Genomic DNA, 72089 nt, shown 5'->3' on the forward strand with positions numbered 1-72089 from the left:
GCCCGGCTCCCGTAGGAGCCCGGACGGAGCTGTTCTGTTCCGTCGTCGATTCCGCTGGGGGTTTCGGCTGTGGGTATTTTATACCCAACATGTATGTATATATATATGTGTATATATATATATATATATATATATATATGTATTTATATATATGTATATATATATGTATGTATATATATATATATATGTATATATATATATACATACATACATATATATATACATATATACATACATACATATATATACAAACATACACACACACACACATATATATATATATATATATATATATATATATATATATACATATATATATATATATACATATATATATATATACATATATATATATATACATATATACATACATATATATATCTATACATATACACACACATATATATATATATATATATATATATATATATATATACACACACACACATATATACGCACACACGTACGCGTGCGCGTACATATATATATATATATATATATATATATATATATATATAGAGAGAGAGAGAGAGAGAGAGAGAGAGAGAGAGAGATATATATATATATATATATATATATATATATATATATACACACGCACATACGTACACACGCACACACACAAAATAATAGTTTCAAAAGACTGGCGATTCTTTATTTCCAGCGGAGCAAAATCTGGATCCTAATCCTTTAATGGGGTCGGTCAAACCTCCCAGCGAATGCTGGACTAGATTAATCTGCCAAAGAAAAGGAAGTGTTGCGCCTCACATGGCGTTTACCCGCGGCCATCTCATATGCCGTCTACCCGCGGCCATCTCATATGCCGTCCTCCGCTGCTGGACGCAGAGAGAGAGACATACGGGACCAATTCCCTGGGTGACGGTAGATTTTTTATTATTTTTAATTTGACGGGATTGAGTTTGGTTGCTTTTCGTCAGGGATGGCCCTACCCTCCCCTATAAATCACCCGTCCCCGGGGATCTCAGCTCTCCCTCCGACTCCGATTCCTCGACCCCCCAGCCCTCTTCCCCTGCCCTACAAGCCCTCGCCTTCTCCTCTCCTTCGGTGGTCTTACTCTGCTACGCGGTGCGGCTACTCCCTCGGCGGTGGGATGGAGACGGGTGCGGCGGCGGGGTCGTTCCCCAAGCGGAGCCTGGTGACTTCCCACCACCTCCGGCACGTGGAGTCCATGTCTCGGCTGCCGTCCGGTTGTGGCAAGATCTCGCACCTCAACGCGATCATCCTTGGTGAGTCGCTCGCCTCCGAGGAGAACGACCTCGTCTTCCCCAGCCCCGAGTTCTCCGCCCAGGCCCTCGTCTCCTCCCCCGAACAGGTGTGCGGGCTCACCCCCATACCCGACCTTAATCCTTCTCTTGTTCCCTTCTCTGATTTTTCTCCTTATTCTTTTCTTTTATTTATCTCTGTTCGCTGGGAATTTCTTGATTTGTTCCTGAATCCTGACATGGTTTGATCGTCCTCGGTGATGGATGCCGCTACTCCCCTTGCAAGTTTGAAAAAAAAGTTCCCCATTTGAGGGGGGTGGTTGTGTTCCATCCTTCTTTTGGGCTAAGGATGACTTTTATTAAATCGCAGTCTCTTGATTTTTCTTTGGCAAATAATATTTATGCTAATAATCTGTAATTCCCCTGTATCAGTATCGACAAATGTATAAGCGGTCAATAGAGGATCCTGCGGGTTTCTGGTCGGAGATCGCTTCCCAGTTCTACTGGAAAGAGAAATGGGATCCGGAAGTCTACTCGGAGAATATTGACGTGAGGAAGGGGATCGTTAAGATCGAGGTTAGGATTTTGTCACGGTGTGGTCTGTGTATGATAACTTGTTCTTTGTTTTCTTTTATAAATGTGAAGAACTGATGAAGAGATCGATATGTATACTCTTGCTTTCAATTCACAGTGGTTCAAAGGAGCAACAACAAACATATGTTACAATGCTCTGGATCGAAATGTAGAAGCAGGGAACGGTGGGAAAGTTGCCATCTACTGGGAAGGCAATGAGCCGGGTCAGGATGGGCAGCTGACGTATGCTCAGCTGTTAGAGAAGGTTTGCCAGGTACATTCATATCTATCCGTCATTTGATTTTTATCTGAGGTAACAAAAATCGTGGTGATGTTACTGCATCCTAGTTCTTTGATGACAGCTCTCCAACTACTTGAAACACGTTGGTGTTGGCAAGGGGGATGCAGTGGTCATCTACTTGCCTATGTTGATGGAGTTGCCGATTGCAATGTTGGCATGTGCTCGCATTGGTGCGGTGCACTCGGTATTGTCCTAAGCTGTCTTTCTTTTCAATGGATTCATACACTTTGGGTTGAGTTTGCTAAGAGATGAGACATTGTGAGTGCTCTTCAGGTTGTGTTCGCTGGTTTCTCTGCAGAATCTCTTGCCCAAAGAATTCTAGATTGTAAACCAAAAGTAGTGATAACCTGCAATGCAGTCCGGAGAGGTCCCAAAGTCATTCATCTCAAAGAGATAGTGGACAGTGCTCTAACGGAGTGTGCCAAGTATGGAGTCTCTGTAGGTGAGCCAGCAAACGCCTGTCCTGTTACAAAATGCACTCGGTATGTGTATGCAATGATACGTGCACATTTGCCTAACCACTGTACTGTCAATCTCCAACAAATAACAGCTGGCATTTTTTTCATCGCTACCGTAATGGTTTTTAAAGCCTGATACTTTGGTCATCTTAGTGGGTGGTTGATGCTGAGGTGAACCAAGATATTGATTTCACTTGGCCGAGATGGAATGCTGGAATAATTTTGAGAAAAGGAAGAAGAAAAAAAGACATTTCGAGATCTAGGTAAACACAGAGGAATTGAAACATAGATATATGTGCTTAAATAGCAAAGTGAGGATTAATTAGCATTTGCTGAAATGAACTGAGATCTTGACTTGACTTGGGCAAGATGAAAAGCTGGAAAAGTGGGAAAAGACATGAAACAATTTCTAGTTGTAGGTCAGTATGTAGGAATCGATATCTCAATTTATTTGCTCATATTAGAAAAACCAAGATTAATTACCATTGTGAGGCATTGATTTTAATATCTAATAATAGAAAAACTCATTAAAGACTGCAAGGGAAAAATATAAAAGTCTGGGCCTACAAAGTGGTATTGTATTTCAGTTTATACTGGCGAGGTAATGTGGGCCTAATTTTATATGTATCTTATGGGAGAATGCCCCATCCATTGGAAACAGATAATGAAATTCCTAACTACAGCCCAATTGGGTGTTCACATTTTGTTTGATGGAGATCACTTGCTGATGAGGCAATTGGCTCCCAGTGGAGTATTACTGATATCATCAAATATACATAATATACATCAGTAGGAGAATGTTGGAGAAAAACATGCTTAAATATTTTTTGGTATCAGTAGGGTTGTTTAATTATACAAAATTTTATTGAAGTCTTGAAAATCTTCCATGGGATTATACAAAATTTTATTGAAGTTTTTTGTTCCTCCTGTAAATATAAGGAGCTACCGGCATTCCTAACATAATGAAGCACGTTCTAAATTTTCAGCCATCCATTCATATCCATATATCTTTGTTCATTTTGTTGAGTATAAGTTGAGCTGTTCACCTTAGGGCAAACAATTCTTTCTGCACAGTGTAGCTTTATTTCATCCCCTCTCTCCTTGAACAGGCTTGTGTTTGACATATGAAAACCAGTCAGCCATGGAGAGAAAAGTCACAAAGTGGCAGGAAAGACGAGATGTGTGGTGGCAGGTTAGTATGTTGGTTTCCACCACATTAACACATCAGAATAAGACTTTCTCGATAATGTGTTACTGCAAAGTCTTTGCACTAACATTTGTTCCTGAGTCATGGGAATAACACCTTGTTTATGAGTCAAATGACTGCAAAATCCTTGTAATAAGTAGGTGCACTGCAGCATTAATCAATTCATATTGGACTGCATTTCAGGATGTTGTCCCAAAGTTTTCATCAAAATGTGCAGTGGAATGGGTTGATGCAGAAGATCCACTATTTCTCTTGTACACAAGTGGCAGCACTGGAAAGCCTAAGGTTATCTCTCTGAACTTTTTATTTTTTTTTCTCAGCGTCTTTTGGATGCAGAGAGTTGCATACTTAAGTTTCATATGCAGGGCGTTTTACACACAACTGGGGGTTATATGGTATATACCGCAACAACATTTAAGTATGCATTTGACTATAAGCCATCAGATATATACTGGTATACTGATTATTCTTCCCCTTGATTATTGATGGTTTTAAAGCATGACTTTGAAGGAGATACTTTGCAAAAGTTTTGTACATAAGGTCCTTTCTTGTTCTCTCTGCAGGTGTACTGCTGATTGCGGCTGGATCACCGGACACAGCTATGTTACTTACGGGCCTCTTTTAAATGGAGCTACTGTTGTTGTTTTTGAAGGGGTAACTATCTATGAACTTTGTTCTTTATAGATACAGAGCTCTCTAGATGATGGTTTTAGGGAATGAACTATATGCCGTTCTTTGATTGGAGTAGTCCATTGCTTTAGTCCATACAACTTAAAATTATTTTTACTGGTTGATTGAAGTGGATGATCTGTATCCCAATTTATAGCTGTTTTAAGACACCATGATGTATTTCAGTTACATGAGCGTACCATTTAGAAGTAGGACTTGTAAACTTGATCCAATCCCTTTTTTCATTTTTATTTTTCAAACCCTGCTAAAGAATTACTTTCACTTAAAGATGTTATATCTTCTAATTCTGTGAATGATGACTGCAGGCTCCAAGCTACCCAGACTCCGGACGATGTTGGGAGATTGTTGATAAGTACAAGGTTTCAATATTCTATACTGCCCCAACACTGGTGCGTTCCCTTATGCGTGATGGTGATGAGGTAGGCAGTTTCTATGTTTTACATCTAACATGTTGCTTGGTTGATTTTTTCACCTCAACATGTTAAAGCAGCATCTGCTATTGATTATGACTCTGAGAGAGCAATTAGATATTTGAGCCATATACAATTTATGCAATTGGGTTAATAAGACTTTAAATCTGTAATATTTTTCTCTCTATTTTCATTTTCTTGATACTGTTCTCTGCAATCTTTCAGTCAGTTTAATCATGTCCGTGGTTATTTCACTCCGGAAATTCAGCAAGATGTCAAAATTTCATGGATCTAGATTTTGTCTTTCACCTGGAGTTCAACCTCAGTGCCCTAAAATTTTCTCCCACCTTGTCATATATGTGCACATATACGTTTATGAACAGCCATTCAGAGTTCTCTACTTTTTGGGTTGTCCTCAGATTCTGTTGCCTGTGCCACAGTTGCACTGGCCTATCCGGGTTCTCTGTTACTATTAATTGTGTTGCTGCAAATGCTAAGCCTCCTTAATATACTCATTGCTTGTGCAGTTTTTTCAAATTATGCAATACATCTTCCTTTTATTTTCATTCCCATGAAGCACTTGCCTAACATTGCTGCCAGCTATGCTTGTAAAATTTGCCCATAGGTCTGGTAAATTTATTCCATGGGCTTCATGAGCAGGCGTGCTTGAGTAATGCCATTCTAGAAGCATGTCTCCCTTTTATTCATCCGTCACAGTATTGGCTAATTTATCAGTCCATTTTCTTTATGATAGATAATAGCAAATAAAATCATTCTTGTTTATACTTGATGTATGAAAACAATCATGTGTAATGCCATGGAATGCCAATTTATTTTGTTAGGTATCTTATGGTAAGCTCTTGTGATGTTATCATGCAGTATGTTATTCACTATTCCCGTAAATCGCTGCGTGTTCTAGGGAGTGTAGGAGAGCCCATCAATCCTAGTGCATGGAGGTCTGTATTTTTCTTTGCTCTATGTCATATATTGCTTTTTTTCATTGCAAGAACTTTCTTACATGTTCTTTATATAAATTATAGGTGGTTCTTCAATGTTGTTGGGGACTCACGATGCCCTATATCAGATACCTGGTGGCAAACTGAGACTGGTGGCTTCATGGTATTTTTCTGCTTGTTCATTCATGTTTTTGTTATTGGCTAATTTCAATTTTTACAGCACATGTGCTTTTCCCTGTGTTTTGAGTAAGGATGACCAACAATATTGGTCCCTTGAGCCCTTTATATTTTATCAGTGACATGATATACCTAGTCTATGTGATTCTTACAGATAACGCCTTTACCTGGTGCTTGGCCGCAGAAGCCTGGATCTGCCACCTTTCCATTCTTTGGGGTTCAGGTATGCACTAATATAACTTATGAGAGGAAATGCAAATTTTTTTTTAATTTCTATTCGTTTTGACTTTTTACATAAAATTTGGGAAAATATTGCAGCCTGTTATTGTTGATGAGAAAGGAAATGAGATAGAAGGTGAATGCAGTGGGTACCTTTGCATCAAAAAATCATGGCCTGGGGCATTTCGCACACTTTATGGTGATCATGAAAGATATGAGACAACATACTTTAAACCATTCCCTGGTTATTATTTCACTGGTGATGGCTGCAGCAGGTAGGTGTCTTGCGTACAATTAATCAGTTAGATTTATACGTATTAACTGTTTGTTAAGTGAACATATTATCCTAGTGAAATATGCTGTCAAAATGATGTTTTGACACCTTAGCTGAGATATCAGTCATCTAGCTTTTACATCGTGCAAATAGTTATATTCTGGTAATTGTCTTGATGCCTTAGGGACAAAGATGGTTACCATTGGCTCACTGGAAGAGTTGATGATGTTATCAATGTCAGGTACCCTAAAGTCATGTCTGTCCGATATTTGATGGATTGCTACAGACACAGCTTCAGAGAGGCAGTTGCATTTTTTACTTACATCTTATAGTGATTAATGATATTTTTTTTATTTATATGCAGTGGACACCGTATTGGCACTGCAGAGGTAGAATCCGCCCTGGTCTCGCATCCCCAGTGTGCAGAGGCGGCTGTGGTTGGAGTCGAGCATGAGGTGCGGTGCTCTAGTTTCCTGCCTGCTGGCCTTCTCAGCAGCTTCTCTTGATCTTTGAGTGGTTTTCTCACAACCTTTGTCTGGTCTCAGGTTAAAGGGCAGGGCATTTATGCATTTGTCACATTGGTGGAAGGTGTTCCTTACAGTGAAGAACTCCAAAAGAGCCTTGTATTAACAGTTCGAAACCAGGTCTTTTGCTTACTTGACGTTCTAATGATCTCTATTAAGATATTAAGATAAGGAAAATGGTATTATCACCTACAGAACCATGTTTAGGCTGCCTTCTTACTGCGATTTGACTTGCTTCCTCCTTGTCATGGCATTTTGCATTGGTCCTTCTCAATGTGCTGTGGAATATAGCATTAGAAGATTGCTCTACAGTAAGCTTGTAAGCTTACATATATGGGTGTTTGTTAAAGTAGTTAGACATCCATGCATGTATGCCAGTTTTAGGTTTTTTTTCCTTGCTTATGCAGATGCCAACAGCTTTTTGCTAATTGATATAATGCTTTTTAGCAACATTCTATAGCTAACAAAATGGAAATAAATGAAACATCTAATAGTGGAATCAGAAATATTCCCCAACTCCTGGACTATTGTAGTTCGATTTTCCCTATGGGTTTTACGATTGGAATTTTTGTTACACAAATTTCTTCAGAATTTGGGCTGTAATTGTTTTTGATCAACTCAGTCTGTAATCCATCCCAACTAATAACAAAAAAAATTCAGATGTCTTTTAATAATAGGACTGAAACATACTTTGATCTATCAATAAAATAATTAACTAAAAAAATAAAGAAAATGACTTCTTTTCCCCAAATACCTTCTTAGAAAGGGTATAAATCCAGTCTTTAGTGCGATACACAACTGGTGGTGTGTTATTTGGTTGTTAATTTGGATCCAAGGTCCAAAAACAAACATTGCCTTCGCGAGATTTTGGGGAGATAAAGCATTTCCAAAATAAATCAAAGTAATGCCTGATTGAAGATGATGCTTGGGGACCCATGCGCATCATGTGCCCTGCTTAAAGACAGATCTTCTTTCTAGAAGAATAGAAGAATGTTACTTACATATATGCATGTAAGCATATATGATGTATGTAAAGTTTTAAATCCTATGGGATGGAGGTGTCCCGATTTTTTCATGGAACGAGATGCCCCCTATACTGTTCTGTCTTAGCAGCGGTCTCGATTATGTGGTTCGGTAAATATCCTCCACCTCTCTCTCCTAATTCTTTTCTTTCTTTTTTTTCTTCTTTCTTTTTTTCTACATTCCTCTTTTCCTTTCCTTTTTCTTTCTTTCCTTGTCCCCTCCTTTTTTCCTTTTTCATCTTCTTTTCTTTTTTTCTCTTTTTCTTTCTTCGTTTCATTTTTCTTCTTCTTCTTTCCTTTCACTTTTTCTTTTTCTTCATCTTTCCTTCCTTTCTTTCCTCTTTCTTCTTTTCTCCCTATGTGGATAAATTTTGGAGTCCCGACTTTGTCCCGGTCCTGTTTTCTCATAGGAGTGCGACGGAACAGTCAGACACCCCCCATCCTGCTCGGGTGTAAAACCTTGGATGTATGTGTATTGTTCAAATCACACTTGCATTTTATGGATTAATGAGCAAAACCTTTTTTAGCAAGTGGGAAGAATTTTCTGAAATACAACAATTTTAGGTGGATGCCTTCCTTAATATTTTTCAAGGAGAGGGAAAGTTGGGAGTATGCTTAGAAAAAATTCCTTTAACAAGCCTCTTGTTGAGGTAGATAGATCAATAATTATCTAATAGAATATGTTGTTTATTACTTAAATCTCAAGCATCTTTATTCAGCATAGTGTGCACTTAATGCTTTGTCTACTAAGCCATTCCAAGTATCAGTCCTACTAGCTCACAAGTGCCTTCATTCTGTTCTAAACTTAAAATGTAGTTTCATAAACCTTATTTAAAAAATTAAAAATATATTATTAAAAAAAACAGATGAGAACTGCCCCTTATTTCTGTTTTTCCTTGTTTCTTTTCTTTTTCTGGTACAAACTCCTCATTTCATTAAGGATATGAAAATAGTTTTATAAACTTAACCTCTTCGAATTTCAACTTCTTAGGAGACACATCTTTACTAGTGGCAATCTTCAAGCACTTGACTAAAAACTAAATGTTGGATTGGAAGACTTGCTAACTGCATATGATGCTAAAGACCTTACTCATTTCTTCCTTTCTAGCATAAGCATTATGGTTTTGGTACTTAAGCCAGTGCCGTCTGAAGTATTGAAGTTAATATCTATGGCCCAGAAATGATTTCCTGCCCCAAAAGTACTGAAGTGTCCTTTCTATCTGTATGGCATCTAAGGAGAAGATTCCATGCTTCTATAGAAATTAGCTTGGTGGCAGTTTCTCTTTTTTTCCCAATATAAGTGGCCTCAGGAAGGATAATGATGCAATTTTTTGATATCGGTCTTGAAAGTGGAGGGAAGGATCTAGATAACAAGTGCAAGGGTCGAATAATTATTTTTCTTAATAGATAAAATTGCCATTGATGAAGGAATTGCTAAGAATAATTAATAGATCTGACCCGAATGGAGAGAATTTTTCCCCTTCTCTTTTCTTGGTGGAAGGGGATGGATATATCCATGCAAGTAGGTTGATATGGTTTTGGTACATATGCAAGAGCCCCAAATGAATTCCTGCTATCTATTGCATTTCATATCTTTTCTGTATTTCTTTGGCATCTAGATGGAAGATTCATTCATCAAGCAGTATGTAGCAGTGTCAAAAATTTGCAAGGAAAATATTATTTTTGAGCCTCATTTTAACGAGGTTTACGCATTGGGCATTTAAACATCCACCTTAGAGAATGTCATATTGCCTGAGTAAAAGACATTTGATTTACAAATGGGCAAATTTATTTGTAAAAGTGACACTATAAGTTTTTGCATCAGATTGGTGCATTTGCTGCTCCTGACAAAATCCATTGGGCACCCGGACTCCCGAAAACAAGGAGTGGAAAGATCATGAGAAGGATTCTAAGAAAAATTGCTTCCAGGCAGCTGGACGAGCTTGGAGATACAAGTACACTTGCCGACCCAAGTGTGGTGGACCAGCTAATTGCACTAAGCGATTGCTAGCTGATAATAAAGTTTATGTCAGTCTGCCTGTGTACTTTGATTTGTTTGCAGCTTCAATGCAATTGTGGAAATGGAAAAAGTCGCGCACATTTTTCCTGCTTCACACGTTACTCAGCATTGTACCTGTAGAAGCAGCATGTCAGGGCTTTGTTCACCTTTGGTTAAGCTCATGGCTTTAGATTTGGAGCAGTGTCATTAGGCTACTGAAATTTTGGTTTGTTATAGACTTGGAATGGTTGGTGCACTTCGTGACCAGCCTTACAGAAAAATAATGAGGAACGTTTTGGCATCTCAGGGGCATGATATCCTCTGCATTTGTATTTTATGTGTCTTTTAGAGATTCATATTCGTTGTTTGCCTATTTTTTATCTCTTTCCAAGTTTCCGTTGCCATGATTTATCAAATAATGAATTTTATATGCCATGATGATATTACGTGGGTTTTAGTACTGCCGATTACAAGTTATCGTGGTAATCAAGTTATTTATTAATATGAAAATTTTGGACTCTGGATTTGCTATTGAGTTAGGTCAGATGATTGGGCAATCATTGTGATGTAAATAATAAGGAGAACCAGGGCTGTAGACCATGTTCGCAGCGACTTGGAACGAAAGCTTTCTTTTGACTCAAGGCAATGAGGGTTTTATCTATTTGAGTTTTCCGTTTTGAAAGTTTTGAAAGTTAAGTTACATGTCCTTTGGATTGGCATTATTTTCATGTCTGATAAGAGTTGCAGTTAGAGAAGATTATGATTGAGAAATATTCTACCATCATGGTAGGTTAGATTCAGAGCGACATGATGTAATTGGATGTCCACTCATTTTTTCATGGCATTCGGATCTACTTTTAGGATTTTATTATAATTTTTATTCAGCATATTTTTTGGAAGATAAACAACATCGTTAATTGAATTATTTTTTATGTGGTTAAGTATACTGATGACTAAATTTATCATCAAATTAGATTTATTTTTAAAATTTATAAAATATTTTATTTTTTGATCTTTTAGATTGTTCTCCCGCCTGATCAGCGCGGCCATCCTCTCCAGGATGCTTTCCCTTCTTATCTTCCGGAAATACCCCTGTTACATGCGCCTTCTCACATCTTCTACCCGTCTGCACGTGGCTGTAAAGCAATAAAAACGCCGAACGAAGCCTTAATTGCTCTTTTGCATCTTTATACTGATTCAGTGGCAGATAGAAGAAGGTGAAGGAATCAAAAATTATTGTCGTAGGTGTACACGAAGGTCTCCACCTGTGATCATAGCTTCAGTGTCCATTTCTCACCATGGCCTGCGGGGAGAAGTGCTGGGTGATCAACATCTGCTGCCAGCTGAAGAACGTGAACCCGGACGAGCTGGAGCTCTGGAGGAAGCAGTCCATCTACAAGGTGCCTGCAAGCATCGAGGATCTCAACAGCAAAGCCTACAAAGCCTCGGGTGGCGTCATTTGGCAAAGCACAGGCGGTGCCTGTGGAGGATCCCAAGCGCAGAGCCCTCCACTTCCTCCAGAGGTTGGAGAAGCCCTCGGATGATTTCGTGGCTGCAATGGAGGAGGTGGTGCAGCAACTGCAGGATGCCTATCAGAACCACGACGAAGAGTGGAGGAGAGACGGAGAGGTTCTTCGAGCTCGTGATTGATGATGGTTGTTGACTTGTTTCATGCTTGAAATCTTACGTGTCTCCAATGACTATGCCTTCAACGAACCCATCTTTAGCAGCCAAGGAATTCTCTGCACCGTGCCCTACATGAAGAGGGACATGCTGATGATCCAGAACCATTTACATTTGCTGGTTCTGGGGAAGCTGGTTGCTGTTGAGACCGAAAGATCTAGGGTGATAAGGCTCCGAACCTGCCTTCATACTTATTAGTACGCAGGAAGAAGATCCTCTGCGGTACTTAAAAAGTATCGCAGGATGCTGTGCATACTTCAAAAATATCTATCAAAAGATGGATGATTATGTGATATTTATCTAAACTGTTCAAATATCTTTAGGATTTATCCATTCTTATTTTTTTAGTATTTTAACATGAATGCGTAAGTATGCGTGGCCACCCATTTTTTAATGGACGTCTTCGAAGTATGCACAATACCCTATGATATTTTTTAAGTACCGCAGAGAATCCGTTTTCATGCTTGATAGTCCCCAAAAGTTAATAGGCTCTCTCTCTCTCTCTCTCTCTCTGTATTGTGCTACCGCATCTGCATCCTAAACAAAGCGAGGGACAAATAAACAAACTGATCCCCAAGTTTCTACGTCCCATGCCTGGCGCTTGCTCTATGACCTGACCCATCGCTCCGTCGGGCAGTCAGAGCCAACATCTAACGAATCATCCAATCAATGCTGGAGCTCTGCGAGGCTGACATCCAATTCAAGAAGAGTTAGACGACTCACCTCCACAACACCAAGTTCAGCCATACGGTTCTCAACCACCCAGCTATTGTTGTTGATAGGGGTGCAAATGGATCGAGTTAGATTAGGTCATGAGTGATCTTGATTTGATCCGATTTCTTGATCGGGTGCTAATGTTAAATTCAGATTCAACTCAACAGAAGATTAGGTTGAATCGGATCCATGGATTAAATTTTCAATCCACTGAGTCATTCGGATTGGGTCAGATTCATATATAATCCGGTTCTAACTCAAAAAATTTAGTCCGAATCGGATCCAGATAGCCCATATTTTAATTATCACATTGCCAAATATTATTAATCACACAAAATAGATTATAAATAATATTGCTCTCTATTATCGCTAATCTTTTGGCTGACACCGAATCGGCTGGAGGAGAGATGTAGGTTGACACTCGTCAATGACGACTTGATCTGTAAAACAAGTTTCTAGCCAGAGTTGACTCTAGTAGGAATCTTCTGACGCTCAAGTCATACAACTAAGAAACAGGAGAAAGAAGCATGTTATTGAGCCAAAAGTGATTGCATACCTCGAGAGTCCATCTTGGCTCTTTCTTTACAGGTGAGTGCAGAAATGGCATTTAGAATTTGAAGTATTGGATTGTTAATCTTGCCTTATTGGGCAAGATATAAAACTCTAATTTTTTTGATTCTGGACCACGTTTGCTACACCATGCCTTCTTTAGAGAGATACGATGCCAACTTTCTTCTCTATCTACTCAGGGCAAGCTATCTGGTGAATTCCAAAACCTCGTTATCTAGCGTAAATCGATCAATAACATCAGGCACGAAACTTTCTTAAAATGCTAGCTTGAGTCAATCTCAAAAGGACCTCGAATTGAATGGTACTAAGATTAGTTTTGACCGAGGTTACCTCTATATCAACTCCAAGGTTACCTGTACATAGACTTCAACTGAGGCAAAATTTTTCCACCCATATCATATGCCTCCCTGCTGTCGAGTTCGAACTAGCAATGGACACACACCTTATTCGTACAAGGAACCTACTTCATCCAACATATATCGCAAAGATCCATATGACTAAGGACCAAATACATGCACAGTCAAATTACAGCAACTCCATTATGGATAGCCAAGACACCATAGATCAAAGAACTAGTTATACTATTATAGCATCGAGTAAGTTACCAACGAGTGATCAGTAGACATCCATATGACTTCTTATAATGATCATGCTCGGTATCCTTATGTACTAATTAATAATTACTGCACTTTTGCTTTAGTACTTCCACACTTGTACATCAATCTTATCGAATCAATCACCATCTCCATGATGATTCATTGATCAGGAGCATTTAGAAATTAATCACTAATAACACATGCTTCAAATTTTCAATTCTTGAGAATATATATCATCATCGTATTAATTCCTTGAATGATTCATGGATACACATATACAACATGAATGTAATTAAAAAATCTAATTTTATTAATAATGAAAAATATCAAATACAAAACTATATCCTAGAATAAATATATGTGTCGGTCTGATTGGCTTCTAGGACATACATCTAATAATCTTCCACTTGTATTAAAGCCAATCAACCATATACTTAAGTCCTATCTTTTAACAATGGGCTTCAGTCTTCTACTGGCTAAGCAGCTTAGTCAGTGGGTCTATCTACTCTCTACACCTCGATATATTTTTTCTCGAGGTATTTACATATAATATGAAATCATCGCTCTATGTACTAGGACTTCTGATGAGATCTATGCTCCTTAACGAAGACTATAGTGCCACTGTTGTTACAGTAGAGTGTTATAGCATCTGATGATATTACATCCAATTTTGTAACAAATTTTTTGAATCAGAAGGCTTCCTTAGCAGCTTCAAAAGTGGTGATATATTTAGCTTTCATGGTAGAATCTGCAATGATCGATTATTTGAAATTCTTCTAATTCACTGAACCTCCAATGCACAAGAATACACTTATGATTTTGACTTTCTATCATTAACATCAGACATAAAGTCTGAATCTATAAATCTTTATATCTCAACTCTTTTTCTCCTCTAGAGACTAAGAATATATTTTTAGTCATTCTCAAGTACTTTAGAATATTCTTCACAGCTGTCCAGTGCTCCTTGTCTGAATTTGATTGATATCTGCTTGTAACACTCACAGCAAGAACTATATCAGGTCACATATAGCATGAATATATGAGGCTTCTTGTAGCTGAAGCATAAGGGATCTTGCTCATATGCTGAATCTTTTCAGATATGTTGAAGCACATCTTCTTGGAGAGATGAATCCCATGCCTAAGAGATAAAAATCTCCTCTTGGAGTTTTTCATGCTCCTCTATGTACATCTTCTGTGAGAGACTTAGCATTCTCATAGATTTATCTCTATAGATCTTTATCCCCAGAATATAGAATGATTCTCTAAAATTTTTCATAGAAAATTATTTAGACAACCACATTTTTATGAAGTCAACATGGGAACATCATTCCTAATCAGAAGGATGTCATCTACGTACAATATAAGAAATGTGATAGCATTTTCACTGACCTTCTTATAGACGCATGGCTCCTCTTCATTCTTGATGAAATCAAACAATTTGATCACATCGTTGAAAAAAGTATTCCAACTCCAAAATGCTTGCTTTAGTCCATATATAGATCTTTGCAGCTGCATACCTTATGACTTTCATCACTCAAAGTAAAATTTAGAGGCTGCTCTATATAGATATTATCTTAAAGATATCCATTCAGGAATACAATTTTTGCATCTATCTACTAGATCTCATAATCATGATATGCTACAATTGCAAACAACGTCCGAATGAACTTTAGCATAGCCACAGGCAAAAGGTCTCCTGATAGTCAATGCGTTTAGTCGAGCCTTCATGTTGACTATAGCTTTTCGCTATGAGCCTTACCTTATAGGTCTCTATCTTTTCATCTGAACCTATCTTCTTTTTATAGATTCATTTGCATCCAATAAATACTATACTTTCTGGTGGATCCACTAAAGTCCAGATTTGGTTGGAGTGCATTAAATCAATTTCTGATTTCATAACTTCCAACCACTTTTTAGAGTCGATATCAACATCATCTTATTGTAAGTTTTGAGATCATCTCTATTGTTTCTATCTCTCATGAGGAACATTCCTCTATATCCTCCATAAGAATATCTAAGTATCTTTCAGGAGGATGGAAGATCCTATTCGATCTATGAGGTGGAGGGGGTGCTACATATACTGGCTCAATTGGAATAGATTCTATAGATTCTATGACATGTTGCTTTTCAAAAACTCTTTCTTTGAGCTCAATTTTTTTTCCACTACTTCCATCTTGGATAAACTATTTTTTCAAGAAGATAGTATATTAGCTTACAACTATATTATGATCTACTAAAAAATAAAAGTATTATCCTAAAGACTTTTTAGAATATTCAATGCAATAAGCCCTCTTGGATCTAGTCTCTAACTTGTCCATCTATAGCCACTTGATATGGGCTGGACATCCCCAAATCTTGAGATAATCAAGACTTAGTTTCTTACTTTATCACATCTCATACTATTAGATCTGTACCCTAAAAAGTCAATTGTTGATTGACACAATTATATTTTCAAGACTTATATATATACTTATAAAATTTTATTATTAATAAAGAGTAATTTTTATTTTTCAATCATATTTATGTGTTCATAATTTGTCTTAAAAATTAACAAAGATGATTTTGTATATTCTTAAGGTATTGAGAATTTGAGACATATATTATTAGTGGTTAGTTTCTAAATACTTTCGATCAAAAGATCATCATGGAGAACAGTAATCCATCCATTTAAGATCGGTGCTCGGATCACTTTCCATCCTAGCAGATGAGTCTCGAGTCTATGGTATAGAGATACTGGGATGAGAGTGTAGGTAGTTGTTAGAGAACAACTTGCACTGAGCATGACCAATATGAGAAATCACTTCGATGTCTACTCACTCGTTAGTGATCTTCTCGATGCTGCAGTGGTGTGAGTGATCTTTTTACCTACGGTGTATTGGTTATTCACAGTGAGGCTACTGAGTTTGATTGTACGTTTCTTTGATCCCTAGCCATTTAGATTCTTGCTATGTATGTTGGCTACAGTAGGTTCAGATTCACTGTTTGGAGTAGGATGCATCTAGATGGAATCTATCGATCTTGGTAGAAAAAAAGTAGTCCTATATGATTCACGAGACTGAGTTCAGAAAGTCTTTGACCAAAGTAAGTATGAATGGTAGAAAAGAGTTTTTTCATGATTCACAGATGAACTCAAGTTGAGCCAATCTTGCATATGACTGATGATAGGATTTGATGAGTTCTCTATGACCTCCGTCTAATCGGAACTGACGATAAAAAGATTGAATTATACGTTAACTGCACCTAGAGATTTGATATTTTTATTCTACTGGATTACTACTACATACCACTAGATATCACTGATGGATTGTGAGACTCGTCGAGCGTCATCTTGATGACCGATGATCCTCGAAGGACAGAATTGAAATTATTTCAATTCATCAAAAAAAATTTCAATGATATTATGATAGAGATCATAGTATATCTTACTACTAGATAGAATAGAACCTACAGGATCACACACAAAAGTAATTCTTGTCTGATCAGATTGCTAATTAACGATTATGAATCGTTGATGGATAAAATTATCAATTTGATTGATGATTAACCTTATACAAAAGTTGTAATTAAGTAATTTACTAAGGGTTAGTAAATTGTAGGAAGATTAATTAGTAATTAAATTGCTAATTAGCTCATTTTGATTAAGCAATGAGATTTGAATCAGATCTAATTGAATGGGATTCAATTTGATTTGAATCGGGTTTGACCCGATTGCAAAAGAGATTAGTTTCTAATTTGATCAGGACTTAGACTCAATTAAATCTTGATTTGATTAAGATTTGATTAAGGTAATTAGGTACCTAATTGGATTGGGTTTACCTATTTGTTTGGGCCTAACCATATGTGATTTGGTTAGGGATCAAATAAGGAAACCTAGAGTCCAAATAAGAATGGACTCTTCCTCCCTTGTGCCACATCCTAGGAGCACCGACCTTTCTCCCGCCAAAATTATTTTTGCATGAGTGTTTTCATGCTGATCTGAAGGTTGGTCACCCCACCTATTCCACATGTAAATGTGGATAAAATTTGGTTTAGATTTGATTTCACAATGGTTTGAGTTCAACTTGAAACTAGATAAGCCCTAATCCATATCTTTTGAAGAGTTTGGCTTTATCCAAACACTTTGGGATGCCTACCATAAAAGGGTTTGTTTTTTGCACTAAATCCCATCATAATTTGATCATAAGAAACTTCCTATGAGTTTGTTGGCATGAAAATAAGGAGTTCGAGAGATCTGAAGAAGGAGCCAGATCAGCAATTAAGAGGAACATCTGCAAACGAGCTAGCACCCCGGTGACTTCACACAATCTCTGATCGGACAAAGCACTTCGTGTGGATACCTGTAGAGGTTAGATAATTATGCGGCCTGAGAAATCTTATCAAATTCATGGATCATCGATTGCAGTGTATTTCAACCCACGCAAAGAGAGATCTGATCTAAACTCGCATAGTAGATACGATCTGCTAGTAGATGTGATCTACACTTTATAGATGTGATCTATGATTTAATTTTTAGATTGCATACATGTCATAAGATCTTTGTTTAGGTAGTTTTTAGATCTGATTTGATGCATAGTAGATTAAAAAGTTTAATCTAGATCTGTTTCGCTGCATGCTTGATCAAAAAATTTTTGAACTACATGTATGAAACTATCGATTACTAACACATACAGCATGGTAGGAACTGATTTAGAGGAAACCTATTCAATAGGTAAGTTGAAGTAAGCAAAGCATGTCCTCAAAGAAACAAGAAAAGATCAGTGAAGCTCATCATGGACTGAACCAAATCCAATAAGGTTCGATTTCTCCACTTTGACATCCAGTTGATTTGAGATATTTTCAGAGGAGTATATTATGAGACTGTCATTTCTCTTCAGATAGTTCAAAAACTCTTCATTAAGATATTCTTCTCCTTGATCTGATCAAAAAATTTTGAGTTTTCTAGTTTACTTCTCCACTTTATATCTGAATTTCTTGAACTTTTCAAAAGCTTTAAATTTGTGTGTCATAAGATACACATATCTATATCGTGAATAGTCATCGATAAAAATAATATAGAGATAACCATCGCTAGCCTGCACATCAAATGGAGTGCACATATTAGTGTGTATCAGGATAAGTATCTCAGTGGTCCTCTCCTCTTGTCCTACAAAAGATATTTTGGTTATCTTTTTCTAAAGGTAGAATTCACAAATTGGATATGATATAGTATTTAATGAGCCAAGAAGCCCATCTTTCTCTGATTTGTTAATCCTTTGCTCTCCAACATAAGTAAGCCTGAGGTGCCACATATATTTTTGGTTCATCTGATCTTTGAATCTCTTAGATCCTATGACACTCATTATCTGCTCAAAAATATTCATAGATACATCTATATGCAAATGATAGACACTATTAATTATAAAGTCATGTGCAACAAATTTATTTCTAAACAAATGAAATAGTAGTCTTTATCAAAATTGAAAAGATAATCATCCTGTGCCAATGAAGAAATAAAAATCAAATTCTTGCTCACAACAAGTATATAATAACAGTCTCTAAGTAATAAATTATGATCATACGATAGTCATAGAGGATAGATGTCCATAGCTATAACTGCAACTCTTGCCCTATTGCCAACCCATAGGGTTAGTTTACCTTCCCTCAGTCCTCTACTTTCTTTTAGACCCCATATTGAAGTGCATAAATGAGAACTAGAACCAGAGTCTATAACCCAATTAGAAGTAGAAGAAACCATAAAGTTAGTTTCAATTATGAGTAGGTTTGACATACCTTTCAAAGATGTGTCCTTATTCTTCAAGAACTCTAGGTATATGAGATAGTTTCTTTTTCAATGGCTGTCAGTGTTGCAATGAAAATATTTTTCTTATCAGAAATCTTCTTCTTAGGAGTTTTCCTCTTAGGCTTGCTCTCAATTTTTTGCTTCTTTATGGGCTTTTTTTTCTTCCAATTAGACTTTTTCTTAGAAGAAGTAGCCTGCTCCATAGCAAAAATTGTGCCCCTTAAATCCTTTAAGACTCCTTCAATAGTTATCAACATGTTTAATAATTCAACTTTGGTGCAGTTAATCTTATTCATATGGTAGTTTACTATAAACTGTCCATATAAATTAGAGAGAAATTGTAGGATCAAATCAATATGTCATTTGTTATGTGTTGGTGCAAAAATCCGCCTGCGTCGGAGAAGCTAGAGTCGAGGGAGTCGCGGTCACCGTCGGGACCTGCAAAAGAAGTCTAAACCGGAGTTGGGGTTGCTCTGGCAAGACCCTCCGACGCTCAAGTCAGTTTTCTGTCTCAACAAGAATGGAGTGCTCGAACAAAAATTTTAGCAGAGTTTTGGGATAGAAATTAGAGCTTAGAGAATAACGTATATGGGGTCCCCTTTTTATAGGCAGAGGAAGCAACGGATTGATAGCGACGTTTGCAACCGCCTAGTAGTGGGCCGCTCGGGGCCAGGAAGAGTTTATTATGAAGAGTAATGGGGGGAGTCGTGGCTGTCACCATGGCTCGTCACGTGGAGTCAGTTGTGGAGAGTGGAGCGGCGTCCGTTGTCGCGACTCGTCAGGGAGTGGTGGAGCCGTGCAGAATTCGTCGCAGGAGGTGGAGTAGATTCGTGGCCATTATTGCGGCCAGCCAGGGAGTGATGGAGCCGCACGAAATCTGTTGCAGGAAGTGGAGTAGAGTCGTGGCCGTTACTGCGGCCAGCCAGGGAGTCCAGGCCTGTCGGCCGAAGCTCGGTTGATGTGCCTGGCGGAGAGAGGCGGCTATCCCTCTGAAAGGAGCTCGGATGTTGCTGGCGGGCCATTTACCGTTGGGTGCCTTGGGCGTTAGTACTATAGACGAGGGCTATTTGCTGTCGGAGCCCAGTCAGAGGCTTTCTGTAGACGAAGTTCGATTTTCGCAGGAGTCCGGACGAAGGCTTCCTGCAGCCGGAGTCGGGGATGAAGCCCGGCTCCCGTAGGAGTCCGGACGAAGTCTTCCTGTAGTCGAAGTCGGGGATGAAGCCTGGCTCCCGTAGGAGTCCGGACGAAGTCTTCCAGCAGTCGAAGTCGGGGATGAAGCCCGGCTCCCGTAGGAGTCCGGATGAAGTCTTCCTGTAGTCGAAGTCGGGGATGAAGCCCAGCTCCCGTAGGAGTCCGGACAAAGTCTTCCAACAGTTGAAGTCGGAGACGAAGTCCGGCTCCCGTAGGAGTCCGGGTGAAGTCTTCCAGCAGTCGAAGTCGAGGACGAAGCCCGGCTCCCGTAGGAGTCCGGACGAAGTCTTCCTGTAGTCGAAGTCGGGGACAAAGCCCGGCTCCCGTAGGAGTCCGGACGAAGTCTTTCAGTAGTCGAAGTCGGGGACGAAGCCCGGCTCCTGTAGGAGTCCGGACGAAGTCTTCCTGTAGTCAAAGTCGGGGACGAAGCCCGGCTCCCGTAGGAGTCCGGACGAAGTCTTCCAGTAGTCGAAGTCGGGGACGAAGCCCGGCTCCCGTAGGAGTTCGGGCGAAGTCTTCCAGCAGTCGAAGTCGGGGACGAAGTCTGGCTCCCGTAGGAGTCCGGGCGAAGTCTTCCTGTAGTCGAAGTCGGGGACGAAGCCCGGCTCCCGTAGGAGTCCGGACGAAGTCTTCCTGTAGCTGAAGTCGGGGACGAAGCCCGGATCCCATAGGAGTCCGGATGAAGTCTTCCTGTAGTCGAAGTCGGGGACGAAGCCCGGCTCCCGTGGGAGTTCGGACGAAGTCTTCCTGTAGTCGAAGTCGGGGATGAAGCCCTTAGGAGTCCGGACGAAGTCTTCCTGTAGTCGAAGTCGGGGACGAAGCCCGGCTCCCGTAGGAGTCCGGACGAAGTCTTCCAGTAGTCGAAGTCGGGGACGAAGCCCGGCTCCCATAGGAGTCCGGACGAAGTCTTCCAGCAGTCGAAGTCGGGGATAAAGTCCGGCTCCCGTAGGAGTCCGGGCGAAGTCTTCCAGTAGTCGAAGTCGGGGATGAAGCCCGGCTCCCGTAGGAGTCCGTCTGTCATGAAGAATCTGGTCGATGCTGGTGGGGGTTTATCCATCGGCAGAACTCGGGAATGCTGTGGAGGCTCGACCGTCAGAGAGGTTCGGAAAGATATCGCCGAAGGTCGGAAGTTGACAGAATCCCCGGAGGGTCACTCCTGGCGCAAACTTTGGCTGTTGGGGTATTTTGTATCCAACATTATGTATTATCATGTCAAGCTTCTCAAACTCTTCTAAGTCTTTAATCATTATTAAATAATGATCATGGATAGACTGCCCTTCGCGCATCTTAATTTTGAAGAGCCTTTTGGACACTTTAGCACACTGATCGACTCTACTTACCATATAACTCTTTGTCGTAAGTTATTATGACCTTGACAGTCTTCATATCCTCATGCTGGCATTGATGTTTATTTGACATTGATGCCATAATATAGTACCTAGCCTTGTTGTCATCATCAGTCTATTTTTTTTGTGCTTCCCTTTGGTCGGTTATTGGACGGTGTGGTAATATGAGGAGATTCTATTAGCAATTGTGTCCTAAAGTCCATTATCAGCCTGTTGATGGTTGAGCTTATTATATAAATGTATATGAATTGATAAATTAATAAAATTATTATTTAACTTTTTCATCATAAAGTAATGTACATCTTCTTAATGAACTTTAATATTGTGATGAAGTCCTTAAGACTATCCTAATCGATATAGGAGGATATATCATTTAATCTTTAAAATAAGTTTATGAATAAATGATATGCTATTACTAGGATGATAGTGTTTATCGAGTGTAGGTCGTTGTATGTTATATGCATTGATTGTCCTTGTAATCAAGAGGTATGGAGATATTGGTATGATATACAGGTGAGATATAGGAGTACATCTTATTGAATGTGACCAACTACTAAATACTTTGCTATCAAGAGAAGCTCTCGAAGGATAGGCATAAGTGTCCCTCCGATCTGAGATCACCATAGTAACTTGCAAGCAACTCACTATGCGACTACCTAAATTTTTAATTCAATGACGGAAGGTTTTTTGATACAGTCAAGTACTTGTGAAGTTAGTGTGTGAGTCAAGATGTAATTGAACCCTCCGAATAAGTAGGAGTTAATGCATCAGTATATTTCAATTTAGTAAAATCTTGATCAGGATAATCCATGTGATGGATTTGAAAGGTTGAGATACAATGTGACTAACTATTTCAGGATTGATAGTTAAACTCCAGGTCATCTTGAGCATTAGGGTCAAAGGGATGGATTATATGATAACCATATGCTAATAGATTCATGAATGATGCTTTGTAATTTTTCGACCTATCCGGATATTGGGTACTATTGCTAGATGGTCATTTTGATTGGTATAAAAAGTCCATTTCTATACTATCGACTTAGGTTTGAACTTATACAGTCACACTCAAAATAAATTTCTGACTGATCATGTGGCTGATCAATGATTGAAAATCATTGTAGGATTTAATTATCAATTCGATTGATGATTAATCTTGTGCAAAAGTTATAATAAATTAATTTATTGATTATTAATAAATTATAAAAAAATTGATTAATGATTAGATTACTAATTAGCTCAATTTAATTGAGTATTGAGATTTGGATTAAATCTAATTGAATTAGATTCAATTTGATTTGACCTGATTAGGTTATGAGATGACCTAATCATTAAGGATGTTCGATTTCTGATTCGAACTCGATTAATTTCTAATTTGATTAAGATTTAATCAAGATCATTTATTATCTAATTGGATTAGATAATTTAATTAGGTTTAATCTAATTTAGTTGGGATAAGAATCTAATTAAAAATGAATTTGAATTCAAATTCGAATGGAACAAAAAAACCCCTTACGCCACCTTTCACTATGCCCATCTTTTCTTCATGCGTGAAAGGAGTTTTCATATGGACTTTTTTGTGCCCAGAAGGTGTGTGATGTCTTCTTCTGATCCTATTTGGATTAAAATTTTGTTGGTTCAAATTTGAGTTTAAATTGGTTTGAAATCAGATTGAAACCAAGAGTCCAAGCTTTATTGGACTCCTCCAAGCTGCCGACCACTTCTCTTCGCATGCACAAAATAATTTTTTTGTATGAAGTTTTTTGCACCAATCTGAGTGTTGTCACCATCCTTTCTGAGTCTCTTAGATGTGGATTGAGTTTGGTTCAAAATAGAATTCAAATCTGATTTGAATTGGTGATAAGATCGAACCTTGTTTGAACCTGAACCAAACCACCCAAACTCTATCCTTATCTTGATGGGATGCCACTTTAAGAAAAGGTGATTTTTGGTGCACCTCATCAGATGATTTTTGGCATGAGAGAACCTCAGAGGGGGCGTGAAAAATTTGAGAGAGGGGTGGGCTTCCTAGTGTGAGAAATAGAGGAAGAGATCTTCCTTTTTGGGCATGAGATCTTGGGAGGGCTTCTAGGGTTTCCTAATTCTAGATTTGTGAGAGAAAAATAAAAAAGAGTTTTGTTCTTCTTCTTCTACACCATCTCCTCCTTGAAAAGCTCTATCTTTTGATCTAGAGATGTCCGTTCGACTTGAAGAAAGGAGTCTCCATCAGCCATCCAGAGCTTTCATCGTGAGCTAGCACTCTTGAAAAGGACGATCTATTTGGGGCTTTGAGTAGACTATCTGTAGAGACCGGACACACTGTCCGGCTACTCGACATCAGGAAGAACCTCTTACCATATTCATCAGTAGCGGTCATCGTCGACCCACGATCAGATAATAAGTTCTGAATTCATCGGATTAGATCTAACCGTTAGATTTGATTTAGGATATTGATACGATCGATGCAGTCTTTTATGTTCAATCAGATTTTTTTATGTATTATTTTATATCATAGATCCTAAGAAAGATAGTTTAGATCTGATCTAAAGTATGTGTAAAAGATTAAAAAGTTTAATCTACTGCTTTCGCTATAAAAATTTTAAAAAATACATGCTTTGAACTATCTATTTCTCAATAGATTTTGGTTAAGAATATAACTTAAATTCTTGAAACTTAAAACTATTTTTAAGTTCCTAAGCCAGTCTTTATAATTGATTTTGGTTAGCTGGTTGTTTTCAAGAATATGAGTAAGAGGGTTAGAGGTGGACATTTTGTTTTGCAAAGGGTAAAGATTACAATTAGACTTTTGTATTTACTTTGAAAAATTTATTTTAGGGTCTTTTTTAAAAATAAATATACCTCTCATTATTTTCTCGAGTCTCTTACACTCTTTGCATTTAGAAATGAAAATCTTTCACGACTAGAATTTCAAGTGGATACTGCGGTCTCCCCAATTTAACACACCACCTCATCTAATAATTATTGGTAATATACAAATCAGTGAGTGGATAACTCTTGTCTAATATTTTTCAAATAAGTTATAGTGATCTTCAGTTTCTTAGTTATGTAGATCTCACCTGATAGTTATTGGCTTTATTCTTTAGTTAAGTCAGACCTACCATTCAACATGGAAGCAAAGCCATCATTGGATCCCTTATCTAACAGTTATTGAGTCCAACCCCATCTTTACCGCATAACATCTTATATTAATAGAGTAGTTGCACATTCCTAATACAACTGACCACTGTATTTAGCCAAGCCGTCAACACCAATAATACGTCCGCATATCTACAAATGGTGAAAGATCACTCGATTTAATATTTATAAGAAGATTAAAAGTTAGAACTTAATTTTTAATTATTTAAATCTAAGGCAAATAAAATCTATTAAATATTAATAAGAACCAATAATGATCATGGATCTAATGAAAGGATTCAGACTCGAGCCACTGAATCAAAATCGAGATATACAAGCATACACACATCAATCGATTTGATCATCTTCAACTTCTTGATTCGATCCCGAGCAAATCCTTGATCTGATCATGATTAACACCTTGATCCATCTTCAACTAATTGCTCAACTCAATCGATGCTAGTTGTGTGCTGTCAGCTTGCAATCGATCAACCATTGATATGCAACCAAACACAATGCAATCTAATAAAAATGCATAACAATTAATTATAATATTTTAACTCTAATCTAGTGGGGCTCGTGGGTCTTTAAATTATATAAATTTGTTAATGCTTTTAGGCATCCAAAAATTAAACAATTTATGATTACAGAATTCATATATATGATATGACACAAAGATAAAAGTATAAACATCGCAATCTATGATCATCATCACCATTTGTATCTCAATACATGAAAAATAATAAATAATAGATTCAGATATTAAATTGATCATTTGACATTCATTCAATAATCGTTCAATTAATGATCATATTTATTTATGATCGATCATCACAATAAAAATCATGCAAAGTGACTAGAACGATCTTGAATACCCAAATATATAAATTTAATCTTAAAATATATGAGGATGGCTCTGATACTACTATTAAAAAAAGTTAAGATTAACGTACAATAGAAAAAGATAATAATAATAATAACTTTTTGATTAAGCATGTAAGATCTCATCTCAAAATAATATGAAAAAATCTAGACCCCTCATACTTTTAAAATTTAGATTAATAAAAGATGGTGAGATCAAAATCATCATTTTTGTGCAGATAGATCTTCACCATAATTTGATGATCATAGATATTTTTACGGTCCTCTTGAAGCCGCAAGAGCATTTTATCTCTATAGATATCCATACAAGATTTTGATCCGATCAATAATTTTTAATCTCATCGAGATGCTAGCTTCTTTACCAAGATTTCTCTTATGATAGTGGATTTCTTTTCTCTCATTCCTTATTGCTAAAAATCTTTTTCAAAGATTTTAGCATTTTTCCTCATTGTAAGATTTCATGCCTCTCCTTTTTCTTTCTCCCTTTCTCCCCCGTGCACCAAACCTTAGGAGTGAGAAAAGTGGCATGAACTCTTGGGCACATGTGGCTTTTTCTACATGGGGGTGAGGTGCGAAGCCTCTTGGACATTCCTTTCTTTTTGTGGACTCCCTTGGGTGTGATCCAATCACGCGTGAGAAGAGAGGTGAGGCATGAGGAGGCATTAGGATATCAATGCACAACCAAGAGGCATGAAGACCCTCTTCACGTGAACTGTTCTTATGTGGAGACGTGTGACGTTAAACCTTAAACACCTTTGACACTAATCCTTTTAGCTTGAGATTTTGTTTGGGCATGAGAAGTCCTTCTAGGCATCAAATACTTTGACGGATTAACCCTTGATTGATCAAAATTTGTTAGGAGTCCAAGTATTGTGGGATTTGATGGTGTCAACATTTTGATGCATCAAATTTTTGATATGCCGATCTTTGACATGTCAACCTTTGACTCAAACTTAAATCGAGTTCGATCAAATTAAATTTCAATCTAATTTGACTCGAATTTGACCTCAATTATTTAATTCGATCAAATCAAATTAAATAATATTACAATAATTGCTAATAAATTCTCCTAAAAATTATTAGTAAGTTCTCTTTTATAATTTTTATATTTTAAGATCATTAATTTGTAATAATTACAAATCAATCTAATTATTAATCATATTGATAATTGGATCCTATATGATTCAAAAATCATAATTCAATCATCTGATCCATCAGAACCTCTTACGTGTATGATCTCATAAGTTATATTCTATATGGTAGTGAGATATATTATGATCTTTATCGATAATATCATTGAAACTCTTTTTGATGGATTGAAATAATTTCAACTCATCTCAATAAGAATTATCAACCATCAAGATAATTTTTGAAGATTTCATAATCTATCAGTGATGTCTAGCAGTATATAGTGATAATCCAGTAGAATCAATTGAATAAATTTTTAGGTGTAGTTAATATATGATACAGTCTTTTTATCATGAGTTCTAACTAGATGGAGGTTATTAAATTACTCATCAAACCACATCATCTGTCATATATTTAATTTATTTGACTCAAATTTCTAATGTAAAAATTTTGAAAGTCTTTTTTCACTATTCACATTATCCTAGTCAAGATCTTCTGAACTCAATCTTATAAATCATATAGAATCAACTCACTTATCGATCAAAGATGATAGATTCTATATAGGTACACACCGTATTCCTATAATAAACCTACTACAGCCAACATGCATCGTAAAGACCCATATAGCTAGAGATAAAGTATATATATAATCAAACTACAGCAATTTCATTATGAATAGCTACAGCATTACAGATCAAAGAACTAGTCATACTACTGCAGTATCGAGTAAGTTACAAATGAGTAAGTAGATATCTAAGTGACTTCTCATATGGGTTACGATCAGTATCTTTATTCACTAATAACTACTTATACTTTCGCTTCATTGTCTCCACGCTATAGACTCGAGACTCATCTATCTCTAAAAAAAAAGTGACCTATGTATCAATCTCATCAGATCAATCACTGCCTCCATAATGATCCATTGATCGGGAGCATTTAGAAATCAATTACCAATGACACAAAGAAGAAAGCAAGGGAGAGCTCTAAGTTGATCGAGAGCCTTAAAGGCACCTCTAGAAAGCTTTGGAATGATAGTTTCACTTACTTCGCACTAGAATTGGACCTTCTTCAAACTGACTCTCACATATCTCAAATTCTCAACTCTTGAGAATATATATTATCAGCTTATTAATTTTTTGAATAATTCATGGATACATACACAACATAAATGAAGTTAAAAAATCTAATTTCATTAATAATAAAAAAAATTAAATATAAAATTATATCCTAAAAAAAATATATGTGTCAGCCTGATTGACTTCTAGGGCATACATGTAATACAAAGGGCCAAGGAGCTCCAAGAGACATTGGCGATGCTATATACTAACATATGTCATTGGCACTGATCGTACTTTCTTATTAGCTTAGCATATCTTGTTGTAAAGTTAGTGAGTAATATCCTTGATGAAGTATTTTGTATGCGAAGGGTAGGTGATTCTCATATATTCCTTTATGTACCTCCCGCAATGCATAGTCAGCCTTGGAAGGACATAAGCATTCGAGAAGAGGTAAGGAGTATGACTTTTTGTATAGCTTGCCTTCGTATAGAACGTAATATGGGGCTTGATATCTTATCTTCCAAGCTTTTTCTTTTGGCTGATAGGTAATGTTTTGTCTTTAAAATAGTAGATTAGGGGATCAATCCAACTAGGCTTGTGATCAACTTGCAAAATAGAGGCTTTTCAATGATAGGCTTTCTGAGGACCTCAAAGAAGGATTCCTTATGTAGGTTGATCGGGGTAGAAGTGGCAAGCCTCGAGAGTAGGTCGGCATGGGAATTTCCCATCCTCAGGACCTATTGAATGTCAAAATATCCAAAAGCTGAGGTTGGGTCCTTCACCTTCTGCAAATATTTCATCATATTCTTTTCTTATGTTTCATATTCACCTCGGACTTATCTGACAATGAGCTGTAAGTCACCACAAACCTTCATACGTGGTACCCTTAGCTCCTTCACCATCTTCAGTCTAGTGGTCAGGGTCTCATACTTTGCTTCATTATTTGTAGTTGGAAATTTAAAGTGTAGAGTATATTTAGCAATATCTCCCTCTAGACTAGTTAGAATCAGTCCGACTCTTGACCTTACCAAGCTAGATGATCTATCCACATACATGGTCCAAAGCCTTTCATGCTCTCCTTTCTTCAAATCTGTCTCTACTGGCTCTTCCTCAAAGATGATACATTCTAAAATAAAATTTGCAAGCACCTATGCTTTAATTAAAGGTCGGGCTTGAAATTTCACATCAAACTTTGATAATTCGACAGCCCACGTGGCCACCTGACCAGATGCATCAGGTCGGTGGAGCACTATCTTCAAGGGTTGGTCGGTAAGGGTCACTATAGTATGTGCTTGAACATAAGGATAGAGCTTTTTGATTGTGGTGACAAGTGCAAAGATCATCTTCTTAAGTTTTGAATATCTTGTCTCTATTGTATGTAAAACTTTACTGATGTAAAAGATTGGTCTCTAAATCTTTCTCTCTTCATGGACGAGGACTAAACTTATAACTATAGATGAGACTGCTAAGTATATGTATAACTTTTCATTTGGCTCAGATTTACTGAGGAGTAGGTCCAAGCTGAGGTACCTTTTCAATTCATCAAACACCTTTAGGTACTCCTTGATCTACAAAAAATCCCTCGACTACTTAAGAATCTTAAAGAAGGGGAGACACCACTCGGTTGACATAGAAATAAATCAATTGAGGGCGGCAATCTTTCAAGTGAGGCATTAAACTCCTTTTTTATTGATTTCAAAGGATTTATTTCTAGTAGAGCTCTAATTTTCTCCGAATTGGCTTCAATACCTCACTGCAAAATCATAAATCTGCAAAATTTTTTTGAGGTTACTCCAGAGGCACATTTGGCTAGATTTAGTTTTATTTGGTACTCCTAGAGAGTAGCAAAAGTTTTCTTGAGATTGTCAATGTGGCTGTCTGAGGTTCGACTTTTGACCAACATATTGTCCATGTAAACGTCCATGTTTCTGCTAAGCTGATTCTTGAAGATTCAGTTCATCAACCACTAAGAGATGGCATCTATATTTTTTAAACCAAAAGACATAACTTTGTAACAAAATAGACCTCGATTAGTATTGAAGTAGTTTTCTTCTCATTCTTGAGTGCCACTAGATTTGATTGTAGCTAGAGAAAACATCCATAAAGGTTAGAAGCCCATGTCCTCAAGTTGTATCTACCAACTGATCGATCCATGACAGTGAGTGCTTTTCTTTTGGATAGACTTTATTCTGGTCACATGTGCATTCCTTACAAAAATTATTTTTGCCAACCAGTCTAGATATATTACCTCCCTAATGAGCTCGGCCTTAAGAAGCTTGTCGACTTCTTTGGTGATCACTCTCTATCATGCTGGAGCAAAGCTTTGCTTCTTCTGCTTGATGGGTCAGAATGCAGAATCTATATTTAGTCGATGCACCATCACCTCGGGGTCTACACCTAGCATATCAGTAGCCAACTGACGACAAAGTTCATATTTTCTTACAAAAAGATAATAAGATGATTTTTTTTTACCTCATCTAAATTTGATCTGATGTGAATTATTCGCTCTTTGTTCCCACTTCCAAGAGAAACTATGACAAGATCCTCCACAAGCTCCCCTTGTTGGTTGCCTGATTGAGCACAAGCATCTAAACTGTCAATAGGGAGATCTTCAAATGGGATGACTCCTTGGAGGGCTGTCGTGTAGCATTGCTGAGCTAGGGTTTGGTCACCTCAGAGCTCACCTATCCCGAACTCTATTGGGAACTTTATCATCAAGTGGTACGTTGAAATCATGGCTTGGAGTGCATTTAGTGTAGGTCATCCAAGGATGGAATTGTAAGCTAAGGAGAACCTAACCACTAGGAAGTTAAGATGCATCGTGGTTTGTCAGGACACCCAACCTGTGGTTACTGATAGCATAATTACTCCTTCCACAGGCACAATATTGCCTAAAAAATTGATCAATGGGGAGACAAGTCTTTTCAATTAGTCTAAGGTAAACCCCATCTTGAAAAATACATCATAAAATAATATATCAGCTAAACTTTCATTATCAACTAAGACACGACATGCATCAAAGTTTGTGATATCGAAAGATACAACTACTGCACCAATATGTGGAAACCAAACTCCCCGAGCATCTTCTATAGAGAAGGTTATTGCTTGTTCGATCTTCTATCTTTTGATGGGAGTCTCTAATCTTTCAGTTGTGTTGTCGACTTGCCCCTCAGTAATAGTGTTTATTATGCTGGTAAGTCAGTTCTCCATACATTCTTTTTATCGAAGTGGTTCAAGGAGACAAGGTGGATCCAATGGAGCTTCACATTGCTCTCTTTGGTACTTAAAAAACTTATCCAATCATCCACACCTAATGAATTTCTTGATCTCATCTTGCAGTTGGATGCATTCCTTTAATGTCATGATTGTGATCCCGATGATACAGGCAATATTTGTTGGGATCATGTCAATATGGCTTAGTCTGCATCTTCCTCCCCCTCGATAGTTCTTCCTTTATTTCCATCAATATTCGTTAAATCTCTTTGGTGGTGATATATTTTGCCGACCCCTAGGAGAAGTTAGCAACTGTTGGTTCTGAGGTAAGGTTCTCAATCATCTATTCTGAGATGGAGTCCTAGATCGTTGGCGATGAGGTGGTGTCCATGATTGTTGGTGCCAAGGTAGAGTTCTTGATCGTCAGATAATTAGATATCTCCTTGCATTGGTGGACTTTTGTCTTCGTGCCCCTCCCTTCTTTCTTCGACCTTCACCTCGATTGGAGTGCCATGTAGCTCAAGAGCTTCTTTGGTGTTGGTGTACTTCTCGACCCGAGCCAGCTTCTCAGTGAAGTCCTTCCAGTACCTTTTCTCAAGCGAGAAGAGAAAGTTGCATTTCTTAAGCCCACCCTTCAGGATAGATATTGCGATTGATTAATCGAGATCATGCACTTCAAGTGTGGCCACACTGAAGTAGCTCACATAAGCTCGAAGGGACTCTCCTTCCCTCTGCTAGATATTGACTAGTGAATATGATCTGTGGCACTGTCTTCTACTGCTAACAAAGTATGCTATGAATGATCGACTAAGTTGCTTGAAGGAGTGGATGGAGTTTGGCTTCAAGCTGAAATACTAGTATCATGTAGCTTTCTACAAGATTGAGTGAAAAGCTTGGCACAAGATCCCATCTGTGGAATTGTGCGGGAGCATCAGAGCTTTAAAGCTATCAAGATGATCTATAAGATCGGTTGACTCATCATACATCTCTAACTGTGGCATTTTAAAGTAGATTTTGAGCAGTTCCTATATGATCTTTTCACTAAAGGATGGGTTGGGGTTGAAACCAAGTTCGCCATCTTGCATCAAGGCTTCATTGCATAAATCTTTGATCCTCTAATTCATCTCCTGCAGTTTGCAGTCCCCATCAGCATCCTGAGCGGTGTAGGCTTCAGAATACCAAGGTGGAGATCAATGATGAGATCGGCTTGGAGTAGAATCTCTCCCAAATTGGAGGGTTGAGGATCATCTCCTTTCCTATACAAGGCTTTTAGGCTGACTATGCCGACTTTGCCTCTCTTGTACTGAACTCCACCAGGGGGGTCTAAGGCAGCACTGGTCGAGTTCCTTCGATAGAGGCCTTGTTAGCCCATTGTATTTCTTGCACAGTAATGGCAAGGGCTTACACCTAGTCTACAAGCAAGTTGAATTGATCTAGAGATACCCCCACTGTTGGTTGGGAGGGTGGAGGTGGCACCTCCATCTATTGTAGAGATGCCTGCAAGTTCGCTGGGGCTGCAACCGTCCTTGAGGTGGTGGCATTGGAATAACACGATGAAGTCTTTTTGTGTGGTACCATGATAATAGAGTTTTTGCTCCTTTCAATATCAGGACAAACCCCTCCTAGTGCCAATCTATATATTACTGCTAGTCTTCTAGCTGATGCTTGATCGACAAGAGAAGAGATGTAGACTAGAGTTTGTTGACTGCAACTTAACCTACAAAATAAGTCTCTGATCAAAGTTGGCTCTGACGGGACCCTTCAATGCTCAAGTCAGAAAACTAGAAAATAAAGGAAAGGAGCATGTTGTTGGAAGAGAAGTAATTGCATATCTCGAGGATCCCTCCTAACCCTCTATTTATAAGCAAGGGCAGAAGTGGTGTACAAAATCTGGAGTATCATATTATTAGCCTTATCTTATTGAGCAAGATATTTTTGCTACACCATGCCTTATTTAGAGAGATATATCACCAACTTCTTTTCCTACCTACTCAGGGCAAGCTGTCTCGTGAATCTCGAAATCTTGTTATCTGGCATAAATTGATCAATAATGTCAAGCATGAAAGTTTTCTGAAGTGCTGGCCTAAGTCAATCTTGAAGGGACCTTGGGTCAGGTGGTACTAAGATCGGTCCTAACCAAGGTTACCTACATATCAATTCGAGGTTACCTATACATTGGCTTCACTCGAGGTAAAATTTTTCCTTCTACATCACTCACAAAATAAATTTACATATAAAAATAATTTTAAACCTATCTTTATATTTTAGATATTGCTCACACAATTTTAAATCACCACTGAGAGGCTCAAATAAGTTCACATTCTAATGGTATACTAGGTTTGGGTTGGATCAGATTGGGTCATAGTCGAAGATCTAAAATTGATCCAAAAATCAAACAGATCGGGATGGGTCAGAATTAAGTAAAACCCACCCTGATCCAAAAAATGAAATGGATCCAATTTTATGATCCTAATTTGGCCCCATGGGTCCTTTAAAGTAGGTTGGATTGGATTTAAGCGAATTGGGTTGGATAACCAATCAACTCAACTTGAGGCTGCAAATTGGTCGAGTTGATGCATGACTTGATCTGACTCGCTTTGGCCCTATCCATCTGGCTTTAAAGGACTTATAGGGTTGAGTTGGGTTTTAAAATTTGATCTATTCTATTTTTCAGGTTGGGTCTGAATTTACTTAATCTTGATCCGACTTGACCCAATCCATTTAATTTATGGGTCAATTTTGGATCTTCTATTTTGTTACTGAACTCCATGTCAACCTATTTAAGCCTCTAAGCTATGATTTAAGACTTGTATGAGTAATGTCTTTAACATAAAAGTTATATCTAAAATTATTTTTATATGCTAACTTATTTTGAGAGTAATATTATTTATTATCTATTTTGTATGATTAATAGTAGTTGTCTATATGGTAATTAAAATGTAGTTGGCTACATTTGACTCAAACCTGAGCTGGACCCAATCTGGACTTGATTTGACTCTAATTTTTTTGGGTTGGGATCGGGTTACACAAGAACCTAGGGCTACAACTGGGTTGGGCTCGCTAGGTCGGGCCATTTCCCTACCCAAGTCTAGCCTAATTATTTTTTCAAGCTTCGTGCCAGGCGTAGGCCCCAATCATTTTTGAAAAATCCAAGTCTAAGTGTGATTGTTCCAGTTGAGGAAGAGGCAACAGAGGAGGAGGGAAGTCTTGCCAACATCGTGGGCCTGTGGAGGAGGATTGGCTGCAGCATGCAATGGTGCTGTATGTGGTTATTGAGCATGGTCTCTAGGATCGGATAATCTACCACGCCTTTGTTGTTGCCAGAAATCCTATCCCAAGCACTTGGCTTCCTCTTCCAAAGGCCAAGAAGCGGCTAACCTTTTCACAAGAACTCCCATGTTGCTCACTTTCTTGGAGTGGCCGACTAGCGATGGAGGTGGAGAGGAGAATGCCTGAACCCCTCTTACTCCCCTCTTTCACCTCTCCCCAAACCCTAACCCTAACTCTCTCTTCTTCTCTGGCAATCTTAAATCGTGGAAGGGAGAGAGAATGGCAGCCATCAGCAATAAGGTTCTCTCCATCCTCCTTGCACCAATCCTCATCATGATGACCCTCGCTGACGAAGCCACTGCTGCCAATGCACTCGCCTCGAGCCCCATCTTTAGCACTGTAGTCCTCTCCACCCCTTTCGCTGTCACCCTTCTGATGATAAGGGTTCGTCGAAGAACTTTTGGTCAAATGGTTTATGACTATTTATGGGTCTGAGTAGTCTAAGAAATGTTTGTTGTCTAATGATGATCGAATGACTAAGAAGAAGAGCTAGGTCCTTTAAGCCTGGGCTTAGTCTAACTTAAGCTGGTTAAGGCATGAAATTTTGGGCTGAGGATGGACCTACATTTAGGCTCTGGCTCGGGCTAAGTCAAAGATATACTCAAGTTCGATTCAAAAAGAAAATAGGCTCTATATCCAAGCTCAAACCCAATCTAATAATGTTTGGATCTAGTCCATAGCTTGACCTAAAGTCGGGCAGGCTTGAGCCCATTTCTATCCTTACATGGACCCAACCCAACTAGATCCGATCTTCTATTGAGTTAGGTCTGAGTCTAACATTTGGACCCAATCAAAAAATCAGATAGGATTAGGATCACTCATAATTTGGTCCAAAAATCAATCCATTTGCACTCAACTCGACCCATTTGTAGCTCGAGTTGGTGATGAGACCACCAAGTTCTTGTTTCTCAACCTCATGGCCTTCAAGTGCCTCCACATTAGCACTGGCAACAAGGTGACCTCCTCTATCTTCTTCAGGGACAATATCAGTGATTTCACCCTGGACATCAGCTTGCTCAACTCGAAGGGGATAACCCAAAACTCCATCTGAAGCAATTAGGTTGTCGCCAAACTATTCAATAGCCTATCCAAGGATGTCGTGCTAGACATGGGGAGCAACCTAGATGATGTGGACCACAACATGAATGATTACTATTGGAGGAGGTGGAAAATGAAACCGACAAACCTCATCTACACATACTTCAAGAGCTCATAGGCTGTCCTCTCCCTGGCAGCCACCATCCTCATGCTCATGGTGGCGCAAACATTTTACACCACCTACCCTTACTATAAGCCATAGGAGAGTAGCGACTCTTTGCCTTTTCCTCCCATGCTTATACCGCCTCATTTCCATCTCCCTAGCAATTACTTCTTCGTTGGGCTTTCTTTTCAAAAATTTTATAGTGTACTCTCTTGATAGAAAAATTATATCCTACACCATATGAGGGTGCACCACACCAATCATAGTTGCTTGCTCTTTTAGACTCTATCTATCAAGCTTCAATCCTAGTGTACCGTTATACAAACAAGTGACTTTAATTAGCCTGATGCACATGGTATAGGATACAATTTCTCCTCTTAATGGGATTAACTTTTATGGGCTGACATGTAGTCGTCTTTTAGGCTCTATTTCAGGGTATGTTTGTAATTATTTGTTGGAAGGTAATTAGAATGCATTTGTTTCGTCACCAGAATCAGAATAAAAATTGACAAGATTGGCATGGAATTCAAAATGGTTATTGTTGTGGATACCACCTCGGCCTCTATCGACTACATGCTTGGCCACAGCTAAGTTCTCAAGCAATTTGATCCTCGGTTAATGAAGAGGCTACAAGAGATTGGCTATGGCTGATCGGGAGGAGTTGAACATAAGAATCTAGATTAGCCAGTCTAACCCAATAAGCTTTTAATCCTAAAAAGATGAGACTCAGACCTCAACCATGCCCAAGGTCAATAGAGGTTGGCCCCATCTGACCTAAGGAAGATCTCTCAAATAAAGCAGTAGTCCTAACCAGAAAAGAATCCATTCCCCTCGCAGTTGTGAAAAGACCAAATAAGAAGAAAAATCATCAATATTGAATCTTGCTCCGGATGATAATTAACCGCTGGCTCTGCATCACAAATGTGGAAACAATCACCGCCAATGTGATCGGCATGCAATATTCGAAGAACGGCCAATCATCTCAATGTGCATGACTCTTAATCCCCTCTATAAATAAGAGAAGAGCGAGGACCGCAGGCAAGCTCTCGAAAGGCCTTTACATACTCCACTCTCTCTCTTGATTTTTTATTTCTTGACTTGAGCATCAGAGAGTCCCCACCAAAAAATTTTTCAAACAGAAATATTGTGTAGGTCTCACTCTAGCCTCCAAAGTTAGCTGTTACAGCACCTCATCCCCAGCCAAGGACCAATCCTTCTTATCTAAACCAAGGAGTCTTCACCAAGGAGATCTCTGCTTCTCTATCTACTAAGATCGACTTTAACCTCAAACTTAGAATTTTGTAGCAACAAATTGGTGCTAAAGAAAGTATACCAAAGTCTCTGATCGAGGTTAGTTTTGAGAGAAAGTAAATCATGAGACTATGAAGAGGAGCATCGAATGCATCCTATCATTCCAATGGCACATGATCGAACAATGCCCATCGAGAAGCCATTGCACCTGAATCAGCCCAAGTACTACCATCTTCACAACTGGCATCAGTGGTCTCTAATTAATAATTTAACGGCCTCATCCAATAGGTACAAGCCTTGTTTGCAGCTATGTGAGGGATGCAACAAACTGCCATACCTCAACCCACCCTAAAAGCCCCATATCGGGATCAAGCGAGACCGACAACGCAGCACTCACCCCTTCATGGTTCGAGGTTGGGACATAGCCGATCTGCAAGCCCCATCTGAGAATGTAGGCGCTCATCGAACCTACAGTTAGGGAGGAATTCCACCCCAGACAACCTTTCTCCCCAGCACGAGAACCTTATATAGCTCGAGATATAGAGGTGGAGAGGAGATTCCAGCTATGGATTAAAGCATTGCAAGGCTGGACTCAACAACAAGGTATAGAGCTCGACTTCAATACCAATGCTCCATTTACTAGATGGATCATGGATGAACCCCTTCTAGCATAGTTTAAGATGCCACAATTAGAACCATATGATGGGACCTTAGATCCCATCAACCACTTGGAGAGCTTCAAGACTTTAATGATCCTTCATAGAGAAACTGACGTGACCCTTTGTCGAGCATTTCTAGCGACCTTAAGAAAGACTGTTCAATATTGGTATTCAAGCCTTCAACCCAGCTCAATTGGTTCTTTTAAGTAGTTTGGCCGGTTGTTTGCAATCTACTTCATCAGTAGTCATCGATAGTACCATAGCTCGAACTTGCTCATCAGCATCATATAATAGAAAGGCAAGTCCCTTCGAGACTACATCAACCACTTTAATATTATCATTTTAGAGGTGCATGATCTGAACTAGTCAGTGGCCATGACCATGCTAAAAATTGGGTTGCTTAAGAATAACTTCCTCTTCTCGCTCGAGAAAAGGTACCTCAAAGATTTCATCAAAATATTGGAGAGGACAGAGAAGTATGCAAATATAAAAGAGGCATGGGCTCAATACAGAGAGAACCAGGCTAGCAACCCCCAGCAAAACAAAGGGGACAAACAAAAGAGCAAGAAGCCCAAGTGAAAAAGTTGACACAATGATAGAAAGTCTCAATGGTCTCATACACCTCCCCATGACTGGTCCAGGTCTCCGACCAGACAATGTCGGTCTAGGTCTCCACTTTGGAGGATTAATAATTACACATACCTCGACACACCCTGAGCTCGAATATTAATGGAGATATAGCATCAGGAGACCTTCCGAGGCTGAAGAGGATGACAGCTCCTCCTCATGCATGGAATGCAAGAAAGTACTATTGGTACCATCAAAACCATGGCCACAACACAGAAGAGTGCCTGCAACTCAGAGATGAGATTGAAGCACTCATCAGAAGGGAGTGACTGTGGTAGTATGTTGAGAAGAAGTCGAATCGAGAAGAAGTTAGGCCCAAACCACCTTGTGTGAAGGTCTCTTGAAAGATAGGCAGGTGGTGAGAGTGATCCACACCATCTCTTGGGGATAGGTCGGCAGCTCCACCTTAGGGTTGAGCTAAGTTGAAGAGGAGTAGAAGAAGAGGAGGGTCGAAGGCAAAATCACTTTCTTCGATGCCGACTTGGAAGGGATAAAATGCCTTCAATATGATCCGATTGTCATCACTTAAATATCTCAAGTAATGATGTGCACCATATTCTAATTGATACTGAAAGTTTTGCAAACATTTTGTTTTACAATGTATCTATAAGAATGAGCTTGCCTTATAACCAATTGAGGAGAATATATTCTCCTTTGATTGGTTTTTCTAGTAATACCATGCCAGTAGAAGTGGTTATCTTCCTATCTATAATGGTAGGATGGGCTCAAGGTATTCAACCATCTGAGTCAATTTTTTGGTTGTAAAAATTTTATCAACTTATAATGCTATCCTAGGTCGATCAGGATTAAATATTCTTTAAGCAATAGTATCAACTTATCACTTATTGACAAAGTTTCCTACTTCTCATGGGGTCGGAGAGGTTTGAGGAGACCAACAGTTAGCTAAGAGATGCTATATGGCCACTCTACGTGGTAAGGTACTCATGGAGCTCCAGTCCTTGGAAGAGCTTAATGTCCAAAATGAATTGACATAGCAAAGGAGTCAGCCTGTAGAAGACTTCATCCTAATCATGGTAGAGTCTAACCTGACTAGAGTAGTCTAGGTCGGTTCTAACCTAAGCAATGAACATCGGTAGCACCTCATCTCGTTCCTCCGATCTAATGAAGATATCTTTGTCTAGTCGACTTCAGATATCTCGGATATAAATCCAGAGGTCATCATCCATCTCCTGAATGTGGATCCAAAGCATCATCTTATCAGGCAGAAGAAGAGAAGCTTCGCATCGGAGTGATAGAAGGCCATAGAATAAGAAGTCAACAAGCTTCTAAAGGTTGGTTTCATCTGGAAGGTTCACTACTTCGAATGGCTGGCCAACATGGTGTTGATCAAGAAGACTAATAGAAAGTGTCACATGTGTGTCGACTATACTGACCTCGATAAGATGTGTTCTAAGGATTATTATTCGCTGTATCGGATCGATCAGTTGATAGACGCTATATCGAATCACAACTCTTCTCTTTTATGGATGCCTTCTTTGGCTATAACCAAATCCGCATAGCTCCCAAGGATGAAGAAAGAATAGCTTTTATTACTGACAAGAGTCTTTATTGTTACAAGATTATATCATTTGGCCTAAAAAATATGGGAGTAATTTATCAAAGTCTCATCAATAAGTTGTTTAAAGAGCAGATCGGGCCAAATATGAAGATGTGCATGGATGACATGCTCATCAAAAGTAGGGCTACTGAGCATCACATCACCAACTCAAAGAGACATTCACAATATTGCTGTGCTTCCATATAAAGCTCAATCTAAATAAGTGTGCCTTTGGAGTTACTTTCAGCAAATTTCTTAATTTTATGGTGTTGTAGCCTGGGATTGAAGCCAATCCAAAAAGCTCCAGGACATGAAGCTATCAAGGGTGATTAGGAGATATAGCATCATATGGGAAGAATCATGGCTCTTAGCAAATTCCACTCAAGGACAGCTTAGAAGAGTCTACCCTTCTTTAAAGCTCTTAAGCGTACAAAGGACTTTTAATGGATGGAAAAATTTTAAGCAATGTTTGATAAGATAAAGAGGTACCTCAGCTCCCCACCTCTCCTTACGAAGCTAGAACCTGATGAGGTCCTATACTTGTACTTTGTGGCTCTCCCCAAATAGTTAGTTTGGTACTCATTTTATAAGATGGTACACTTCAAAGGTCCAATATTACGTGAGGCGAGTCCTCCATGACATGGAAACTAGGTACACCAGGCTAGAAAAAGTGATGTACATGCTTATAATTTCAACAAAGAGGCTACATCCATATTTTTAAGCTCATATAGTTACTGTCCTCACCGACCAGCCTATTAGGAGAACCGACCTCATACCTTGGGTCGGCTAGTGAAATGGGCCATCGAGTTGGGAGAGTTTGATATAAAATACCTCCTCCGACCATCCATTAAAACTCAGGTCCCAGCAGATTTTATTCTAGAATGCACTATCCCTGAAGAGAAACCCACATCAGAACCCAAGGCTCGAAAACCTAAGGAATGCAGGACCCTTTATGTAGATGGCTCTTCTAACACAATAGGTTCTAGAGCTGGGTTGATCCTTACCAGCCCAGAAGGAGTGGTTGCCAATATGCCCTATGTTTTGGATTTAAAGTCTTGAATAATAAGGCTGAATACGAAGCCTCGATAGTCAAATATAAGATCACTAAGGAGTTAAAAATTTGGCACCTAAGGATTTATAGTGATTCACAGCTTATCATTGATCAAGTGTAAGGTGAATATAATGCATGGGAGCCTAGCATGATCAAATACCTATAAAAGGTAAAGGACCTCGTATTTGACTTCGCATCCCTAAATATTCAACAGATTTCATGATAAAAAAATTCTAGAGCCAATCTATCAAAACTCACTATCCAAGGAGATGCCGACCTCAGGAGGAGCTCATACTTGGAAATGCTAAAGAGTCTAAGCATCGAGAAAGTCCCAATAATGCAAACCAATCACAAACTAAGTTGGATGGATTCAATCATCCAGTTCTTGAAGGATGGAACCCTATCTGTAGATCATGAAGAGGTTAGGAGGGTGAGGCACCAGGCACCAAGCACCTCAATACCTATTGTATGAAGGAAAGTTGTATAAGAGGTCTTATTCGCTACCGCTGCTTCGATGTCTCCATCTAATAGAGGCAGACTATACTCTTTGGGAGATTCATGAAGGTATTTGTAGTAATCACTTGGAGGGTAGAGTCTTTTCTTATAAAATACTACGATAAGATTATTTTTAGCCAACCATGCAGCAGGACATAGCCAACCTAGTATGAAGATGTTACCAGTGCCAGAGGAATGCCAGCATCCAATGTCGGCCTTCAACTCCTTTGGCACCGATCACAACACCTTGGGCCTTCGCTCAATGGGGGATGGATATCCTTGAATCATTTTCAATTGCTACTACATAGAAAAAGTTCATGCATATCACAATTGACTACTTTATAAAGTAGGTAGAAGTAAAGACATTGACATATATCACTAAAGCCAAAGTTCGAGACTTTATGTGAAAATTCATTATTTATCGATTTGGCCTACCACGAACTATTATCACGAAAAATGGACGTCAGTTTGATAATGCTAAGTTATGAAAATTTGCAGAGAGCCAGGGATCGCACATCACATAATAACAAGGCTGAGGTGACTAACCAAACTTTGTTACAAGGATTGAAGGCAAGATTGGACTCAGCTAAAGGACTATGGGTCGAAGAGCTCTACAACATACTCTGAGCCCACCAAACGATACAATGGATCTCTATCGCAGAACACTATTTAATCTAGCCTTCAGGACCAAGGCTGTGACACCACTTGAGGTTGGCCTACCCTCGCTCAAGGTAGAGTAGTTTAATGAAGAAAACAACCCGAGTGACCTGAGGGTGAACTTGAACTTGCTAGAAGAGATAAGAGAGTGAGCTTAACTTTAGATGGTGGCTTACCAGTGAAAAGTAGCTTGATACTACAACTCAAGAATTAGAAGAAAAGCATTATAAGCAGGAGACATCATCCTGCAAAAAGCTGAAGTGTTTCGTCTATCCAAATAAAAAAAAACTATCTCCAAATTGGGAAGGCCCATACCACATCAATAAGGTAGAGTGCTCTGGAGCATACTTATTTTGCCGATTAGATGAAGCATTGGTTCTTCAAACATGAACTGTCAAAAATTTATAAATTTATTGTCCCTAATATAAATTTTATTTAAAAATAATAAAGACCTATTTTTTACATATTGAGAATGTCTTCCCTGAATTTTTAATCATGAATAAAGACAATAGACACTCCTCATCCTCGAACGAGTTGAGCGGAGACCAGTGATGAGGCCAATAGGTGCTCCTCATCTCCCAATGAGTCAAACAGAGGTTAGTGATGGGGCTAACTCCTCATCCTCAGACAAGTCAAGCAGAGGCTCGCGATAAGACTAATAGATGCTCCTCATCCCCGGACAAGTCGAGTGAAAACTAGCAATGGGGTAATGGGCACTCCTCATCCTTAGATGGAGCGAAGGACAGCAATGAGGCCAACAAGAGCTCCTCATTCCCAGATGAGTCATGCAAAAGCCAATGATGGGGTTAATGGGTTACTCCTCATCTTCGAACAAGTTGAGTGGAGACCAACAACAAGGCCAACGGACACTTCTCATCCCCAGATGAGTCGAGCAGAGGCCAGTGACGAGGCCAATGGATACTCTTCATCCTCATATGAGTGGAACAAAGGTCAGCGATGAAGCCAACGGATGCTCTTCATCCTCGAACGAGTCGAGCAGAGGTCAGCAATGGAGCCAACGGGTGCTCTTCATCCTCGGATAAGCATACTTTATCCCTGGACAAACTATACAAATGTCCAAAGATAGGATGACTCCCACTCCAAGATCCGATCCACATGACTATGGAAAATGCCAAGAAAAAATAATGGAACATCGATAGCATGCATTGAGGATGAGATTGGTGAAGTATTTGTATTAGAGATGAAAGATTTATAGTGGGGGAATCGACCCATTACAGTCTATCCAATAGATGCTAAAGAATACAAAAAGGGTTTGACCACAAAATATTGCTCGATCAGAGCCGAGTTTAAATATAAAAAATAAAACATACAAATTAAGTTCTAGGTATCGTTAGGAGCATCCGACTTCTCAGGCTCCAGCATCACAATCACATGAGGATGCTGGGGGTAGCTGCATCTTCAGTCGATCCAACCTCGACACGATCTGACCCAGCTCCTTCCTCGGCTCCTACATTCTCATTCAGAATGATCTCGGCTCCAGCTCCTCCACCTTCCCCATCAGCATCCAACAAGACAAGGTGATGTTACGAAAGAGGTCTTATACTTTTGCCCTACAGTCCACTAGTCCCTGCAAGTAAGAGTTAGTGGTGAACTCCAACTTGATCATCGTGAACTCCTCTAAAGAGTGAAAATCCTCGACCGCCACAATCCTCTTAGCCTCTAGCTTCTTTTCTCATTGACTTACTATGGCGTGCAAACCCTCTGTCAGATGAGCCTCAGCCTCCAGCGATTTAACCTTAGCCTTCAAGGACTGAACTTTCTTGTTGATTGCTGCTTTTAATGCCAAGGCTTCATTTGTTTTCTTTGCAACCTGAGCAACTTGGGCCTCGGATTGAGTAGCTCGAGCCTTAGCCTCCTTCCAAACCTGCCGAGCTTCCTTCAAAATACCCATGAAGTGATCCATGTGGTTGATGAGCTGAGGGAGAGATAGAATCAAAAAAAAGAGAGAGGAAGGGAAGAGCTTCTTCAAAATTATTTGAAGGAGAGAATTGTAGGAGTCTTTGATGTGGTACCTAGGGTCTTCCATGTTGATGGCCTCGAAATGGGCCAGAAGAATCACAACCTAGAGGACTTTGCGGGTGACCCAGTTGTTTGCGAGACCTAACTGATAATCTTGGGCCCCTTGCTCGAGATGAACAGAAGGCTTTTTAAAATAAAAGCATGGGGTCAGCTAGTCATGGAGAGAAGTGCACAGACATCCGAGGTGTGATCGAACCTCAAAGAGATGAAGACATAAAGGAAGGTGGAATTGGCTCCCTAAGGGTGACCAACTCGAGTGGAGACACAACTTGGACTCCAGATGCGGCCTCCTTCATCAGGGTCGGACCCTGTGCCAACATCTGAGAAGTGTCGACGACAGGTCAGACAAGGACAGCTTCAACTCCGCACCACTTGAGAGCAGGAGTCCCGCCCAAAGACTTCTTCCTCTTGGCGATGTGATGCAAGGCTTCGATTTTCTCAGGCTTCATATCTGAAAAATGAGAGTCAGTCCAAAGCAACCAAAGTAAAGTACACAACAAAAATTGACTTACCAAAGTAAAGTACACAACAAAAATTGACTTACTCTAAGGATTGATCGGGCTCAACCTGATCTTAGACAATGTCTCCTTGAATAGGAGTTTATGAAGAGGAAGAGCAGCATAACTGAAGACAAGCTTCAAAGCCTCCTCCTCGGTGTCTGATAGTATCAAAGCCTTATTTGACAATCTCCAAGGTCTACCCACCATGAAGTGCCAAAGTCTCATGGTTGCTCGGGCGAAACAAAAAAATAGCGCTCCTTCCAACTGTAGATCGAGGAAAAAGTACCTTGGAAGAGGCATCACCTCATCCAAGGAGAGATGTACCACCATTCGATCTCCTTAGGATATTTCTTAAATGAAAAAGATGTCTAGAAGAGGTAGATGGTCGGTTTAGCCCTGAGGAAAAGGCAATGAGCAATGAAACCTACTATTAGGTTTAAGAGTTCAGCGCCATACTACAAGGGGAAATCTCAAAGGTCCTAAGGAGTTCTACAATGAAGAATGAAGGGATAGTCTGAGGTCGGCTTTTAAAGACTCTTCGTAGAGTCTGACTTAACCTCGAGAGGATAAGGCTATCTGATGCTCGGGACCAACAACCTCTAACTTAAATTCTAGAGGGATTTGGTATTGAAGATGGAGAACCTCCAGGTCCTCGCAAGTGAGGATGGAGGCTACTTGAAAGGGCCGAAGTTGCACACACCCTCGACTTCGGAGCTTTCCTCATCGATTGGGTTATGACCAGAAGATCAAGTGCTAGGGGATGAGCCCAACGCATTGATCCTTGGCAAAATTCAAAGAAAAGAAGGAGAAGCAAGAAAACCTAACCTAAGGATGATCGAGCAAGCCAAGGATTGGAGCTTGGAAGTCAGAATTTGAGCTCAGCCATAGCCGAGGTTGACTACAGTTACAGACAGCAATGTCGGAGGCTGTCGAAAATTGCCTAAGGGCTTCGCTCCACTCCCAAAAAAGTGAAACAGTAAAAAATTCGAGAAAGTGACTGGCTATTTATAGGAGCTCAAACGACTCTAATTTGGTGGCGATTCATCCAGCCACCATTGATGATCGCTAGGTGGCGACACGAGGTTGGGCACAATTGAGCTCATATGGATCCACAACCTCAATGGTGTAGATTAACATATCAGAATATAATCACTGGTGCTAATCTTTGACACATGTCTCAATCTCTACGAGCGTCCGAGCCCCGCTAACAAAGGATCCTACTTGATAATCTCAGTTTCAAGTTTTGTACTCTCTTCAATCGACCTTGATTCAAGCTCAGGCTTGAGAGTGGGGGGCATTTGTTGTGGACACCACCTCGACCTTGGTCAACTAAGTTCTCGACTACAACTAAGGTCTCGGGGGATTTGATCCTTGGTTAATGAAAAGGCTACAAGAGGCCGGCTATAGCCGATCTGGAGGAGTTGAACATTAAAACCTAGATCAACTAATTTAACTCAGTAAGGTTTTAATTCTGAAAAGACGAGACTCGAACCTCGATCGTGCCTGAGGTCAGTAAAGGTCGGCCTTGGCTGACCTAAGGAAGATCTCTCAAATAAGGCAGTAGTCTCAATAAAAAAGGAATCCATTCCCCTCGCAATTGTGGAAAGACCAGATAAGGAAAAAAATTATTAAGATGGAATCCTGCTCCAGATGGCAATTAATCACTGGCTCTGTATCGCAAATATGAAAATAATCACTGCCAACATGACCTGCACATGATATTCGGGGAGCGGCTAATTTCTCCAGTTTGTACGACTCTTACTTTCCCTTTATAAATAGAGAGAGAGCAGGGACCCAGATAACCTTTCGAAAGGCCTCTACATGCTCCACTCTCTCTCGCTGTTTTACATTGACTTGAGCATCGAAGGATCTCCACCGAAAATCTTTCGATCAAAGACTTTTTGCATATCTCACCCCAATCTCTGGAGTCATTTGCTATATTGTCTCGTCTCTAGCTCAGGATCAGTCTTGCTCATCTCGACCAAAGAGTCTTCAACTGAGGAGATCTCCACTCCTCTATTTGTCAAGATTGACTCTGACCTCAGGTTTGGGATTTGGCAGCAATAGTTATATTTTCCAATGTGTTTGAATCATGATTGAAATTGGAATGGTGTTTGAATACTAAATGAGAGTCCAGATTGGATTTTAGAGAATTGGGATATTCCTATTCTTCCTTAAAATCAGATTGGGGATGAGACTCCTCCCAAACAAAATTTTTAGAATAAAAATCACTCATTTCTTTTTCCATTCCAAGCCCAACTCTTTCCAACCAAACATTCTTTTAATTTTTTTATTTGTTCATCAACTTTGATTGGATTGATGGATTTCTTTCTCGTTCATTACTTCATCCTAACTTGAACTTATGGTGATATGAGTGCTATGAACTCTCGTATTGATAAAAGACAAAGCAGTCAAAATTGCAAACTTAACAATGCTGCATACAAGCATGCTTTTTCCATGGCCCAATTTTTGCGGCCCTTCCCATGCGTGCGAGGTGAGCCATGTATGGTGAACTTCTGCAGCTCTTCTATAAGGTGCTACATGATCTCGTGCCCGGCAAAAAAGCGCAGCCCCATGACCGATCGTAAAAGCTCATCTATCGCACCTTAGATGCGCAAAATATTATATTCAACATCCGATGTACTAGGCTACTAGCTCAATGATACAGCCACATAGATATTGAGCATTTTTTGTCTCCTTTTCAGTTTTATCACCCACATTCTATGTCACTATTTAGAGGTAGCAGTGGTTGTTTCTGAGAAGCATCACTACCGGTAGGAGACAGTAAGGCACAGATCGATAGGATTGGAGAAAATTGTCAACATCGATGAGGCGAGTGCGATAACTGACTGCATCGCTGCCAAGGGCGGGGGAGTCATTGGTGACAGATTGGAACCATGTGGGATCTTCTTTGAGGAAGATGGTGGCGCGGGTGCCGCCAGCATTGAAGGCGGACCACATGAAGGAATTGTGGCAGAGGCTAAAGATGAGAAGTTACAAGTGGGCATGACCATCGAGGGCATCGAAGGAGATGTAAATCTGTGTGCGGCACTGCTGGGGAATGACACTGGTGGTGGCGTAATGGAGGAGTGCTACCATGCGCGAGCTGCGCGAGCTCCATTGAATGGGAGGAGAAGGTGGAGGAGCAAAGAAGGGCACGGTTGTCGGCACGGACAAAACTGGAGATGAGGAGGGCATATCCACCACTAGCACTGCTGTGGAGGTTTTATGGTTGGCGTGCTTGGAGATGACATAGGGCTGGCAATGGTTCTTGGAGAGGTTCGATCTTGAGGATATTGTGGAGGTGGACAGAGTTGAATCCATCGGGGGGCCATGATTATAAGAGGGTGCACGTCGACTACAGTGGAGGTGTGGTGGGGGTGGGGGTTTTGGGTGGTATCTTTCATGCAAAGATTGATGTTCTTTTACAATATTGATTATTTGATCGCATCCTGCACAGATCTCAAAATATTTTAAAATTATTCATCCGTTTAGCTACATAAATTTCAAAGCAATTATTGGACAATCCAACGATAGATCCATGTGAAGGAAGGAATATTCTTTTTCCATGCGAAAGATATGGTGAAGAGAAATTAGGATTGGAGGACAAGAGGCAAGAGCTTGGAAAAAAAGGAAGTCAACATGGCGGAAAGAATTGGTGCTCAGTACTGCTGAGTTGGTCCAAAAAATATAATCTCTAAATACGGTTACCATAGAAATTGAAGAAATTATATTCTGTCCAGTATAGCTATTCAGCATGCAAATTAGCCAATCATCTAAACGAGCACATCATGAATATAGCCCACAAAAATGAGCTGAGATGATTGTTATGATGCACAGTTATGTGACGTATGCAGTGCAGACTATAATTTCTCCATAATAATTGCATGCAGAGTATAATTTCTCCCTGATGGCATTCCGCCGTAGCGGGCTCCCACAGCTTGTTCGTTCTCTTTATTATTTTATAGACTATCAGGTTATCAAATGAGCAGGCGGACAAGAACATGGTAAGCACGCCTTCAATAAAAGCTCAGTTACTTCCACCAAAAAAAAAAAAAAAGTAGAAGTTCAGTTACATTAATACAACGTTCAAAAATATACCGTAGTTCAAAAATATACCGTACATTGGAATTAGCGAATGGGCAGAAGCAAATGCTACGGTGCCATTACTTTAGGTACGCGGCTCAGTGCTTCATTCTTTGCTGACCATTATTATGGACGGCCCTCGCCAGCCAAATCCAGTCTTTCGGAAACAGAGAGTATACCACACAGTGGTAGGATAATATATTAACATAAATTCTAGTTGCCATGAAAGGGATACATTACAAACTTTATTTGCATACAACATTCCAGCTACCACTCTATGGGCTCAAAAGAGCAATGCCCGGGTAAATAAGGCCTTGCAGCGGAACAGCAATCCCTGCGGCATAATTACCAATTCCCCTACAATGGGCAAAGCTGAGGCCCAGGCTCTACTGATTTCATCCCTTTAGAGGTGTCATATGCAAAGATCTGCTTTGGTGAGAAAGAGTCATATGCAGCCTCCACTGGACCAATGCACCGCAAAATGCCTGATTCTCCAACCAATGTAGACATGATCAAACTCCAAGAACCTTCAACTATTCAGAGCCGAAGAAAAAGGAGTGAAAGCATTAGTGAGAAGAAGTTCCTGTTCGTTGTGATCAATAATTACAGGAGGAGTGCACCATTTCTACAGAAGTTAAGAGAACTCACAAGATTGTTCTGAGGTTCCCTCCAGTAAACACCCTGGATCAGAACCGGCAAGATGTTGCAGCCGATCAGGATGTATATCATTAATGCATGCATTCCCATCCATTCCATGGCATAGGTTGGTCGTCTAAAGCCATAGACATCAACCTGTACTTGCCAAAGAACGTAATAGATTAGGCGAGTTAAACTAAATACTTTACCAAGAGCAGAAAATAAGCAGACAGTTCCAATTTCCGCCATTGGAAATGAAAATTAATAAAAACAATCTTAATTTGATAAAAAAGAGGATTCATTTATGTATCTGACCAGGACATAAATTCCAGCAAATAGAATCCCAGCAGCACCAGCGGTGACACAAGTGTAACTCAATGAGTATAGTGCCTTGTTCATATGCAGTCCTACGCCAACAGAAGGATTTAAAAAATTTAAAACAAAGTATTATAATCCAAAAAAGAAAGAAATGAAGATCAGAGGGACATGTGACATGGAAAAAAATCAGAAGCTGCTTCATACCGAAAAAGTCCAGTGAAAAGGCCAAAGCTAAAAGAATGAATGAAGGAATCATCCACTGGAAGATTCTATACTTGTGATCCTGCAGTTTGTTCCAGAATATTAAGCTTTCATTATAAAATATTTCTGTCCATGTGAAAGAAAAACTAGAGAAATACTGATACCTCAAAGTGCACAATAACATGCCCAAATTGCAAACCAATCAAGCAGGTAACAATAGCCATAATGGAACTGCAGTGTGAACATTACATGTTGCTTTAGCTACCAGAAACCAAAAGCAAGTAGGCGAATAATATCAATAAAGAAAAATATAGCTGACCTAAGTAGCCCTTCAGGATCAAAAGGTGCCTGACACCAGGAAGGAGCATCAGGTGGAAGTGGGCCATTATCTGGTGAATTTATGCTGCATTGCTGCAGAGCAAGAAAATAAATGATGATGTTTCTCAAAGATTAAATATGGTGATGGAATGAGTTAACTAGTAGTACAAGTACAAACCTTCGTCCTTTCATAGACTGGGCGTTTATATAGATGTTGGATGCCCAGGATCTTGCGATCAATCATGCCAACAACATTGCAAGCAGGTCCGGTGTCACCCCTGACTCCACACTTCACCTGATGAAGATTATGAAATCTTAACACAAATGCTCACACCAATGCTGGATGTCTCATTAATTTTTTCAAAAAAAGTAAAATAAAAGTCAATCCGGCTACTGGTGATGTACATAATCAAGTATCAGCTAGTATTCTTTTAGGCAATAGTTGGCCTCTCGCTGCCAATAAGAAAAGCATGAATGGATGCCTTAAAACTGACAATCTTTTGGTTCTTACAGAGTTCAAAAGCAGGAAGTATTTATCAGACAGCGAAAACCAACCAACATGACACAATGCAGAATTTGGGACTTACTGAGAAGGTCTTGGGACTGGAGCCTGCCCCTGATATCTCATACTCCCAGTCTGGAACGTACAACCCATATAAGATGCCCATATAAATGGTAGTAAGAATCAAACCCACCGACCTAATTAGAAAGGAGAAGAGCAATTAGCAACGACTTTCCATAAAGTTGTTTGCATCAAAACCCAAAAACTTGTTCAAATTATTAAATAAATACATGTAAAAAGTTGATAATATGAAAACCATAAATTAATTATTTAATCTAATTTTTATCCCATACCTCTCTCTAGCTCTCTTCAATTGGTTAAACTCTCTATTGTTTCCAAATTTTTACATTATTTGACCCCATTAGAAAATTCCAACTTAGCCAAATCAACCTCAAGTCTAATGTTGTGATAGAGACGGTACATGTGCTAATGTTGTCTTAAAATAAATTATTAGCATGTATGCATATTCCATTTCTGTTTCAGTCATAAACTAACAGGAACTTCCCATTAAGAACTATAAGATGTATCAGCATTCTATGATTGACTGGCCAAACATATGCAATCACACTTACAATTGGAATCGGTATCTTCTCAGCAAGGAATATCCAGAATCTACATCATCATCACTTCTAAGCCAAATTTCACATATTGATGCCAACAGATAGGCTATTGCAATTCTCTGCAGGTAAACAGTATTTCAAGTGATTGCACATTACTGACAAGAATGATATGCTACAAAAACAAAAATCTAGTTAAGATTTCATTTTCCAATCACTAGGCCACATGCATAAGCAATGTAGATTTGTACTCACTTTTTAGCATTACAACAAGCAATAGGCATATGATAATAATTCTATACACCAGAAGGGAACATTTATCCAATAATTATCTACTATACAGGCAGCATGGATATGGCTTCTAACATCATAACTCCCAAAACCAATATATGGTCACATTGCAGAAGGTAGATATCATGTAAGCATCCCAGCGTAACTATGTAGATATAATTATATAACATGCATGTCAGACACTGCAAGGCGTGCAGCCACCAAAACATGAGTGTCATAACACATCAATATGTGTTTTTAAAAACTAATTATCCCAAAAATAATGTAAGCTTGGTAAATGGACCTGTAGTACACCCATCCATCTTATACTCGTAATATCAACTCCAAAAGTTAGACTGTGAACGCCGTGAAAATAGCCACCTGGGCAGAGAAAAGCAGAGTGTAAGAGAACTCAGAACTTCAACATTTCTTTTGAATGCAACAGACGTAACATCCATCAGAGCAGCAAACGGTACAACTTAAATACCTTGGAGAACAAGACCTAAAATGAATAGCTTCAGTGCCCGGAGTACAGCCTTCTTGGTGGCTGAAACTCTGTCGGAGACTCTCTAAACACAGTACAAATTGTAATTAGCCTTTTCTTTTATAATTCCAAGGATCATACTGTCATTATAATCCTTGCCATATCATTCTTTCTGATGATGAAAGGTATTTGCATTGCAAATGCGTTATGCTAACATGCCGATAGGGCAATCTGTTAGTTTATTTGGAAGGCTTACCTTATATGCGAGTCCCAGCGCAACTCCAACAATGAACAAAAAAAATGGCATGACAAAATCAGCGAGGGTTACACCATCCCATGGAGAATGATTTATTTCTGGAACAAATGCTCCAGCATCATCTACCAGGATCATCAGCTGCAATTGAGAAATTCATAAGGTAATCACGAGCGCTTTGTTGGAAAGAAATACATCATGTGTTTCTGTGAAACACAGATCAGTCAGAATACACCGAGATCCATCATTCCTCTTGGCATTATAGTTCGACTACTTGCAGGGTCCAATTGTCTAATTGAGCATTGTAACATTAAAATTCTTAACATTTATTACATTCTTTTCCACTTTCCCGACGCAACTCCAATTAAAGTAGAACCAAAACTCTGCACTTTTTCCGCTTATTTTTATTGGAACTCTGAAAAAAATTGTCCGCTTTAACTGAAACCAAATTGTTCCCTAATATTTATTCCAGTTTAGCAGTGGGTTCGGTGCACATTATAAATGCATAAACCTGATATTCAACAAGTATGCAAAAACAAAAGTATCTGTTTAGGCTTACAGTCAAGAATTGGATGAGCACGAGTAAGCACGCTGCATAATCCTGTAAACAACTAAAGAAAGCAAGCGCTAGTAATAATAAATAACTAAATATAGCCATATGAATGCCATAATAGTGTGCAGTGCCACAATGGTTTTGACCAAGAAGAATCTCATTGCAAGGGTTAGTTCCAAGTTTTCGCTTTTCCATCCGTTTTCCGGTTTTTAGTTCTGCTCTCCACTTTTCCACAATTAACACTTTCATAGTGGATCTTACCAAAAACAGCACTGTTGTTAGATCGTTCTCTGTCCATTTTCTCTCACCGGAAACAAAAATTCCACTTTGAAAAAACCAAGCACGAAAACTTCTTCATGACATGGCTTGTCCTGGGAGAAGAGCAGCAAGTCCATCAAATTAGGCAGCTCACCTCGATAACGCAGAGAGCCGGAACGGCGAGGAGGGTCCACGAGATAGGGATAGCTGTCCTTATAAGGCCAGGTGTCACGGTGGGTCCTTTTGGCGGTGAAAAGAAAGCAATCCTCCTAAAATAAATAAAAGACCACAACTTCCGCCCCACCCATTTGAATTAAAAGAACTGGCAACTATGGGTGACAATGGGTCAGATTGGGTTTGGATGCAACTCAGAAACTAATCAAGGTGAACGCACATCGAAAAAATTTAACAACCTGAAGCCGATTTACATCAAAAATTTAGATATAAACGTGACCTCCCTATAACTTATTTATTAAACAGATAAAATCAGATTAAATATATTAAACAACTTAAATAAATTGTTAATAGATAAAATGGATTCATAAGCAGATTGGATTAAATAAGACAAAAATAAATTAAATAAATTAAATAGATCATCTAATTAATCTTCTTAAATGGATATCTAATTAATCTACTTAAAAATCGATCGTTTAAGAATCGAATTGATGGATCATAAATTGCCACACTTAACAGCAACTAGCCCCACAGCGTGCACGGGACCTACGGAAAAAAGGTAGAAGAAAGAGAAAGAAAGGGACCGCCTTGCCGTGGCAGCGGAAGTAGCGGTGCTGGTACTCCAACTCAACAAGCGAAGGACATCTAACCTACAAGTGGACTCTGACAAATTGAATCAAATACTATATATATTGGCGTATAGCTTCAGACTTGCGCCAAATCTTTTGCCCACCTAAAGAAACCGCCATTGGATTGGATAGGGACCGAACTCCAAGATCAGATATAGGATTAGAACCGTGGAGAACTCGAGGAATCCAGCTATTGCCCATTAAAAGAGCGAGAACCGAGAAGCGTACAAGAGAAGGAAATATCATGCTCTTTGCCAATTAAAAGAGGGAGAACAGGGAAGAAGTGTGGAAGGCCTGGCTCTGGGCCAACAAGTGTGTACGCAGGGACATATTTAGGAAACATGCACGGATGGGTTACTGTGTTAATTTTTTTCTTAATGAATGAAGGGCCGTGTTACTACCGAAAAAAAAAAAAAATGAAGGACCGTGTCAGCAAGCAAAGCAGGCGGGACAGCGGAAGGGGGCGCGCTGGTCCCTTTTCAAACCATCTCTGATTAATAGTAGTGGTAATAGCAATCTGAGGCGAGCAGTCAACGCATCCAAGTGATAAAAGAGATCTTAGATCTTCGTACAGAAAGATCACAGATCTCCCGGCCCCACTACAAGCGTGGAGTACTCGCTAGCTGCGGGCTCATGACCTGACAACGGGAGGGGGAGGGGGAGGGGGAGGGGGAGGGGGAGGGCGTGGGGCTGCGCGGTGGGGTGTGGCGGTAGGGGCAGCAGGGGAAGAGGGGGGGGACGTGCAAAGAAGAGCACGCAAGACACAGATAGGGTGCTCAAGGTGACGGATCGATTGATTGGTCGCAACCACTGATTTTCAGGTAAACGCGTCCCCGTAAGCGAGTTGCAAACACGGGCATCCAGCTTGAAGTTTTAAAGTAGAACCTAATAAAGGATGGTAACATTTTATAATAGGGCTGAAATCTAGCATATGATATATTTATATTTATATTTATTTTTTTAATAAATATAAATATTATTAAAATATAAAAATTTATATCAGATACAAATATAATTTAGATATTAAAAATATAAAATTAATTATAAATATAAATTAAATAATTAAATTTTTTGACTATATAATTAAAAATATTTACTAAATAAATGATAAATCAAATTCATAATATATTTATATAATTATATTTTTTAAAAATAAATATTATATAAAATTATAGATAATTTCAGATATTCGGATATGGATAGCTATCATTTATATTCATATTCATATTTTTTTTAATAGATACGAATACAAATAAAAATACTAATTGAATCATCAAATTTTTATCTATATTTAAATTAATTTAAATATAATAATAAATTAAATATTATTTATAGGGATGAGAAAAAAAATCGAATCTGAACCAATCAAATCAGTGAAATTGAACCAAATCATAGATTTAGTTTAAAATTTGATTTGATTTAGTTGATTTTTGACATATAAAAAATAAGTTTAAATTAGTTTAGATTTGCCAGTAAATAAAATCGTTCTCAAATTGAACTGGACCGACGTTATTTTGCTTAGAATATTTTTATGTTGGAGTATTAATATATTAAAAAATAATTTTAATTTTATGATGTTGTTTATCAATTTAATTTTGTGTTGATTAGTCTTAAATCATAAATGACTGACTTACTAAATTATTTATTTTTTTATAATATGTTAGATATTTTTATTTTAATTCTTAATGATGATATTTATTTAAAAATTTTATTTTATTGAGTGATAATATTTTATATCAATTTATTGATGATAATTTTATTGATGATAATTTTATACGAAAAGAAAATAAATTTTCATGAATCAAAATAAAAAATTATAATAATATAAATTTATAAATCAAATTAGATCATTTAAATCATATTGATTTGATTTAATTTTAATTTTTTATAATCTAATTTAATTTTTAAAAATATTAAATTATTTAAAATTAATTTGATTTAAATTTGAGCATGAAAACGGTCATTATGCCCAACTTTAATTATTCATATCACTTCGATCCCTATTTTATAGGATCCGAACATTCCCGAGAGAGCGGTCAGCGCCATGGTGCCCCTTCTATGCCCAGGCAGTTGCAGTCGCAGCAGTTCAATCATATCATGTCGGCATTATTAGTGTATGAGTACCATCAAAAGAAAACCTCCCTTTTATTTGTTTATGTTGATTGTGTAAAGAAACAAGGAATAAAAGGATAAAAATAAAAGAAAAGAGAAAGAAAAACTATTGAAATAGGAATATCTGAGATGACCACACATGGTGGATGCCATCATTCCCCATCCCATCCACTCTATGGTGAGCGGACAAGTGGGACGTACGTAACCAGGGATACTGCGCCGATTGCAAGTAGAGTCGGTGCGCAACAGCTACCGTCGAACGAGTGGATCCGCCAATTCTTCGGATGGCAGGTAGGAGATGGCACCAGGGACCATCCAATGTGGCAAGCCATATTGGGACGGAAAAAACCCCACTCATCGTCCATATTTAAATGGACGACGGCTTTTTAAGCATCATCAATCACGAGGTAAGCGTATCGTGTCGGCAGATAAGATATTCACCTAAATAAATTTTTGTGAGAGATGCCATATAGGACAAAGGACCCGAGGCATTTCTTTGACAGGGAAAAAAAAAAAAAAACGTAGGGTGGGAGAATTAAGAGTGGCCTTTATGAGATTATATTCAAGATACAAGGATGTTTTTATGATGTCTCAAGTTTTGGCTTCTGAGGATGTGCCCATCTATCCAGAAATTTTGATGAGGGGGAGGGCGGGACACTGAAAAATAAGACGCGGTTGGCTGAGCGGGGCGGGGGCAAGAACAATTCGCGCCCTTGCAAATTGGTCGACAGGTGGAATTTGATGCTAAAGGAGCTTAGTAAGGTATATTATCGCTGCTAATGACATGAGGTAGGCTTCATTACGTGGGTCTAGAGAGACACAAAAAAAAAAAAAAAAAAAGAAAAAAAATGGTGGGACTGGTTTAAAAATACCATCCGAACCGTGTTCTGTTTTTGGCGGCAGTGTTTTCCTTCAAAAGAATATTAGGAATTCGTGGACCCGCTAAGAATGCGATAATATCTTCAATTGTTCCTCCACAAACGGGTATAAATGATTGACTTGAGCAGAAAAAAGAAAATAAAAGTGAAAAGCGGAGAGAGAATCGTGTCCAGGAAGATAAGTTACCGGCCATCTTTTTAACGGGAAAAACGGATTATAATTTCGGAAACCAAAATCGGCCGAAAACAAAGGAGCCAAATTAAGTAAACAGCTATCCGAATTCTTATGACGTAATTGATTTTTTTATTTATGTATCTAATGAATCAAAATCTTTTCCCTAAAAAACGGAAATAGCATGAAAGGAAACTCTAGAGAAAATATTTTAAGAAGCAAAAGCAACAATAATCGCAATAAAAATGGAAAATATTGGTAAAGGAAAGCAAACAGGAACCAATGCAGACAGAAATGGATCGGACTGGAGAGTTCGTGGAAATGTTACCGCGACCGCGATTCCCCGGAAGACGTCCAGCGAGACGAGGCGCTGCTGCTTCCTGGCGGAGGAGGGGGCAGAGGCGGGGAGGACGGCCACGGTGGCGACCGTCGAGGATCTGGAGACCTTTTTGCCGGACTCGATGTCGCTCTTGTGGGGGAACCCATCGTCGCCGTCGACGACGAGGAGGTTCTTGTTGGGATCGGCGATCCCGCTATTGTCGTCCCCTTTGATGAGCTCGTACATCCCCATTAGATCCGGTAATAAGCAAGGGCAAACGTCCGATGGAGGTCCGAGGGGCGGGCCTGGTCGGGGGAGGGGTATCGAGATCCGAGGAGGAGCGCGCCCGGGTGACAATAGAGACTAAATTTTAGAGACGGGCGCGGATCCCCACCGCATTGCAACGGAGAGAGAGAAGAAATGGAGTGGGGACGGAGGGGAGGGTGGGGGTTTAAATGGTGGTGGTGGTGTTGGAGAAACACGCCCTGGGGTGGGGGGCGCTCAATCAATCCAAGAGGAGGGGCGGGGGGTGGGCGACCCCTCTCCCTTCCCTCCGCTCGGTAACCGCTTGTTTCTTTTGTTCTTGTTGTTGATGCCGTTGCAGTGCCTTGGCTATTCACCTCTCAAACCCGCCCCTCTATTTATAAAGAAAGAAGCGCAATTACCCAAAATAAATAAATAAATAAATAAAAGAAAGGAACGCACTTGTCATGCCACTGTTCCGTTCTACTTGCTGTACGTTGTCTATTTTATTTTATTTTATTCGTTTATTTATGGAAGCAGTATGTGGCCGTGATGAATGGTGGGACCCTCCAGCTAATTAGTGGGAGTTATACGATTATTATATAGAACCATAGTCCTGCAGTAATTGCCTTCTCCGGTCTTGAGTCCGGAGGGACTCGACCCAGAGTTGGGTTTGAAATTGACCTCGCTCGACTCTCATATCCAACTCTACGGAGGCTGGTACTGAAACTCAACAACTAAGCCGGCTCCTTTGAGAAATCAATGTACCCGGAGAAAGATAATTCCGTATGAACGTCGGATATTACTTAACAGCGTTTATATACAATTCTTTTTTTTTCTTTGATAACCAGGACTGAAAGGGAAGTGATGGTGGATCCACAGCTTCATATGGTTCTTGAAGGGAGGCTATATCTCAGTAGATAGATATTAGGCATGTTTACAGAGAGACCGAATATGCCATGGATTGGATGGTCATATTGGACAGTTCCTATGAACCGATACAGTGGATCTGTTTATACCATTCCATGATATTTTTTTTTTAAATTTTTTTGACTGTATTCGTATTAGACTTATATAAATGCTCTATCTCACCAAAAAAAATTATTACTAGCAAGATAATTAGAATTTGAAATTCTAATTACTATCCAAAAAGAGCAACTACTATGGAAAAATTTGTTTTCAAACATGGAAGTTGGCTATTATGGAGTTGTCGAATCAATATAGTGGATCCTAAAATTTTATGGGATAGTAATAATGGGCATGCTGAACTGGGTTGGGTGGGGCTTGCAGCTGGAGGATCGAAACACATGGTTAAAATAAAAATGCCACGAGAATGAGATCAACTTTTTAACCATAAGATCAACCAATGGCCCAAAAAATCTTAGGCATAGGTTTGGGTCTCGTAATAGAACTCTATTTAAGTGTATGGATGCTTTGTGAGAAAAAATTATAGCTTCATCTTGCTACTTTAAACAATTAGCACTCATACTCCTTTGAGTTTAAAAAAAAATTAATTGGATATTTTAAGCTAGCATAGTGATCCAATGCGAATGATCTTAAGGAATGGTGTTACATATAAAGGACTAAAATACCACACATTGATTGGACTTGCAAAGAGAGTGAGACTCTACTATAATATACCAAGGAAGGCAAAGGAAAAAGGACTATAAATTGGTGATGGTGTGGCTCCACCTAATTGGTGGTGCTGGCTTTGACTTATATGCGTGAGGAATCGAGCATGAATCTGACACATTCCTTGCATTGTCGGGGTCTCTGTTGTAGTAGATACATACCAAGCCTTCATAGTGCATGAGATCTGTTGGGATATACCGACCGGACCCCCTCACGTCGACTCATCGTCGGGTCTACATGACCGACGCCTGACTCTACCGACCGACACCAGCCATCGCCGACCAATCGAATATACGTCGGTCGGACAGACCTTCTTCGCTCTCGATCAGCCGAACTATGGAGCCCGATGTCCGACTCCCACAATGCGCCCGACGGACTGTTGGAGGGTTCCCGGGCTCCCGCCCGACGCCCCTCAACCAGCCGCCGACCTATAGTCGGTCGGCTCCTCCAAATACCGTACGACTGCTGGAGGCTGCCAGTCCTGACACCGGCATGCGGCACAGCCGCCTTGGGGCATTATCCCACCTAAGGCATGGGTCAACCCTAGTGATTTGACAGTCCCACGGCGATTTGACAACCTCACGGTGGCTCTGACAATCCTCGACGATTTGACAATTCTTCCATTGTCTGCGCCATTAATGACGGCGCCATACCGCGCTCCATTATATATATCGGGGAAGGCAACAGTGCTGGGAGGTCTTTTCGAACCCCCTGAATCCCTCCTCCTCTCTCTCTCTCACCCTCTCTCGTTGAGTTCCTTAATTCTAGTCTACTGTTGCCTAGTCTCCTCTCTGACTTGACCGTCGGAGGGTCCCCGTCGGAGTCACCTCCGGTCAGTGCGGACTTCTTTTGCAGGCGCTCGTTCCCGGCGACCAGGCGACGAGGAGATTGGCCGCAACAGATTTGGCACGCCAGGTAGGGGGGCGGTATCGACAGCACCAGAGATTCTAACCCCCACGGAACTCGAAACATCTCCTGAGATGACAAGAACAAGAGCTCAACGGTCGAGGATCACCGGATCGGCGAGGCGCTCTTCCCGTCGGGAAGAGGCCTCTCCTCCACCCTCCATGGCGGAACCTAGCTCTCCGCATCTCGCGATGACCACGGAGGCACAGATCGCGGTGATCGTGCGGCAGATGATCGTGCTGACAGACGCGGTCAAGAGCCTTCAACAGCAACCGATCCGGTTGCCGCCCTCGCCGGCGGAGCAACCGGCGGCACGTCCGGTGCCCTCCAGGAGCAGCCGCCGAAACCCGCATCGGTCTCCGTCACCTCCACGGGAGCACCTGCCACAGCACTCCTACCAAGAGGAGGGGCGGCCGCAGCGCGACACCCATCAGTCTCGATGGCCATCTCCCTCCCAGCTGGAGCGAGCGAGGAAGGAGAAGCGACTGTGAACACCGTCCGCCTCTCCCTCGGACTCCACCCCCGGGGTCTCTCAGCACCGATGGATCGACAACTACGAATGCAAGTTCGAAGAAATCGACCGTCGGCTTGCCCAGCTGCAGGTGGACGGACAGAAGTCCTCGAACGACATTGACTTCCAGACCACCCAACCTCTCTCCCAACTCATCCTCGACGAACCGATCCCCAATCGGTTCAAGATGCCACACGTGGAGCCTTACGACAGCTCCACCGACCCGATCGATCATTTGGAGAGCTACAAAGCTCTCATGACGATTCAAGGGGCAACCGACACTCTTCTTTGCATCGGCTTCCCCGCCACGCTCCGCAAAGCCGTCAGGGCCTGATACTCCGATCTTCGATCAGGGAGTATCCACTCCTTTGGACAGCTCGAGCACTCTTTCGTGGCCCACTTCAGCACCAGCCGGAAGCCACCACGAACCTCGGACAGCCTTTTTTCCCTCAAACAAGGAGAAAACGAGATGCTCCGATACTTCGTGATGCGATTCAACGCGGCCACGCTTGAGGTCTGGGACCTCAATGAAGACATGGCCATTTCGGCTATGAAGCGGGGGCTGAGGGCATCCCGATTTACTTACTCCTTGGACAAGACCCTCCCCCGGACGTACGCCGAACTGCTGGAGCATGCGTACAAGTACATGCGTGCAGACGAAGGAGCTTTTAATCGGTGCCTGACCGAGTCCAAGGGCCCGAAGGAGAAGCGGAGGAAGGGTCGGGACCCTGCCAAGCCTAGCGGGCCCCCGACCGATGGTCGGGTCTCACCCCCGCGACGGAACCAGAGGTCCCCCCGACGGTGGAGTCCAAGGCCGACACGGCCCAGGTATGACTCCTACACTCCTCTCTCTGCTCCTCGTGCGCAGATTTTGATGGAGATCGAAGGGGAGGAATATCTGCGACGGCCTCCGCCTTTGAAGGCAAAGGGCCTCGACCGACGGAAGTACTGCCATTTCCATCGGGGCCACGGTCACAATACCGAGCAATGCATCCAACTTAAGGATGAGATCGAAGCCCTCATACGCTGGAGATATCTCGATAAATTTCGGAGAAATCCGCCGACTCACCCCGTTGCCGATCGACGACCCCAACCGACTGAAGAAGCGACGACTAATCAGCCTACAGCCGGGGTCATCAATATGATTTCCAAATGACTGGGCTCGGGGACGTCTGCTAGAGGGGAACCAACGAAGAAGCTGTGCCCAGACGATATAATTACTTTTACAGATGAAGATGTTTGGGGTATCCAAACCCCTCATAATGATGCTGTTGTTATCTTGGCAACAATAGTCAATTATGATGTAAAAAGAATCTTTGTAAATAATGGAAGTTCAACGAACATTTTATTTTACTCGACCTTCTCCCGGATGTGACTGTCAGTCGACCGACTCAAGAAAGTCTCTACGCCCCTGATAGGCTTTGCTGGAGATGCTGTCACGGTGGAAGGCAAAGTTACTTTGCCCGTGATGGCTGGAATCGAACCACGATAAAGTACAGTCCATTTGACTTTCACGGTCGTCCAAGTGCCGTTGGCCTACAATGCCATACTCGGAAAGCCTGGACTAAACGCCCTCAGGGTGATAGTTTCGACGTATCATCTCCTGGTTCGATTTCCGACCAAAAATGAAGTCGGAGAGATGCACGGGGATCAACAGCTCACTCGCCGATGCTTCCAGATCTCCGCTCAAAGCGAGGAGTTGAAGGGCTCCCTAACGATCGACAAGTTGGACCAACGGGAGGAGGATGAACGGGGTGAACCGGCCGAACAGCTCGTTCCCATCCCGATAGCGGAGAATCCCGACCGAAAGGTATGGGTTAGGTCTCAATTACCTGACCCCGAGTGATGACAGTTGGCGGAACTACTAAAGGCCAATGCCGACATATTCGCCTGGTCGGCGGCGAATATGTCGGGTATCCCCCCAGAGACAATGACACACCGACTCAACATCGACCCAGCGATGAGGCTGGTGAGGCAGAAGAAAAGGTCTTTTGCTCCTGAAAGACAGAAGGCCATCGACGAAGAGGTGAACAAGCTACTCGAGGCAGGCTTCATCAGAGAAACTACATACCCCGATTGGCTTGCCAACGTTGTCATGGTCAAGAAGGCCAACGGGAGTTGGAGGATTTGCATCGACTACACCGACCTAAACCGCACCTGCCCGAAGGATAGTTTCCCACTCCCAAAGATTGACCAGCTGGTAGACACGACGTCCGGCCACCGACTGCTCAGCTTCATGGATGCTTTCGTCGGATACAACCAGATCTGGATGGTGCCTGAAGACGAGGAGCACACCGCCTTCGTGACCGCAAAGGGCCTCTACTGCTACAGGGTAATGCCCTTCGGACTGAAGAACACCGGAGCTACCTACCAGCGACTCGTCAATAAGATCTTCAAAGGCCAGATCGGGCGCAACATGGAAGTGTATGTGGATGATATACTGGTAAAGAGTGCGCAGACTACAGATCACGTTCGAGATCTCGAAGAAACTTTTTGCACTCTACGACGACACCGGATGAAGCTGAATCCGACTAAGTGCACCTTTGGAGTGACCTCGGGGAAGTTCCTCGGATTTCTCATTTCGCAACGAGGAATCGAGGCCAATCCTGAGAAAATCAAAGCAATCATCGACATGCGCCACCCGATCACCAAGAAGGAGGTCCAGCAGCTGAACGAAAAAATCATCACCTTTAGCCGGTTCATCTCTCGGTCGGCTGAAAGATGCCTCCCGTTCTTCAAAATCCTGAGGCAGGTGAAAGGCTTCTCTTGGTCGGATGAGTGCCAACGGGCCTTCGAGGACCTGAAAAGGTACCTGGCTTCCCCGCCATTGTTTGTGAAGCCGGAAGCCGGGGAGATGCTGTACCTCTACTTGGCCACTTCCCCCGAGGTGGTTAGTTCGGTGCTCATCCGAGAGAACGAGAGCCGAATTCACCAACCTGTATACTACACCAGCAAAGTGCTTCATGGCGCTGAAGCTCGATACTCGAAAATAGAAAAGATGATATTCGCCCTGACCGTGTCCGCACAACGACTCCGTTCATACTTCCAAGCGCATGCCATTGTGGTCCTCACCAACCAGCCCCTGAGGACGATATTGCACCGACCCAACACGTCGGGATGACTGACGAAATGGACGATGAAGCTCAGCGAATTCGACATACAGTACCAACCGCGACCCGCCTTGAAGGCCCAAGTTTTGGCCGACTTTATCGCAAAATGCCCGACAACCGACCAAGGGTCGGAAGGCAAAAAACCCGGAGGAGCTGCGGTCTCCGAGCCTGATCCGGGGTCCACCTGGGTACTGCACATCGATGGAGCTTCAAACGCTCGGGGGAGCGGGGCCGGACTCCTACTCACCAACTCGGAAGGGATGGTCATTGAGTACGCCCTCCGATTCGACTTTAGGGCCTCCAACAATCAAGCCGAGTATGAAGCACTCCTCGCCGACTTGAGGATGGCGAAGGAGTTGGGGATCGACAGCCTCCGAGTCTTCTCTGATTCTCAGCTGATCGTGGGACAGGTCAAGGGTGAATTCGAGGCGCGAGACCCGACTATGGCGAGATATCTCCAGAAGGTGAAAGATCTTGTGGCGCACCTCGGATATTTCGAGATCTCCCACATCCCTAGGTCGGAGAACGCTCGGACCGACGCACTCTCCAGGCTGGCGACTTCAGCTTACGACGCTTTGGGCTGGACGTTCGTAGAGAATCTCGAGCAGCCGAGCATCGACAAAGCCGAGGAGGTGCTACAGTTGACGGCCGAACCAAGCTGGATGGATCTGATTATTCGGTACCTGACCGATGGGAGTAGACCTGAGGATCCCGTGGAGGCCAGACGACTCCGATGGTCAGCCTCCCAACACGTGATAATGGATGGCCGACTTTACAAAAGTCGTTCTCCCTTCCCTTGCTCAGATGCTTGGGACCGACCGATGCGGACTACGCGCTCAGAGAAGTACATGAAGGAATCTGCGAAAATCACTTGGGGGGCAAATCTTTAGCCTACAAAGTCCTACGGCAGGGTTACTACTGGCCCACTATGAGGAAGGATGCAGCTGAGTTGGTTCGAAAGTGTGAGCCGTGCCAAAGGTATGCCAACATACAACACCGACCCGCCAGCTGGCCAGCTCGCTCCAATCGTCGCCCCGTGGCCCTTCACCAAGTGGGGAATCAACATACTCGGATTCTTTCTTCCGGCATCCGGCCAAAGAAAGTTTATAGTCGTTGCCATCGACTACTTCACCAAGTGGGTGGAAGCCGAGCCTCTGGCACAGATTACTGAGCGGATGATGGAGGACTTCGTTCAGAAGTCCATCATCTTCAGGTTTGGATTGCCGCACACTATCATCACCGACAATGGGCGATAATTCGACAACCAGGACTTCAAAGACTTCTGTGCGAGATTTCATATCACGCACCGACTGACCTCGGTTGGGCACCCACAGTCCAACGGTGAAGTCGAGGTGACCAACCGGACCATACTGCATGGACTCAAAACCCGACTGAATGAAGCCAAAGGCCTCTGGGTCGAGGAGTTGAACTCCATCCTGTGGGCATACCGGACGATACCCTGGATCCCGACCGGAGAATCACCTTTCAGTTTGGCCTATGGAACGGAAGCCATGATCCCGCTGGAGATCGGGTTACCATCGACCAGAGTCGAGCAGTATCGCGAGCCAGACAACTCTGAGTGTCGGAGAGCCGACTCGGACCTCTTGCCCGAACTCCGACGCGAAGCACAACTCCGTATGGCTTCCTATCAACAAAAGGTGGCCCGATATTACAACGCCAAGGTCAAACCAAAGCTTTTCAGGCCTGCGGACCTAGTCCTAAGAAAGGCAGAAGTCTCGAAGCCTCTTGACCAAGGGAAGTTAGCTCCGAACTGGGAAGGACCCTACAAAGTAGTAGACACCTACGGGCCGAGGGCTTACCGACTGGAGACTCTGGAAGGGAACCCCATTCTCCGGACATGGAATGTCGACAACCTGAAGTTGTACTACCAGTGACTTTGTATCCACTCACTCGAAATACAAATTCAGTTTCAAAACTTCGGAGTCTGGAATCTCGACTCTTCGATAGTTGGTCGGTGCTCGCCAAGAAGTACGAGCCCCGACGTCCCGACTCGGACTTAACGTTCCACTGGGGACCGACGGCCCGATCGCCGATGATGCATCGGACGCTTTTACAAGGGCCGATATATCCATGACGATGGGAGTTACGCTCCTTCTACGGCCGAACTCTCGGGCAAAGTAATCGGCTGACTCGCCGACTTAGCCCCGGCCAAGAAAGGCAAAACACCATGCGACCCCTGTCGCGTTCACGACTCACCGATCGGGTTACGGTCGGTCGAAAGATATTCAGCTTACCACCGTTTATCACACAGCATGATGTAAGTACCCGACCTAGGTCTGGGTAATGGGAATCCGACTTGTCATCGCTTCTCCAACTAAATGAGTCGGACGCCATTCGACTAAGCACCTCGAGCGACATTTGGCTATCGGACCATATGAAATGATCCGGCCATCGAATCATGCCCGGGGGTCGGACGACTTTCGACTCGACGAACATGCCCGACTCACGATCGGGCGACAGACGTCCAACTTAAGCCATCGATTGTCGGATTATACGACAATCGGGAGGCTAATCCAAAGTCAGAATTTGCTCTCGCAGCGGCGCGCGTTACCGACTACCTTGAATCATTATCTGAGATTCTACCGAATGTCCCAACCGGTGCATTGGGTCTACGACCTACGCGTTCTAAAAGTGCTCCAACAAATTACACAAGACACATCCTACGACATACAACAAAGGGGAAGAATTCAAGTTCAAAAGACCAACTTCAATTTCATTAAAGGTTCAGGCCAAGTTTACAAAATCAGGCCGAAGCCCGAATACAAGTATGATATACAGAAGTAAGGAAAAATAAAAGACCAACTAGTCCTCAGAATCGGCCTCTTCTATCGGGCGGAGATTGGGAACGGTCAGCGAATCCTCTCAGCCTTCGGGGGTCGAAGCTGCTTGACCTTCGGTGGCCTGCTACGCGTCTGCTTCGGCTTTCGCTCTGGTGGTGCGGCCTCCCGGCGATGGGTCGGCCGTCTCCTCCGCAACTGGGGCCTCCGGCTCTGGCGGAATAATGCTGCCGAGGTCGAGCTCCAGGTACAAGCTCTGAACGGCTTTCCGAGTATCCTCGTACCCCACTCAGTACGAGAGGAAGCCGCTCTCCAGAAGTTTCTCCCGGTACTCTTCCGAGTCACGGAAGTCTTCTATAGCCCGACCCATGGCTTCCTTCGCCGACTCCGCTTCCACCCTCGTAATGTCTGCGTTGGCCTGAGTGGTGGACAGACTTTCTTCGACCTTAGCGAGGTTCCCGAGGCTTACTCAGAGCTGCTCGCGTTCGGCCCTGAGCTCCTTATCGAAGCTGTCCCTCTCGTGACGCAGCCGATGGACGGTTCGGGACTTCTTCTTGGCATCGTCACGGGCCGACTGCAGCTCGATCTCCGAAGTCGTCAAGGCGCCTGTGAGTCGGGAGACCTCCTCAGTAAGATGAGAGATCTCCCCCTCAAGTCGGGCCTCCTGGTTGACCGACTGCTACAGTTGGTCGACCAGTATAACCTTATCGGCTTCGACAGCCGCAGCCTTGTCCTTCCAGGCCGCGCGCAGATCGCCGAATCTTCGATACCCAGCCTCCAGCTCGGATATATTATAAATCAGCTGTACAAAATGAAGCCGACCGTCAGGAGACCGACCTTACAACAAACGGTTGTAAAAACGAAAAGAAGGAAGACTTATCCGGATCATAGTCGGGTAGAACGAAGACAGCATGTCAGACACACGCTGATTCTTCATGGCCTCAATGTCGGCCAGAAGGATGAGCGCTTGGCATAGCCTCCTGGCCAAGTCGTGGTTGGCCAGGGCCGACGCTCCGTCGGGCAGTGGAGAGTCGGTCGATGCCCCACCATCGGTCAACCTTCCTTCATCGCCAGATGCCATCGGAGCCTTCCCTCGCGCAGACATCCAGGCCCTGATGTCGGAGAAGGATGGCATGCTTGAGCCTGACCGAGTATCTCCCGAAGGTGCGGCAGCAGCAGACGCGGGTGGCTCGAGCTCGTGCGTCTCCTCCCGAACCTCCTCTGCCGGCTGAGCAATCGGCACATCCTCGACCGATTCCTCAGCCGTCCTTCCTTCGGGCGAGGCTGCCCCCTCGGTCGATGGTCCCTCGGATGGGACTTCGACGGGCACTGTTGGCACCGACAGTGCGATGATAGGCTCCGCCTCTGCCCCAGCCGGCTCGCTCGGTGGAGCCACTTGAGGCCTCTTGGGAGGCCGCGATGGTCCGGCCCCTTGCGCCGGCCTCTTCCGCACAGTGTACTGCCGGACGTCGACCGCTGTCAGTCTCCCCCTTAACGGCATATCTGCAGAGGACGACAGATGATCAGCACCCGAAAAGAAAGGAAAGGAGAAAGGAGGGGGAAAACAGAAAGCGAACCTAAGCGAGGGATCGGGCTGAGACCGACATCGTACAGGGCCTGCTCGGTGATGAGTTTTTTCTGCTTCGGCACTGAGATATCTTTCAGGCGGTGGAAGTCCTCCCGGTCCCCGGCTTCCACCCGACTGTTCTCGTTCGGTTGGGTTCGGGGGTCCCCCCAACGAGCAGGAAATCCCCAAGGAATAGAAGAAGAAACAAAAAAGAATTGATTCTTTCATCCATGAATGGACGACGGAAGATCGGTGATGAAAGAAAGTCCCTTTCGAGGATTAAAGTACCACCACCCTCGGGCTTTAGGGTGGGGTCGGAGGACAAAAAATGCTCGGAAGAGCGAAATCCGAGGGATAGTCGGCAAAAGCCGACACAGCAGGGTAAAACTGACTTTTAGCCCAACCGAGTTCGGTGCAAGTTGTGCCGGACATAGTCCGTAATAATCCAGAACGTTCCGGACGAACTCCGGGATCGGAAAGCGAAGACCGGCCCGGAGGTTCTCGACGTAGAAGGCCACCTGGCCCTCGGGTGGACTGTTGACCCGACCGTTGGCACCAGGAGCAAACAGTCAAAATTGCTCCGGGATGCAATATTGCTCTCGGAGCCAATCGACGTTCGGCCCCGAAAGTGAAGAGACCTCCACCTTCGGGGTCGACCGAGGATCGTCAGTCGGGTCCCCCGACCGACCTCCTCTTGGGGATGTTCTAGCCATGAATCAGAACAGAAGACAGAAAATAAGGAAAAGGAGGAAGAGAACCGTGAGAAAGCAAGAAAGAAGACGAGCGACGATGAAGGCTCCCAGAAGAAAAGGAAGACTCCTAAGAAGAAGAAAAGCGGAGACGATTACCTGGAACAGGGGACTACGTGGGCAGAGTTTTGACAGCAAAATGGGGAGAGTAGAAATCTGGATGCAGGCGACCTTGTATATATAGTGCCCCCCGACGGTCGAGATGGAGGCACAACCAATGAGGAACTCCCGGATCGTGCCATGTGGTGACATCTGGGCCATCCTTCGGCCTGACGGTTCGACGCACCCATCCTCAGATCGAGCCACGTCACCTCCATCCGCTCGAACAGACCTGGCCCGATGGCCACCTGCCACGTGACGAAAAGGCCGTGACGTTTCACATCCCTGAAGGGGCGACGAGAACGACGGTTTCTATTCCCAACGAGATGGGACGTCTGACACCGATGGGACAGGGCATCTGACACCGACAGGATATCTGACACCGACAGGACATCTGACACCGATGGGACATTGACAGGACGTCTGACGCCGGCGAATCGTCTGGCATTCATGAGGTGCCTGACACCAGATCAGCCCATGGTACGGTCATCAGAATCAAGACTTAATGTGATGGGAATCCACTCCTTTCACCCAACGCTGCCGCCCATACAAAGACAGTGACCGACGCACCATCCGACTCAAGAGTGGAGGGGGGCAATTGTTGGGACATACCGACCGGACCCCCTCACGCCGACTCACCATTGGGCCTACATGACCGGTGCCCGACTCTGCCGACCGACGCCAGCCATCGCCGACCGACCGAATATACGTCAGTCGGGCAGACCTTCTTCGCTCTCGATCGACCGAACTATGGAGCCTGATGCCCGACTCCCACAACGCGCCCGACGGACTGTCGGAGGGTTCCCGGGCTCTCGCCTGATACCCCTCAACCAGCCACCGACCTATAGTCGGTCGGCTCCTCCAAACGCCGTACGACTGCTGGAGGCTGCCAGTCCTGACACCGACATGCGGCACAGTCGCCTTGGGGCATTATCCCACCTAAGGCATGGGTCAACCCTAGTGATTTGACAGCCCCACGGTGATTTAACAACCTCACGGTGGCTCTGACAGTCCTCGATGATTTGACAATTCTTCCATTGTCTGCGTCATTAATGACGGTGCCATACCGCGCTCCACTATATATATCGGGGAAGGCAACAGTGCTGGGAGGTCTTTTCGAACCCCCTGAATCCCTCCTCCTCTCTCTCTCTCACCCTCTCTCGTTGAGTTCCTTAATTCTAGTCTACTGTTGCCTAGTCTCCTCTCTGACTTGACCGTCGGAGGGTCCCCGTCGGAGTCACCTCCGGTCAGTGCGGACTTCTTTTGCGGGTGCTCATTCCCGACGACCAGGCAACGAGGGGATTGGCCGCAACAAGATCCATCCCAGCCATCTTATTTTTCATCCAAATCTTAAGCATCCCTATCAATATGTAGAAGAAGAGCAAGCTCGTCATGTGGCTCACCCACCCCACGATCACTAGAATCTGGATCATGTGTGCCCCTAGGAGCTTCTTCCCTTCTGTGAAAATCCTATGCGGCCTCCTTAGGTCCCTTGGGTACCTTATTCATGTACTTGTCACATGCAATAGAGTGGTGAAAATGATCCCCAATGGCCCATACTTGCCATAGAGCTAGAACACCTCCGCGAGGTTAAACGGATCAGAAACAGGTTAAATGAGTTATATAGGTTAAACGGGTTAAACAGGTTAAACGGATCAAAAACAAGTTAAACATATTTTAAATAGATTAAACAGATCTTAAATGGGTTAAATAGGTTAAACAGATCAGATTAAATGGGCTAGAAATAAGTTAAACAGGTTAAATGGATTATCTGACTCAACCCGACCTGATATTAAACGGATTAAACGGGTCAGATATCTAAAATCTAAATCCGACCCAATTATTAAATAAGTTAAATGGATTGATCCGTTTATGATCTAAATCTATTTAGCCTAAATCCAAACATGTTTATGACGGATCGAATACGGGTCGGGTTGGTAGGTCAGGTCATATTTTGTCAGCCCTGGCCAGGATGAATAACTATAGGACAAGCTAAAGGAAGACTTAATGAATCAAGATCAATTAAGTATGGCAACCGATTTGGACAATGATATATGATCCAGCCATTATGATGAATGTGAGTAGTAGAGGACAATTATGTCACATCCCGAACCCAACACCCTAGATTGTGAAGGAAAGAGAAACTATTTCTCTTCGGATGACTCAGGTTGCATCTACAAATTTTTTTATTAATCTACATGAATAAGGATCAAATTTTTATCTGATTAGCAGCGGAATCAGAGATCAAATCTTAAATAATTTGAATTAAACCTTCGTAGAGGCTTGGATGTGCAGACCCTCTACTTCGCATGCACGCCAGACGCCACAGAAAAATAGGATAAACTCTGATCGAATCACTTTCGCAATCCAATAAAATGAGGGAGGAGAGGTACTGGTGTGACACCTCACACTAGCAAGGGGGATGCCCACAAGTGGCCCCACGTCAAGGAGAAAGGGGCGGCACCAAGGGGAGATGCCAAGGATGAGAAGAAGGGATCTCTCTCTCTTCTCACGCCTCTCTCTCTCTTTCTCTTCTCTCAATCAGATTTGTTTGCTATGCATCCATAGGTAGAAACTCTCTCTATTTATAGATGAATCTTATGACCCAATAAGTATAGGACTCCTAACTCAAACATATTTTAAATCAGTCCAATATGCACGAAAGAAGGATTCTTATATGAGATAGAATTGCCATTACTTATAACAACTACTTTGCACCCAATCCCTCACCTACGTGGGACGCCCCAAACCAGCACCATTTCATAGGTTGGTTGGCCCATATAAGAGAAGAATCTTAGTGTAAGAAGGATTTCTCATATCTCACCCAAAATGGGTCCGATTTGAATCCAATTCGAAGCTAGTTCGAAATAATTTCGAAAGACTGTCACTTCCAAACTCTTTAGGACTTTTATACCAAGTCTAACTTAAATTTTAGACCCAATTAAGTCTAATTAATTTAAATCTAATCTAAAATTAATTAGTATTTAAATTTAATCTTTC

General features: G+C 41.6%; 2 protein-coding genes and 1 pseudogene across 3 annotated transcripts; 2 read left to right on the forward strand and 1 right to left on the reverse strand.

Moving 5' to 3' along the window:
- The first annotated feature begins 797 nt into the window (after positions 1–797).
- LOC105050999 (acetyl-coenzyme A synthetase, chloroplastic/glyoxysomal) lies at positions 798–11386 on the forward strand. 2 transcript variants are annotated; one of them, XM_010931244.4, is made up of 18 exons: positions 798–1333; positions 1656–1799; positions 1915–2070; positions 2159–2281; positions 2371–2539; positions 3665–3747; positions 3946–4047; positions 4128–4216; positions 4326–4416; positions 4758–4871; positions 5742–5818; positions 5903–5981; positions 6150–6218; positions 6314–6489; positions 6673–6729; positions 6853–6943; positions 7034–7132; positions 11054–11386. In XM_010931244.4, the coding sequence occupies exons 1-18, from the start codon at positions 941–943 to the stop codon at positions 11252–11254; spliced, it is 2313 nt and encodes a 770-aa protein (XP_010929546.1). In that variant the 5' UTR covers positions 798–940; the 3' UTR covers positions 11255–11386. The 2 variants fall into 2 exon arrangements, with proteins under 2 accessions (XP_010929546.1, XP_010929547.1); XM_010931245.4 differs by lacking the exon at positions 11054–11386 and adding an exon at positions 9860–10406 and having other exon boundaries at positions 801–1333.
- LOC105051007 (UPF0481 protein At3g47200-like) lies at positions 11332–36072 on the forward strand (annotated as a pseudogene).
- A 12884-nt stretch (positions 36073–48956) lies between these two features.
- LOC105051000 (uncharacterized) lies at positions 48957–57929 on the reverse strand. The gene is made up of 13 exons (XM_010931247.4): positions 57484–57929; positions 52383–52520; positions 52130–52211; positions 51947–52023; positions 51388–51494; positions 50841–50952; positions 50432–50548; positions 50255–50346; positions 50100–50166; positions 49939–50017; positions 49732–49823; positions 49429–49572; positions 48957–49313 (listed from the first exon to the last, which is right to left on the reverse strand). The coding sequence occupies exons 1-13, from the start codon at positions 57724–57726 to the stop codon at positions 49293–49295; spliced, it is 1371 nt and encodes a 456-aa protein (XP_010929549.1). The 5' UTR covers positions 57727–57929; the 3' UTR covers positions 48957–49292.
- Positions 57930–72089: the final 14160 nt, after the last annotated feature.

The sequence above is a fragment of the Elaeis guineensis genome, chromosome 9 (assembly GCF_000442705.2).
Source record: "Elaeis guineensis isolate ETL-2024a chromosome 9, EG11, whole genome shotgun sequence".
Classification (NCBI taxonomy): domain Eukaryota; kingdom Viridiplantae; phylum Streptophyta; class Magnoliopsida; order Arecales; family Arecaceae; genus Elaeis; species Elaeis guineensis.

Coding starts and splice junctions, on each gene's coding strand:
- LOC105050999 (XM_010931244.4), top strand. CDS start 941: ATGGCCCTACCCTCCCCTATAAATCACCCGTCCCCGGGGATCTCAGCT. Junction 2,540..3,664: donor CAAGTATGGAGTCTCTGTAG/GTGAGCCAGCAA, acceptor CTCCTTGAACAG/GCTTGTGTTTGACATATGAA. Junction 4,048..4,127: donor GCAGCACTGGAAAGCCTAAG/GTTATCTCTCTG, acceptor TTTCATATGCAG/GGCGTTTTACACACAACTGG.
- LOC105051000 (XM_010931247.4), bottom strand. CDS start 57,726: ATGGGGATGTACGAGCTCATCAAAGGGGACGACAATAGCGGGATCGCC. Junction 50,347..50,431: donor CAGTCTATGAAAGGACGAAG/GTTTGTACTTGT, acceptor CTTGCTCTGCAG/CAATGCAGCATAAATTCACC. Junction 49,573..49,731: donor TTGCTGGAATTTATGTCCTG/GTCAGATACATA, acceptor TGGCAAGTACAG/GTTGATGTCTATGGCTTTAG.